Raw genomic sequence first — 51,134 nt, 5'->3', positions numbered from 1 at the left:
AGAGGCCGAGACGAGTGGATCACTTGAGGCCAGGAGCTGGAGACCAACCTGGGCAACATGGTGAAAATACAAAAAATTAGCCGGGCGTCGTGGCTCGTGCCTGTAATTCCAGCTGCTCGAGAGGCCGAGGCAGGAGAATTGCTTAAACCCGGGAGGCGGAGGTTGCACTGAGCCGAGATGGCGCCACTGCACTCCAGCCTGGGCGACAGAGCAAGACTCCGTCAAAAAAAAAAAAAAAAAAAAAAAAAGAAAAGAAAAAAAGGAAGGAAGGAAAGAAGGAAGGGAGGGAGGGAGGGAGGGAGGGAGGGAGGCTTTTCATGAATACTTTTAGAGTCTCCTGACAGCCTCTGTACATGTCCCCAGGAGGAAACAAGACACTCTGATGTTCAGGGCCACCATCCTGACATGGACCTTTCCTTCAATTATAATGTTGCCATTTTGCTATCTTAAGACCCTTATGTCCAAGCCTTCTCAGACCTCAGCACCCCCGGGATATGTGTAATAGAAGGGTAAATACAGGCTAGGCGCCGTGACTCACGCCTTGTAATCCCAGCACTTTGGGAGGCCCAGGTGGGTAGATCACCTGAGATCAGGAGTTCGAGACCAGCTTGACCAACATGGCAAAATCCTGTCTCTACTAAAAATACAAAAATTAGCCGGGCGTGGTGGTGCGTGCCTGTAATCCCAGCTACCCGGGAGGCTGAGGCAGGAGGATCGCTTGAACCCAGGAGTCAGAGAGGTTGCAGTGAGCCGAGATCATGCCACTTGTACCACTCCAGCCAGCCTGGGTGACAGAGCGAGACTCTGTCTCAAAAAAAAAAAAAAGAAAAGAAAAAAAAAAAAAGAAAAAAAAAAAGTAAATACAAAACTGGAAGAAGGAAAGAAAAATGTTGGCCGGGCACGGTGGCTCACGCCTGTAATCCCAGCACTTTGGGAGGCCGAGGCGAGAGGATCACTTCTTGAGCCCAGGAGTTGGAGACCAGCCTGGGCAACACAGCGAGAGACCTCGTCTCTAAATTAAAACAAACCAAACCAAACCAAAACAAAACAAAACAAAAGGCAGGAGGAGGCTGCAGTGAGCAGTGATGGTGCCACTGCACTCCCACCCGAGTGACAAGAGCCTGCCTCAAAAAAGAAAAAAGAAAAAACATGTGCCCCTGGTGCCATAACGAAAAGAGATGTTTCCCCTTCCTTTGAGGCGTGAGTCTCTGCTTTTGGAGACAGGGTCTGTCTCTGTCACCCAGGCTGGGGTGCAGTGGCGTTATCCTGGCTTACTCTGCAGCCTCGAACTCCTGGGTTCAGGCGGTCCTCCGGCCTCAGCCTGCCTCCTAGCTGGAACCACAGGTGTGCGTTACCACACAAGGCTAACTGGCTAATTTTAATTTTGTTTTGTTTTGTTTTGTTTTGTTTTGATAGAGACGGTGTCTTCCTATGTTGCCCAGGCTGGCCTCAAACTCCTGGGCCCAAGCGATCCTTCCGCCTCGGCCCCCCAAAATGCTGAAATTACGGGTGTCAGCCGCCACGCCTGGCCTACGTGAGTCATATTAACAGCTAAATAAGCCTCTTGCCAGTTTTACAACCTAGGAAGGTTTACCCTTGAGGGCCTTGAAGCCACCAACTCAAAAGGTAAATTTCAAGGAAGATAGTGTCCCCCATCTCCTTTCTATCTCTGGGAATGTACTTGACTGGTTGATTGATATTTGTGGACGGTTTTTTTTTTTTTTTTTTTTCTTTTTTGAGACAGAGTCTTGCTCTATCGCCCGGGCTGGAGTGCAGTGGTGCAATCTCGGCTCACTGCAACCTCCGCCTCCCGGGTTCAAGCGATGCTCCTGCCTCAGTCTCCCAAGTAGCTGGGATTACAGGCGCGTGCCACCACGTCCGGCTAATTTTGTATTTGTAGTACAGACGAGGTTTCACCATGTTTGCCAGGCTGGTCTCAAACTCTTGACCTCAGGTAATCCGCCCGCCTCGGCCTCCCAGAGTGCTGGGATTACAGGCGTGAGCCACTGCACCCGGCCTCTATCTCTGGGAATTTAGCCTAGGTGGCTGGCTCCAAGTCATCACTACCTCCTTGTCATGGAGGTATCAGAGGCTTTATTTTCCCTTTGGCTAAAGGCAGTTAATAACACAGCTGACCACTCCAATTGCCAGTTGAATTGAGGATGAACTGTGTGTAGCAAATGGTGCTAAGTTTCTTTCTCGAGGACAAATTCTTGACAACATGTATTTCAGGGCTTGCATCTGCCTACCTATGTAAAGGGGTGACATTTCCTGGGGCTATAAACGGAATTGTCGGCCAGACGCCGTGGCTCACACCTTCAATCCCATCTCTTTGGGAAGCCAAGGCGGGAGGGTCACTTGAGCCCAGGAGTTTGAGACCAGTCTGGGCAACATATGGAGACTTCCTGTCTACTTAAAAAAAGAAAAGAAAAAAAGAAACATTGCAGTTCTGTATCCAGAAGTCCCACAGTCTACCACTGATTTCCTCAGCAGTTTCTCCAGGCTGTCTCAGAATTTACTGGCATAGATCCAGGAGCAGATCAGAATTCTGCCCAGGTCTTAGCCCACCTTTGTCTCGGCTCTCTTACTGACTATCCAAACTCAAGTTAGGCAAAAAGTGGTAGGGTAGGCCCGGCGTGGTGGCTCACGCCTGTAATCCCAGCACTTTGGGAGGCCGAGGCGGGGGGCGGATCACCTGAGGTCGAGAGCAGCCTGGCCAACGTGGCAAAACCCCGTCTCTACTGAAAATACAAAATTAGTCAGGGGTGGTGGTGGGTGCCTGTAATCCCAGCTACTCGGGAGGCTGAAGTAGGAGAATCACTTGAACCCGGGAGGCGGAGGTTGCGGTGAGCCGAGATGGCACCATTGCACTCCAGCCTGGGCAACAAAGAGCGAAACTCCGTCAGAAGGATAAAAGAAGAAAAGGTATACTCAGAAAAGGGTCATTCCCTCTCTCCTTCCACTCTGTTCTACGTCAGTCGGCCTGGTAAATAGTTTCATCAATTCTGGTTTATCAGGCTTGTATTTCTTTTCGCAAGAAGAAAAACACACTTTTTTTGCAAGAAGAAATAGACACAGGGTGGCATACTACACATACCCTTTTTCACTTTACTTTCCTCACTGTACAACATTGTCAATGTGCCATACCTAGGGAAACCTAGATAGAGGTCGAGCGAACCCTGCCCAAGACCCCAAGAACAGCATCAACGGAAATGTAAACGTACTAGGCACCACTCGAGGCCTGACTAGCCCAAGGGACTGATTTTCCAACAGTAAAGACAGGTTATCAAAGGATTCAGTCCAACTTTGAACTTCAATCTACAAAGTAATATTCATTTTAACTAGAAACGTCGGAGTAGATGTCTCTCGGTCCTCATTTTTCCCGAAGGTGAGCCCAAACTCGAGCCCTACTCTGCCCCTGCGCTGGGTCCCTCCGAGGGCGGGCGGTGGGGCCGCGAGCTCTCTCTCTCTCTCTGGTCCTCTCGGGTCTCCCTTTTAGGTCCCAGACCCGCGGCCGCGCGTCCAACCGCGCCCTCCCAGCACCCGAGCGGGCCCACCGCAGGTCTCGCGTCAACCAGGAGGAAAGACAGGAGCGCTGGAGGCGTCCCGCGGTAGTAGGGGCGTGGCATATGCAGATGTACACCGCGCGCGGAGCCTGCCGGTCCCTTCCGGCCTGGGACTCCCCCTTCCACGTCCCGCGCCGCGACATCGGGAGTGGTTTCGGGGTGGTTTTCCGGAGCGACGAGGGTTAACAAGGGGGTCTAGAAGGGGAGAGGGGGCTGGGGGTCGCGGGAGGGAAGTGACCGTGTGTTTAGTGTGTGGCGAGCGGGAGGGAGTGAGTGGACGGTGGACCGGGGGGGCTTGGAGTGTTTTTTTACTTATCAAGATAGATTTCATCATTTAGGATAAGCCCTGTTTTTTCTCACGGTGAGACGAATTCTTTGTACTTCGGTTGGATTGATAGCTACGATTTCCTCCTGTGTGGGAAACTCGACTGCCTAATTTGTGGAAGTTGGGACTGCGTTCGTGCTGTCTCCTGGTCTTTGGCTGTTTGGTTTTTTTTTTTTTTTTTTTTTTTTTTGAGACAGATTTCTGCTATGTCGTTCGGAGTGGAGTGCAGTGGCCGGATTTCAGCTTACTGCAAGCTCTGCCTCCTGGGTTTACACCGTTCTCCCGCCTCATCCTCCGGAGTAGCTGGGACTACAGGCGCCGGCCTGTAGAGATGGGGATTCACCGTGTTAGCCAGGATGGTCTCGATTTCCCGACCTCGTGATCCGCCCGTCTCGGCCTCCCAAAGTGCTGGGATTACAGGCTTGAGCCACCGTGCCCGGCAGGTTGTTTTTTTTTAAAGAGAGTTTTAGCTGATTTCTTGTTGCTTTGAGTCTTGCAGAGAAGAGGGTGCATGGTCTTCGTTTTCCCGTTTACGGCTGGTGGAGAAACTGGTTTACCACAGACAGAGTTTTTCTCGGAACGTAATTTTTTTATCGGGCCGTGGAAGGACTAACTTACGGCAGAGTTCTTTTCAGACTGACACCTCATTTCTTTGTTTTTCTTTGAGACGAAGTCTTAATTCGTCGCTCCGTCACTCAGGCAGGAGTGCAGTGGTGCGATCTCGGCTCCCTGCAGCCTCCGCCTCCCGGGTTCAAGCAATTCTGTCTCAGCCTCCCGAGTAGCGGGAACGACAGGCGCGCCGCCACGCCCGGCTAATTTTTGTATGTTTAGTAGAGATGGGATTTTACCATGTTGACCAGGATGGTCTTGATTTCCTGACCTCGTGATCCGCCCGCTTCGGCCTCCCAAACTGCTGGGATGACAGGCGTGAGCCACCGCGCCCGGCCTCTTTCTTCCTCCCCATCCTGTCTCTGTAGTACTTAGTACCTTGCTGCTTAGTAGTAGTGTGGCCCTCGGCCAGCAGCTTCAGCATCACCTGGCACCTTGGAGTGACTCACTTAAGAATGCAGACTCGGCCGGACGCTGTGGCTCACGCCTGTAATCCCAGCATTTTGGGAGGCCGAGGCGGGTGGATCACCTGAGATCAGGAGTTCGAGATCAGCCTGATCAACATGGAGAAACCCCGTCTCTACTAAAAATACAAAATTATCCGGGCGTGGCGGCGCATGCCTGTAATCCCAGCTACTCGGGAGGCTGAGACAGGAGAACCGCTTGAACCCGGGAGGCGGAGGTTACGGTGAGCCGTGATCGCGCCATTGCACTCCAGCCTGGGCAACAGAGCAAGACTCCGTCTCAAAAATAAATAAATAAATAATAAATAAAGAGTGCAGACTCTTAGGCCCCACCTTTGCAACATCTACTGAGTCAGAATGTGCAGTCTGTCCGCGGTGACGTTAAAGGAGCACTGATCCGAACATGCTGTATGTTTTAGTTTTCTATCTAAGTTCACCCACTTGGAATGTAAGCTCCAGGTCAGCGATTCTTGCCTATTTTGTTGACTGCTCCATCTACAGGTGGCTAGAAAGCTGCCTGGATTTCAATATATTTGTCGGATTAATCTGTTGACAACAGGTGCCCAGGTCCTAGCTCTGAACCCACGGGAGATTAATATTGTGTCTTTCCTACAGAGAAATCACAGAGTTGCAAATCCTCCCTGTTCAGCTTCATCAGCACTTAATACCATTTGCTGGAGCTCCTGAGTGAGAGCTAGGACGAAACTAGTCCCTGAACCCAGCGGGAGGATCCACTAGTCCACACCCTCGACCTCTGTCAGCCTCTTCAGCCCCTTCTCTCCTCGCTTGAGGAGAATGTGATCGTTGGACAGCCATCAGGAAAAGGTAAGTTTGGGGTAAGCACCTTGTTTTTCTCACACCGCTGCCCCTTCTATTTATCCGGTGGTTTAACCTGGTTTGAGCCAACATCATCTTGCCTGGATTAGCAGGTCTCCTGGTTGGTCTCCCTGCTTTTCATTTCATTTATTATTATTATTATTATTATTATTATTATTATTATTATTTATCAGACCATGCCACACGTCTGCTCAAAACCTGGTTCACCCAGGTTTTTTTTTTTTTTTTTTTTTTTTTTTTTGAGACGGAGTCTCGCTCTGTCGCCCAGGCTGGAGCACAGTGGCACGATCTCGGCTCACTGCAAGCTCCGCCTCCCGGGTTCACGCCATTCTCCTGCCTCAGCCTCGCGAGTAGCTGGGACTACAGGCGCCCGCCAACACGGCCGGCTAATTTTTTTTTGTATTTTTAGTAGAGATGGGGTTTCACCGTGTTAGCCAGGATGGTCTCATCTCCTGACCTTGTGATCCGCCCGCGTCGGCCTCCCAAAGTGCTGGGATTACAGGCGTGAGCCACCGCGCCTGGCCTGTTGTTTTTTGAGGCCGGGTCTCGCTCTGTCGCTCAGACTGGAATGCAGCGCCGCCATCTCGGCTTACTGCAACCTCTGCCTCCGGCGTTCAAGCGATCCTCCCGCCTCAGCCTCCCGAGTAGCTGGAGCAACAGAGGCACGCGCCACCACGCCCGGTTAATTTTTGTATTTTTTGTAGAGAAGGAGTCTCGCCATGTTGGCCAGGCTGGTCTCGAACTCCTGGGCTCAAGCGATCCGCCTACCTTGGCCTCCCAAAGTGCTGGGATGACAGGCGTGAGCCACCGGCCCCTATCGGGTTATCTTGTTTGATCACAAAACGGGCAATTTCTTGAGTGCAAGTCAGAAATGACCAGAGGGCACTTTGTGGGGCCACCCTGTGTTCCAGAGTGGGGGTGGGGGTGGTGTGAGGGTGGCTCCAGTGCCGCGGGGCTGAACGGCCCCTGATCCCTACTCTGGGGCTTCCGGGAGGGGCGCCGCGTGGCTGCGGCTGAGGGGGTCCGGGCTTCCTTTCTTCAAACTCGAGACTCTTGAGTTTTCCTTCCAGCGTCACTGCCTTCGGTTACTAGATATTCTGAGGTGGTTCGTGTCACTTTTACTCAGGAAGACGCGACAAACGAAAGTTACCACGATTTCTTACTGAGGCGGTTTCGCACTTAAAACGTCAATGGGCAAAAACTCCCAGCCTGAGTTTTCTTTTGTTTGTTTGTTTTTAGTTTTTTTGAGACGCAGTTTTTACTCTGTCGCCCAGGCTGGAGTGCAGTGTCACGATCTCCGCTCACTGCTACCCCGGCCTCCCGGGCTCAAGCGATTCTCCTGCCTCAGCCTCCCGAGTAGCTGGTATTACAGGCGTGCTGCCACCACGCCCGGCTAATTTTTGTATTTTTAGTAGAGACGGGGTTTCGCCGTGTTGGCCAGGATGGTCTCGAACTCCTGACCTCAGGTGATCCACCCGCTTCGGCCTCCCTCTCCCAAAGTGCTGGGATTACAGGCGTGAGCCACCGAGCCCGGCCCCGAATTTTCGATTACTTGAAGGTGAGCTCGATCTGGCGAGAAGAGAAGGGGCTAAATACTTGTTTTTTGGTGAAAGGAAGGTGAGACCAAACCCGAGCCCAGTTCTGCCCACGCTCTGGGTCTCTCCGCGGTTGGGCGGTGGGGCCGCGAGCCCTCTCTCTCTCTCTCCCTTCTCACTATCCTCTCTCTCTCTCTCTGCTGCTCTCTCTCTTCTCTCTCTTCTGTCACTCTCTCTCTCCTCCCCCACTCTCTCTCCCTTCTCACTATCCTCTCTCTCTCTGCTGCTCTCTTCTCTCTCTCTCTCTCCTCACTCTCTCCCTTCTCACTATCCTCTCTCTCTCTGCTGCCCTCTTTCTTCTCTTTCTCTCTCTCCTCACTCTCTCCCTTCTCACTATCCTCTCTCTCTCTCTGCTGCTCTCTTCTCTCTCTCTCTCTCCTCACTCTCTCCCTTCTCACTATCCTCTCTCTCTCTGCTGCTCTCTTCTCTCTCTCTCTCTCCTCACTCTCTCTCCCTTCTCACTATCCTCTCTCTCTCTGCTGCCCTCTTTCTTCTCTCTCTCTCTCTCCTCACTCTCTCTCCCTTCTCACTATCCTCTCTCTCTCTGCTGCTCTCTCTCTTCTGTCACTCTCTCTCTCCTCACTCTCTCTCCCTTCTCACTATCCTCTCTCTCTCTGCTGCCCTCTTTCTTCTCTCTCTCTCTCTCCTCACTCTCTCTCCCTTCTCACTATCCTCTCTCTCTCTCTGCTGCTCTCTCTCTTCTGTCACTCTCTCTCTCTCCTCACTCTCTCTCTCTCCTCACTCTCTCCCGTCTCACTATCCTCTCTGCTGCTCTCTCTCTTCTCTCTGTCACTGTCTCTCTCTCTCTCTCTCCGCACTCTCTCTCCTCACTCTCACTCTTTCTCCTCACTATTCTCTCTCTCCTCTCTCTCTCCCTCTCTCTCTCCTCACTCTCTCTCCCTTCTCACTATCCTCTCTCTCTCTCTGCTGCTCTCTCTCTTCTGTCACTCTCTCTCTCTCCTCACTCTCTCTCCCTTCTCACTATCCTCTCTCTCTCTGCTGCCCTCTTTCTTCTCTCTCTCTCCTCACTCTCTCTCCCTTCTCACTATCCTCTCTCTCTCTCTGCTGCTCTCTCTCTTCTGTCACTCTCTCTCTCTCCTCACTCTCTCCCGTCTCACTATCCTCTCTCTCTGCTGCTCTCTCTCTTCTCTCTGTCACTGTCTCTCTCTCTCTCTCCGCACTCTCTCTCCTCACTCTCACTCTTTCTCCTCACTATTCTCTCTCTCCTCTCTCTCTCTCCCTCTCTCTCTCCTCACTCTTTCTCCCCTCTCACTATCCTCTCTCTCTCTCTGCTGTCTCTCTCTCTTCTCTCTGTCACTCTCCCTCTTCTCACTATCCTTTCTCTCTCTGCTGTCTCTCTCCTCTGTCACTGTCTCTCTCTCTCTCCCCTCACTCTCTTCTCACTATCCCCTCTCTCTCTGCTGTCTCTCTTCTCTCTGTCACCGTCACTCTCTCTCTCTCTCCCCTCACTCTCTTCTCACTATCCTCTCTCTCTCTGCTGTCTCTCTTCTGTCACTGTGTCTCTCTCTCTCCTCTCCTCTCTCTGCTGTCTCTCTCTCCTCTCTCTCTCTCGCTCTCCTCTCTCTTCGCTCCCTCTCGTCCCCTCGGGTCTCCCTTTCAGGTCCCTGGTCTTCGGCCGCGCGCCCAGCTAGTCCCGGAGACACCCGTGGGCCTGCCCAGGGCCCTCGCTAGGTCAGGCATCCGGGAGCAGGAGAGACCAGAGCGCTGGGAACGTCCCCCAGCAAGGGCGTGACGTATGCAGATGAGGACAGCGCGCGGAGGCTGCCGGTCACGCTGGGCCTGGGCCCCCACGTCCCGCGCGGCGACATCCGAGTGCTGCCGGGGTGGTTTTCCGTAGCGGCGAGGGTGGGGCGAGGGAGCTGGAGAGGGTGAGGGGGAGAGGAGGCGGGGCCGACAGCTCATACTTAACCTGGCAGGAGAGAGGTCATCATGCAGGTGGCTTTCTCAGGGCGAGGCTTATCCATTGCCCTCCGGATGTGCTGAGCCCGGCGATTATCCCCGAATGTGGGCAACTCGACTGCGTAATTTGTGGTAGTAGGGGACTGCGTTAGCGCTCTGCTCTCCCTTGATCCTTTTTAACCTGTTCTGAAAAGCACGCTTTTGCTTTCGTGCTCCTCAGGAGCAGCCGCCCGTGATCAGGGGCTCGTTGTTCTTCGCGTTGTGCTCCTGCGTCTTCGTGACTCGAACTGCTTGTTTGTCACGAGCCTGGGGTTTCAGGGGTGCACGCGTGGTCTTATTATAGTCATGATTGCCGATTCTTGGCAAGCTGCAAGATCGGGGACCTGTCTAGGTAGGAAGTAAAGGTGGGTGTTTTCCTCCTCTTTTTAGCTGTTTTTTTTTTTTTTCTCGTTTATGTCTAAACTAGGTGATATTTGGAGATCGGACACTGTGGGGTGATGCAGAATACAGGATCCTTGTTATATAAATTACTGGGGCTTCTTTTTTAAACTTGCAGGTCTGGTTTGTCAGGAACCGAGTCTGATAGAATCCCCCGAGTCTGACACGGTGGTGGTGGTGGTTTGGTTGGTGGTGGTTGTTTTTTTTCTTTTTTTCCCCTAAAGTCTGCACACAGCTTAGGTTGGTTGTTTTTTCCCTTGAGCAGACACTTTAATCCGCAAAATGGGATGACTCCTACGTTGCAACACCTTGTAACACTTTGCCGCCTTCGGCTGACAGCACATGCCCTAAACATCTTACTTCAGTTTCACAATATTACAGTTTGTCTAGTAGTGTGATGTCTTATGTCCCTGCCGAGGGAGAAATTGAGGGAGAAATTGTAACAAAGCCAAAGTATCAGTTTACATTGCCCTTGAGTTTCATAGGTTACCAGCAAATCATCTGCGTATTAAATCATTCTAGATCCCTCTGGTGGGACACATTTCTCTAAGTTTTCTTGTAAAGGACAGGAAAATAGTGGGAGAGTTCTGAAACCCTCTGCCATAAATATCGAACTTTGCCATAAATATGGGATTCCATAAGAATTTAGACTCATCCGTTAGAGGGATACAAAAGCAGGCAGAACATAGATCAACTACAGGGAAAAATTTTGCAAACAGCACTAAATTTAGAATAACTGCAGAGTTACGAACTACAGGAGTTAATGAAACAAGGAATTTATTTACTTCGCTAAGATACCGTTTTATATTACCTCTTTACAGGATGAGTGTCCTTTTTAAAATAAGCTCTTGCTTTTTTTTTTTTTTTTTTTTTGCTTTTTTTTTTTTGAGACGGAGTTTTGCTCTTGTTGCCCAGGCGTGAGTGCAGTGGCGCGATCTCGGCTCACCGCACCCCGCAACCTCCCCCGAACCTCCACCTCCTGGGTTCAAGTGATTCTCCTGCCTCAGCCTTCTGAGTAGCTGGGATTACAGGCATGTGCCACCATGCCCGGCTAATTTTGTGTTTTTAGTAGAGATGGGGTTTTTCCCTGTTGGTCAGGCTGGTCTCGAAATCCTGATCTCTGGTGATCCACCCGCCCCCGCCTTCCAAAGTGCTGGGATTACAGGCGTGAGCCGCTGTGCCCGGCGGGCTCTTGCTTTTTTCTTTTTCTTTCTTTCTTTGTTTCTATTATTTTTATTTATTTATTTTTTTGAGACAGAGTTTCACTCTTGTTGCCCAGGCTGCAGTGCAATGGCACAATCTTGGCTCACTGCAACTTCCACCTTCTGCGTTCAAAAGCAATTCTCCTACCTCAGCCTCCTGAGTAGCTGGGATTACAGGTGTGCACCACCACACCCGGCTAATTCTGTATTTTTAGTAGACACAGGGTTTCAGCATGTTGATTAGGCTGGTCTCGAACTACTGACCTCAAGTGATCCACCTGCCTCGGCCTCCCAAAGTGCTGGGATTACAGGCGTGAGCCACTGTGCCTGGCCTTTTTCTTTTCCTTTTTTTTTTTTTTTTTTAGCGGAGTTTCCTTCTTGTCGCCCTGGCTGGAATGCAGTGGTGTGATCTCAGCTCACTGCAGCCTCCGCCTCCCTGATTGAAGCGATTCTCCTGCCTCAGTCTCCTGAGTAGGTGGGATTACAGGCACGCAGCACCATGCCCAGCTAATTTTTGTGTTTTAGTAGAGATGGGGTTTCACCATGTTGGCCAGGCTGGTCTCCAACTCCTGACCTCAAGTGATCCACCTGTCTCAGCCTCCCAGAGTGCTGGGATTACAGGCATGAGCCAGCGTGCCCAGCCTTAATTTTTTGTTCTCTTCTTCTTCTATTACTATTTTTTAAAATAGAGACAGGTTTCCCTATGTTGCCCAGGCTAATCTCAAACTCCTGGTCTCAAGCGGTCCTCCTGCCTCAGCCTCCCAAAGTTTCTGGGATTACAGGCTTGAGCTACCACACCCGGCCACAAGGGCCTTTTTAAAATAGGCTCCTATTTTTTTTGTTGTTGTTTGTTTCGTTGTTTAATTGTTATATAAACGGTTTTATTCCATCAAATTGAGTTATCTACAAAGGATATCATTTTATACCTGACCATGGTTTGTCCTTTTGGTGAGTTATTGGTTCTCTCTCTCCAAATAGCATCATTATTCCCTAATGTCTAACGTCATGCATGCACCAATTTGTTTCAGCCCGGATGCTTTTCCAGTTCACTGTGAAACTCTCTCTCTCTCTCTGCCATACTCCTTTTCTTTCAGAAGGCATACAAGTACCAACTAGGTGTCTCTTTCTCCAAGGAGTTCCACAAAATATTCCATCCAGAGTGCAGATGATGGTAGGGAGTCTTTAATTTACACAGGTGTCTTCCCAGTAGGTTTATAGGAGAATCAAGAGAATGAAAGAACACACGTTCCTCAGTCAGAGGTCCTATCTGTATGAGAACTGCCAGCGAAAAGTAGCAAGTAGAAAGTTTACCTGGAAAATCAACAACCTGCATTGATCTATCACCAGATGAAAATCGGGAAATTTCAGAAGAACCTGAAGAATAAGTAGCACTGAAGGACCAGGGGCAGTGGCTCATGCCTATAATCCCAACGCTTGGGGAGGTGGAGGCGGGCGGATCACTTGAGGTCAGGAGTTTGAGACCAGCCTGGCTAACATGATGAAACCCCGTCTCTACTAAAAATACAAAAATCAGCTGGGCCTGGTGGTGGGTGCCTGTAATCCCAGCTACTCAGGAGACTGAGGCAGGAGAATCACCTGAACCTGAGAGGCGGAGGTTGCAGTGAGCCAAGATCATGGCACTGCACTCTAGCCTGGGTGACAGAGCAAGATTCTGTCTCAGGAAAAAAAAAAAAAAAAAAAAAAAAAAAGTAGCACCAGTATCTGTCAAAGAAGGTAAGGCTATTTTTTGGGCTGAAGAAATTATTGACACATAGGGTTGGTTCTCCTGTTTCCCCTGCCAAGACTCCCCCAATCTGTCAATTTTGCGATATTTCACAATTATTTTTCAGCTAAGAGTTTTGTCCTTCTGGGCTCTCCTGATTCCCTGGTCCCTGCAACTTCTGCATTCTCTGGTGTCTCTTTCCTTTTTTCTTTTTTTCTTTTTTCTTTTTTTTTTTTTTGAGACGGAGTCTCGGTCCCTTGCCCAGGCTGGAGTGCAGTGGTGCGATCTCGGCTCACTGCAGGGAGATCTCCACATCCCGGGTTCAAGCAATTCTCCTGCCTCAGCCTCTGGAGTAGCTGGGACTACAGGCGCGCACCACTGCGCAAAGCTAAGTTTTGTATTTTTAGGAGAGATGGGGTTTCACCATGTTGGCAAGGATGGTCTCGATCTCCTGACCTTATGATCCGCCCGCCTCAGCCTCCGAAAGTGCTGGGATTACAGGCGTGAGCCACTGTGCGCAGCCCTCTGGAGTCTCTTTCTACAATCCCTCTTCTGCTCTCCTGGCCCTTGCAATAACGACTTAAAAGGTGTTCCTGTTTCCTTTGCTCCCCTCATAGGAGATCCAGAGTAGGGACTGATTCCCCTTAGTTGTGAGCAGCTAGCATAGCAGTTTAGCCTTTCCTCTTTTCTTCTTTCTCTAGACTGTCCCCAAATCTTAGTAGAGTCTCGCTGTATTGCTCAGGCTGGAATGCAGTGGTGCGATCTTGGCTTACTGCAGGGAGATCCCCGCCTCCCAGGTTCAAGTGATTCTCCTACTTCAGCCTCCCGAGTAGCTGGGATTACAGGCACCCACCACCACCCCTGACTAATTTTGTATTTTCAGTAGAGACGGGGTTTTGCCACGTTGGCCAGGCTGCTCTCGACCTCAGGTGATCCGCCCCCCGCCTCGGCCTCCCAAAGTGCTGGGATTACAGGCGTGAGCCACCACGCCGGGCCTACCCTACCACTTTTTGCCTAACTTGAGTTTGGATAGTCAGTAAGAGAGCCGAGACAAAGGTGGGCTAAGACCTGGGCAGAATTCTGATCTGCTCCTGGATCTATGCCAGTAAATTCTGAGACAGCCTGGAGAAACTGCTGAGGAAATCAGTGGTAGACTGTGGGACTTCTGGATACAGAACTGCAATGTTTCTTTTTTTCTTTTCTTTTTTTAAGTAGACAGGAAGTCTCCATATGTTGCCCAGACTGGTCTCAAACTCCTGGGCTCAAGTGACCCTCCCGCCTTGGCTTCCCAAAGAGATGGGATTGAAGGTGTGAGCCACGGCGTCTGGCCGACAATTCCGTTTATAGCCCCAGGAAATGTCACCCCTTTACATAGGTAGGCAGATGCAAGCCCTGAAATACATGTTGTCAAGAATTTGTCCTCGAGAAAGAAACTTAGCACCATTTGCTACACACAGTTCATCCTCAATTCAACTGGCAATTGGAGTGGTCAGCTGTGTTATTAACTGCCTTTAGCCAAAGGGAAAATAAAGCCTCTGATACCTCCATGACAAGGAGGTAGTGATGACTTGGAGCCAGCCACCTAGGCTAAATTCCCAGAGATAGAGGCCGGGTGCAGTGGCTCACGCCTGTAATCCCAGCACTCTGGGAGGCCGAGGCGGGCGGATTACCTGAGGTCAAGAGTTTGAGACCAGCCTGGCAAACATGGTGAAACCTCGTCTGTACTACAAATACAAAATTAGCCGGACGTGGTGGCACGCGCCTGTAATCCCAGCTACTTGGGAGACTGAGGCAGGAGCATCGCTTGAACCCGGGAGGCGGAGGTTGCAGTGAGCCGAGATTGCACCACTGCACTCCAGCCCGGGCGATAGAGCAAGACTCTGTCTCAAAAAAGAAAAAAAAAAAAAAAAAAAACCGTCCACAAATATCAATCAACCAGTCAAGTACATTCCCAGAGATAGAAAGGAGATGGGGGACACTATCTTCCTTGAAATTTACCTTTTGAGTTGGTGGCTTCAAGGCCCTCAAGGGTAAACCTTCCTAGGTTGTAAAACTGGCAAGAGGCTTATTTAGCTGTTAATATGACTCACGTAGGCCAGGCGTGGCGGCTGACACCCGTAATTTCAGCATTTTGGGGGGCCGAGGCGGAAGGATCGCTTGGGCCCAGGAGTTTGAGGCCAGCCTGGGCAACATAGGAAGACACCGTCTCTATCAAAACAAAACAAAACAAAACAAAACAAAATTAAAATTAGCCAGTTAGCCTTGTGTGGTAACGCACACCTGTGGTTCCAGCTAGGAGGCAGGCTGAGGCCGGAGGACCGCCTGAACCCAGGAGTTCGAGGCTGCAGAGTAAGCCAGGATAACGCCACTGCACCCCAGCCTGGGTGACAGAGACAGACCCTGTCTCCAAAAGCAGAGACTCACGCCTCAAAGGAAGGGGAAACATCTCTTTTCGTTATGGCACCAGGGGCACATGTTTTTTCTTTTTTCTTTTTTGAGGCAGGCTCTTGTCACTCGGGTGGGAGTGCAGTGGCACCATCACTGCTCACTGCAGCCTCCTCCTGCCTTTTGTTTTGTTTTGTTTTGGTTTGGTTTGGTTTGTTTTAATTTAGAGACGAGGTCTCTCGCTGTGTTGCCCAGGCTGGTCTCCAACTCCTGGGCTCAAGAAGTGATCCTCTCGCCTCGGCCTCCCAAAGTGCTGGGATTACAGGCGTGAGCCACCGTGCCCGGCCAACATTTTTCTTTCCTTCTTCCAGTTTTGTATTTACTTTTTTTTTTTCTTTTTTTTTTTTTCTTTTCTTTTTTTTTTTTTTGAGACAGAGTCTCGCTCTGTCACCCAGGCTGGCTGGAGTGGTACAAGTGGCATGATCTCGGCTCACTGCAACCTCTCTGACTCCTGGGTTCAAGCGATCCTCCTGCCTCAGCCTCCCGGGTAGCTGGGATTACAGGCACGCACCACCACGCCCGGCTAATTTTTGTATTTTTAGTAGAGACAGGATTTTGCCATGTTGGTCAAGCTGGTCTCGAACTCCTGATCTCAGGTGATCTACCCACCTGGGCCTCCCAAAGTGCTGGGATTACAAGGCGTGAGTCACGGCGCCTAGCCTGTATTTACCCTTCTATTACACATATCCCGGGGGTGCTGAGGTCTGAGAAGGCTTGGACATAAGGGTCTTAAGATAGCAAAATGGCAACATTATAATTGAAGGAAAGGTCCATGTCAGGATGGTGGCCCTGAACATCAGAGTGTCTTGTTTCCTCCTGGGGACATGTACAGAGGCTGTCAGGAGACTCTAAAAGTATTCATGAAAAGCCTCCCTCCCTCCCTCCCTCCCTCCCTCCCTTCCTTCTTTCCTTCCTTCCTTTTTTTCTTTTCTTTTTTTTTTTTTTTTTTTTTTTTTGACGGAGTCTTGCTCTGTCGCCCAGGCTGGAGTGCAGTGGCGCCATCTCGGCTCAGTGCAACCTCCGCCTCCCGGGTTTAAGCAATTCTCCTGCCTCGGCCTCTCGAGCAGCTGGAATTACAGGCACGAGCCACGACGCCCGGCTAATTTTTTGTATTTTCACCATGTTGCCCAGGTTGGTCTCCAGCTCCTGGCCTCAAGTGATCCACTCGTCTCGGCCTCTCAAAGTGCTGGGTTTAGAGGCGAGTCACCGCACCCGGCCCATGAAAAGCCTTTCTACATGGCTTTTCTGACCAGTCTTGCGTGGTCTCCCAAGGCCATTAGCGAGGACCCAAACTGTTCTTGAGGGCCTTGTAGTCCGGCCTTCACTGTCATGCATGACACGTCTGCTTCTCTTTGGGAGTGGGATGAGTCAGTTCTAGTCCTTCCAGAAGATCCTGCTGCCTACAAGCCCAGCACCTGCGTGGGTGGGATCAGCAGCTCCCGCGGAGTCGATCTCCCCCTAGGTGGGGACGCGGGGAAGTCAACCCTGTCTGCTTCTCTTTGGGAGTGGGATGCGTCAGTTCTAGTCCTTCCGGAAGATCCTGCTGCCTACAAGCCCAGCACCTGCGTGGGTGGGATCAGCAGCTCCCGCGGAGTCGATCTCCCCCTAGGTGGGGACGCGGGGAAGTCAACCCTGACGGCTCCTTCCTAAACCTCTGAGCCGGATACTTGCCTGTACCAGGATTAATTGCCCATACATACTCTGTCGTTTCTGCTAGCGGTTAACAGATCCTGGGATATTTTCCCCAGGGGCCCAGTCCACACCAGAGAAAGCTGTTGTGGCTTTTTCCTCTACACACCCCAAACTTACAGGAAAAACGCAGCTTTGGCCTGGAAAAGCAGAAGATGGTAATGTTTTCAGCTAACCCGTGCGCAAAAAGCTCTTCCCCAAGCGAGCGAAGAAAACCAGCAGCAGTCTCTTCGGGGAAAAAAAAGAGAAACACGACCGGGTGCCACCTGTTTTTCAACCTGTTGAATGCCAGGGGAAAGCGCGAACGCAGTCCCCCACTACCACAAATTATGCAGTCGAGTTTCCCACATTTGGGGAAATCGCAGGGGTCAGCACATCCGGAGTGCAATGGATAAGCCTCGCCCTGGGAAAACCACCTTCGTGATCATGGTATCTCCCCTGCCAGGTAAGTATGGGTTGTCATTCCCGCTTCCTCTCACACTCTCGTGCCCACCACACTCTAACACACGGTCACTTCTCTCATGCGGCCCCAGCCGCCTCACCCTCTCCAGTCCCCTTGCTCCATCCTCGCCGCTAGGGAAAGTCACACCGGCAGCACTTGGAAATCCGCACGGGACGTGGGGTCCCAGACCGACCGTGACCGGCAGCCTCCGCGCGCCGTGCTCATCTGCATATGCCACGCCCTCGCTGGGGGACGTCCCTGGCGCTCCGGTCTCTCCAGCTGCCTGCCCGGGGACCTACTGAGGGACAGGCCTGGGTGTCTCGGGGCTGGGTGGGCGCAAGTGGGGGCGCGGCCGGGAGTCTGGAACCTGAAAGGGAGACCTGAGAGGACGAGAGAGAGAGAGACCGAGACACAGAGAGAGAGACAGTGACAGAGAGAGAGAGAAGAAGAAGAGGGCGAGAGGGAGAGAGCGAGAAGAAGAAGAGGGGGAAAGAGAGAGAGAGAAAGAGAAGAGAAGAGGGGGAGAGAGGGGGAGAGAGGGAGAGGGGAGGAGGGGAGAGAGAGAAAGAGCTTGCGGCCCCACCGCCCAGTCCCCGAGGGACCTAGCGTCTGGGCCCGGCGGGGCTCGGGTTTGGGCTCACCTTCCTCTCAGCAAAAAGCAAGTTTCGGCCCCTTCTCTTCTCGCCAGCCCAACAGAAGTCTTCCCCACAGGACACGACTATTATGAAGTTCCCCTCCTCCCCCCGGTTAAACATTAAGCACTAAGATTTCCCCAAGCAGCTTGACAGAACATCGTTTTCCTTGAGCATCTTCCCTGGTAGGCCTGTCAGAAATGGCTGCAACTAACAGGAGAACCTAAAGGAGAGGGGCCGGGTGGAGTCGGGAGAGAATCAAGCCTCTTACTTTGAAGGAAAACAAATCAGGACAAAGTACAAAGTTGTCCACTATGCAAACCGTGCGTGCGCTGGTCGAGTTAAGTGTATAACGCTGGACAACAGACCGTGTTTAAACACTTGGGAAAATCTGTAAATACACTGTTATTATTTTATTATTATTATTGTTGTTGTTGTTGTTGTTGTTGTTGTTGTTGTTGTTGTTTTGAGACGGAGTTTCGCTCTTGTCCAGGCTGGAGTGCAATGGCGCGATTTCATCTCACCGCAACCTCCGCCTCCCGGGTTCAAGCGATTCTCCTGCCTCAGCCTCCGGAGTAGCTGAGTAGCTGGGATTACAGGCATGCGCCACCACGCCCGGCTAATTTCGTATTTTTAGTAGAGACGGGGTTTCTCCATGTTGGTAGGCTGGTCTCGAACTCCCGACCTCAGGTGATTTGCCCACTCTCAGCCTCTCGAAGTGTTGGGATTACAGGCGTGAACCACCATGCCCGGCCACTGTTATGTTTTATAGTCAATTCACCCGATCTGAGATATTCTAGGTAATCTGTTCAACCTTCATTTTATGCTCAGATGGTGAGCCGTCCTCGATTTTTTTTTTTTTTTTTGAGACGGAATCTCGCTCAGCCGCCCAGGCTGGAGTGCAGTGGCGCGATCTCCCCGGGTTCAAGTGATTCTCCCGTCTCAGCCTCCCGAGTAGCTGGGATTACAGGCACCCGCCATCATGCCCGGCTAATTTTTTCTATTTTAGTAGACCAGGCTGGTCTTGAACTCCTGACCTCAGGTGATTCGCTCGCTTCGGCCTCCCAGAGCGACCGCGCCCGGCCGATTTTTTTGGACAGTAACCCGAGAACTTTCTTCTTTACTACTTCTCCCATCGAGAAGTAGAGTCCAATTCCCCTCTCCTTGGATCTGGTTTGGCCTTATGCACAACGGCATTTGGCAGAAGCGATGTCCAGGGGCTCCCGAGGCTGGGTGGGAGGCATCCTTACAGCTCCAAAGGCATCTGGGTCTCCGGGAATCGTCTTGGAGGTTTGCGCCGCCATGGAAGAAGGCTGACTACGCAGGCTGCCGTGTCGTGAGGAAGCCCGAGGCTTTGTGGAGAGAAATACATGGAAACAGTTTCAGTCCCCAGCCGAGACCCTAGGCATCAGGGAGCAGAACATCAAAACTGTGGACTTGGGGATAGAAATGCATGATCATTGTTGTTGCAAAGCCCTTACGTTTTGAGGGTGGTCTTTTCGGGAAGCAATAGAGAAATGGAACGGGGAGACGGACAATGAGCAGACAAGTAATATGCAGCAGAAGGGGGAAAAACGTGGACCACGGGACAGAGAAGAGGGCACGGAGAGAAAAGGCTGCGGTTGAGGGCTTAACATGTTAGACAAGGGGGTCACGGAAAGCCTCCCTGCTTCTCTCTGTTTGCTCCAAACTCTTGCTTCTCTTTGCTTGCTCAGCATCAGCGCATAGAATCCCCAAAGGTCACCCCACAATGGCAGCCTCAGCTCCAGTTTACGTGTCCTGTTACAAGTCCTAGGACCACAACCAACTCTAGACTTGTGTGCTTTTCTTCTAATGTAATACCCACACACGCACACACACATTTTTGAGACGGAGTCTCGCTCTGTCACCAGGCTGGAGTGGGGTAGCACGATCTCAGCTCACTGCAACCTCCGTCTCCCGGGTTCAAGTGATTCTCCCGCCTCAGCCTCCCGAGTAACTGGGACTAGAGGCGCCCGCCACCAAGCCCGGCTAATTTTTTGTTATTTTTAGTAGAGACCGGGTTTCACCGTGTTACCCAGGATGGTCTTGATCTCCCGACCTCGTGATCCGCCCCCCTTGGCCTCCCAAAGTGCTGGGATTATAGGCGTGAGCCACTGCTGGCAGCCAAAAAGTTGTTTTAAAATTTTTTTAGCGATAGGATCTCGCTTAGTTGCCCAGGCTGGTCTTGAACTCCTGGGCTCAAACAATCTTCCCACTTTGGACCCCCAAAGTGCTGGGATTACAGGGGTAAGCCACCGCACCCAACCTCAATCTTCTTGTGATCTGTTATGTTGACAACCAAGACAGCTATTTAGTGGTTGGTGGGTGGACAGCGTATACAGCATGGACACACTGGACAGAGGCGTGACTCAATGTTCCAGGTAGGACGGCAACAGATTTCATCACGCTGCTCAGAACAGCATAAAATTTAAAACATAAATCGTTTCTGCAGTTTTTCATTTACTGTTTTCAGATTTCAGGTAACTGCTGTAACTCGAAGAAAAGTGAAACTGCAGAAAAGGCAGGACCACTGGACTGCTGCCTTCATTCTACGCCCACTTTTTTTTTTTTTTTTTTTTTTTTTTTTGAGATGGAGTCTCGCTCTGTCACCAGGGCGGGAGTGCAGTGGCCAGATCTCGGCTCACTGCAAGCTCCGCCTCCCGGATTCACGCCATTCTCCTGCCTCAGCCTCCCGTGTAGCTGGGACTACAGGCGCCCGCCACTTCGCCCGGCTATTTTTTTGTATTTTTTTTTTAGTAGAGACGGGGTTTCACCGTGTTAGCCAGGATGGTCTTGATCTCCTGACCTCGTGATCCGCCCGTCTCGGCCTCCCGAAGTGCTGGGATTACAGGCCCACTTTTTAGAGTGCATTCCCACAATAAGCACTCTAACAATGTAAACCAGGGGCCGGGGGATGCACCTTCCGCTCTACTTCCTTCCCCAGAAAAGATCACCTTGGTACAGAATAGCAAATGGTTAAGTGAAACACTGTATAGCTTTTGGCCCTATACTTAGTATTTCTTAACATTTACACAGCGTTTTCACATTTCCAAAGCACAGTACCAACGTTTATTAATCCTCACAACACCCCTGTGAGGTAGGTCAATAGGTCCTTTAGAGTAGAAAACTGAGGCAGAGGTCAAGCAAACCTGCCCTGGGCCACAGAGCGGCAGATGAAGGGGCTAGACCTGGATCCAGAAGCTAGGGCTCTTGGTCCTGCCTTCATCCACTGGTGGACATCACATGGGCTTATTTTTACCAGTGAAGGTTATGTGAAGGACAAAACGCACTCAGCCAGCAACGGAAAATCAACAGTTCAAACAGCACTGGGGAACACGTCAGTTAAAGAGACGAAACACTGATCAGCTCATGAATGAGACAAGAGAACATGCTGCTGAGGAAGTGTGGAATCATCACCACCCGGGACTAGACCAAGAATGGGCGCTCAGGAGGGTTCAGGAAAATGTAAACAAACTAGGAACCCATCCAAGGGGTGACAGGCCCAAATCCCTATGGGTCTCCAAATGGTAGAAAAATTAGAAAAAGATAGTGGAAAAATCCAACCACGCAACCTAACTTTAAACTAGGAATGACAGTAATGTTCATTCACATTAGAAAGGCCGACTGTGTTTGTAATATAACTACTGGCGATAGTATCCTATTTGTATGCCAACTTTCATCTCAAGTATTCTACTTTTCTTTCCCCACAGACAAACAAGTGTTGTTCTTTACAGCAGACCTCTTTCCCTCTACATACCAATCTATCCACTCGCATAACTACTAAGTGGCTCACTGGTATATGTCTCATGCTTAATTGGCTGAGCTAGGCGCGGAATCCTGGAAACCACAACAGACTGTACTTTGCTCCTGTATTTCAGGAATAACTGTCGCTAACCTGCCTCTGTCCGATTCCACCTTCTATGAAGTACACACAGAGGAGCAGTTCATTCTTTTGTAAAGGGATTGTTGGACTTTGTTCGAGATGCCATTTCAAAAGAAACGAGAAAAAGAAAAACTAAGACCTGCACTGTAAAGCATTATATAGGAGTAGATTTATTACAGCTACTCCACATTTTCCAGAGTGCTACGGTGTCTCGGTAGGAGGCAGGAACCCGAGTTCCTCGTTCAGAAACAGTGTTGGAAACAGTCTCCCGATGGAGATCAAGTGGCTGTCATCTGCCTGGTCTCCTCAAGTATCGAGTGGGATCAGTTGAGGGCTGAGCAAAAGTGGGGACTGGGAAGATGACGAGAAAATATAACTTTTCGGTAGATTGTCGAGGCCAAAGTCCGACTGAGGAGTGAAGAGTGTGAAGGAGCGGTTGAGAGCCTCACGGTGTGGAAGGCATAAGGGTTAGAGGCGAGGTTGGCGAGATGCGGGTGCTGGTGTCTGAGGACCTATTGGATTTCGGGCCGTGTGTCCCTCAGCGTCTAGATTCCTGCTTCGTAGGTGATGAGACACTGCATGTAGCGTGTTCCCCTCAGAGACTACCACTTACGAGAGTGCCCATCATTATTTTTGGTGGCAAGGTAGCTGCTATTTTCCTGTAAGCAGAAGCCGCGGAAGAAAATGGTGGGATTAAGACCCGCCACCCGTCCCCGCCCCTTTTCGCTCCTGCTCCGCCCCTTCCCCGCCTTCTACGTGCCCCCTTTGCTTTGGTCGGTCTGCGCGGGCGCGCAAGGGGGACTCGGAAGTTCAGACGGAAGTGGCGTCAGGGGAGCTTTAGGGACTGGACCTGCAGTGTAAACAGAGACGCTGCAAATCGCTTGTGAATGGTGTAGGCCGCTGCAGGCCACCATGAACCGGCTTCCGGATGATTACGACCCCTACGCGGTTGAAGAGCCTAGCGACGAGGATCCGGCTTTAAGCAGGTGGGCCCCTGCCCCACCCTGGCCCCCGAGGATTTGGGTCGAGGCCTGGCTTTGATCGCCTCACTCGTTGCGCCTGCCGAGCCTATGCAGACCCTAGCGGCTCGGGAGCCTGTCGTGCCTCACTGTCACTTGTGCGAGGCTAAAGGGCTTTCCTGATGGGGTCGCGCAGCCCCGGGGGGGGCGGGGCCGATGTCTCCTGTAGGAAGAGGGATATTCCGGAATCACGGGGGATCGCGTGTAAATCTTCAAAAGCAATGAGATCTAAACCTACCTCTACAGCTTAGTAGCAGAGTGACGGAAGGCAAGTCACTTATCCTCGGTTACTCACCTGTAAATTGAACTATAATAACGTATAGTTGTATAACCTATATAGCACAGTGTAACACACTACGTTTGTTGTGAGGCTCACAGGACTTAATGTGAAGTGTCCATCTTGTAGACTAAACTGCCATAAACAGAAATAAGGGAATGTTGAATAGCCTTTTTTTTTTTTTTTTTTTTAACGGGGACTGTTTTATGCTTGCTCTGAGCAACAGTGGGAAATCATAAGGTCCTTGTCTTCCAGAGGCTTATAGTATAATAAGGGTAATAAGATAAAGTACGTATATCTTGGCAGTGCATTGTAGAAAATATTGACCTGAGATAGTCACAGAAGAAGGTTCGTGGTATTTCCAGAAGGGAGGTCTTTATTCTACCAGGGAAACTTGAAGCTATTTTGCCAAGAGATTTCCACACAAATTTAGTTATTTCTTAAGCTGTCAGCAAATCCTATTGTTAAACTTTAAAACATTCATTCTGTCCAAAGAAGCTTTCTGTAAAGCTGTGCTTTCATTAACAACGTTGGCCAGGTGTGGTGGCCCATGCCTGTAATCCCAGGACTTTGGGAGGCTAAGGCGGGAGAATCTCTTGAGCCTAGTAGTAAAGGAACAGCCTGGGCAACATAGTGAGACCTCATTTCTTAAAAAAAGAAAAAAAATATCAAAAGAACAATGTTTCCTCATATTGTCATGGGGAGACATTGGATGCATGGGAAATCAGACTGCTGTTAAGATTTCTTTTGTGGGGAGTGAGGATGGATACCAGGATTCCCTACGAAAAAGAGTTTCAGTTAATGGGTCCTGTCTGTGAAAGGAGATATATATATATATGTCTTATTTATTTATTTATTTTGAGGCAGAGTCTCACTCTGTCAGCTAGGCTGGAGCGCAGTGGCGTGATCTTGGTTCACTGTAGCCTCCACCTCCTGGGTTCCAGCAATTCTCCTGTCTCAGCCTCCTGGGTAGCTGGGATTACAGGCACGAGCTACCACGCCCGGCTTATTTTTTGTATTTTTAGTAGAGACGGAGTTTCACCATGTTGGCCGGGCTGGTCTCGAACTCCTGACCTTAGGCGATCCGCTCACCTCAGGCTCCCAAAGTGCTAGGATTACAAGGATGGGCCACTGAGCCCGGCCTGTTGTATCATTTCTTTAAGGAAGCTTTGTAATCCTGTGACAGTTGCCACTGGTAAGGTAACTGTAAAGATAAATATTATAAAAACATAACAGTGTTATCAGACAATATTGCCTGTTGAAGGCTCTGAGCCAAATGGTTATTATTTTAAAAAGGGAGATTAGTGTTAGAGAGGTGTCTGTCAGGATTTAATTTTACACTATTTATAACCTAATACATTGTAGCCTGTTACTGTTCCACGGTAGCTGACTGAAGACATGAGACTCCTGGGTCAAAGATAAGACTACATCCCAGCACTTTGGGAGGCCGAGACGGGCGGATCACGAGGTCAGGAGATCGAGACCATCCTGGCTAACACAGTGAAACCCCGTCTCTACTAAAAAATACAAAAAACTAGCCGGGCGAGGTGGCGGGCGCCTGTAGTCCCAGCTACTCGGGAGGCTGAGGCAGGAGAAATGGCGAGATCGGCCACTGCACTCCAGCCTGGGTGACAGAGCGAGACTCCTCCCTCAAAAAAAAAAAAAAAAAAAAAAAAGATACGACTACACATAGCACAGCAAGCAGCATGAGCATCATGTTTGTGTGGCTTGCTCTTGCTTGTCAACCCTACAGGTATTATGCTGATGGTCCTAGAAGAATGCTGCACATTCAGTGGGTTGGCATCGTGGCTAAAGAATACTTGAGCTTGGAGAATCCACCTCTTTCATGGCAGACAGTAAATACACCTGCTCTTTGTCTTGGAAGGAGACATTATCTCATTCCTCAAGGTTGTTTGTTGCAAACACAATCCTGAGAAATGGCTGGAGTGGACAGTGGTCAGAACCTTGCATTCTTGGCATACTTAACTTGCATATCCAGTGTCCATGATTTATTACTGCCTTTCCCAGTAGTGCTGAAAACTGAGACTTTGGTTGAAATAATCAAAAGAATTGAAGAAAATTTGTAGAAAAAATAACTCTCGCTTTGTGATTCAGTTTTTAAAAATTAAACATTTTATTTTGAAGTTTTTGTAGATTCACATTCAGTTGTAAGAAATAATACAGGTCTGGTGCAGTGGCTGACACCTGTAATCCCAGCACTTTGGGAGGCCAAGGCAGGAGAATCACTTGAACTCAAGAGTTCAAGATCAGTTTGAGCAACATGATGAAATCATGTCTCTACCAAAAATACAAAATATTAGCTGGGTATGGGGGTGCATATCTGTGGTGAGGGTGGGAGGGTGAGGCAGTTGGTTGGCTTGAGCCTAGGAGGCAGAGGTTTCAGTGAGCCAAGATGGCACCATTGCACTCCAGCCTGGGCAACACAGTGAGACCCCCATCTCAGAAAATAATAATAATAATAATAACACAGAGAGATCCTGTGTACCCTTTCTCCAGTTTCCTCCAGTGTTAACATACTACAAAACTATAGTGCAGTATCACAACCAGGATATCTATCTATTTATAGATCTATCTATGTATTTTTTGAGACGGATTCTGAATCCTGAGGCAGGAGAATTGATTGAACCCAGGAGGCGGAGGTTGCAGTGAGCAGAAATCATGCCACTCTACTACAGCATGGGTGACAAGAGCGAGACTCTATCTCAAAAAAAAAAAAAAAAAAAAAAAAAAAAAAAAAACACCAGCCTGGGCAACATGGCAAAACCCCATTTCTACAAAAATTAAAAAAAAAAAGACTGGGAATGGTGGCATGTGCCTGTAGTTCCAGCTACTGGGGAACCTGAGGTGGGAGGATTGCTTGAACCAGGGAGGTGGAGGTTGCAGTGAACTGAGATCATGCGACTGCACTCCAGCTTGGGTGACAGAGTAAGATGCCATCTCCAAAAAAAAAAAAAAAAAAAAAAAAAAAATTGGAAATATGCAGAACTGCCCTATTAAGTGAGAATAGCTATATGTAATATATAAGTATATCAAATGCAACCATGTAATACTTACAATTGTTGTTGGACAGTGAGATGCTGGGAGTTTTAAATTATTTTAATTTTTAAATATTCATATTCTTTTTGATTTAAATGTATACTAGCTCTGAGGATGAAGTGGATGTGCTTTTACATGGAACTCCTGACCAAAAACGAAAACTCATCAGAGAATGTCTTACTGGAGAAAGTGAATCATCTAGTGAAGATGAATTTGAAAAGGAAATGGAAGCGGAATTAAATTCTACCATGAAAACAATGGAGGACAAGTTATCCTCTCTGGGAACTGGTAAACTTTTGGTTCAATTTTATATATATTTTTGTAAGCTCTATAAGGGCAGGAACCTTATTTGTGCTCTTCTGTGTCCCCAGCACTTTCAATAGGTGCTCAATAAATATTTATTGAATGAAGGAGTAAATGTATTTGGCAGTCTGAGCTAGAGTCGTTTTTTTCTCATTTAAAAAAGTTATTGATTTATTTATTACTTTAGGTTCAATGTCTCATTCTGTCACCCAGGCTGGAGTGCACTGGCATGATCATAGCTCACTGTAGCCTAAAACTCCTGGGCTCAAATGATCCTCCCACCTCTGCTTCTTGAATAACTGAGATTACAGGCATGTACCACTGTGCCCAGCTAATTAAAAAAAAAAATTGGCACGGGCGCGGTGACTCACACCTGTAATCCCAGCACTTTGGGAGGCCGAGGCGGGCGGATCACGAGGTCAGGAGATTGAGACCATTCTGGCTAACACAGTGAAACCCCGTCTCTACTAAAAATACAAAAAATTAGCCGGACATGGTGGCGGGCACCTGTAGTCCCAGCTACTCGGGAGGCCGAGGCAGGAGAATGGCGTGAACCCAGGAGGCGGAGCTTGCAATGAGCTGAAATAGCGCCACTGCACTCCAGCCTGAGAGACAGGGAAACTCCACCTCAAAATAAAATAAAATAAAATAAAATAATTTGTAGCGACTGGGTGCAGTGGCTCACACCTGTAATCCCAGCACTTTGGGAGGCCCAGGCGGGTGGATCACCTGAGGTCAGGAGTTCGAGATGAGTCTGGCCAACATGGTGAAACCCCGTCTTTACTAAAAATACAAAAATTAGTTGGGTGTGGTGGCATGCACCTATAGTCCCAGCTACTCGGGAGACCAAGGCAGGAGAATGGCTTGAACCCGGAAGGCAGTGGTTGCAGTGAGCTGAGATTGTGGCACTACACTCCAGCGAGGGGGACGGAGTGAGACTCCATCTCAAAAAAAAAAAAAAAAAAGAGGCTGGGCTTGGTGGCTCACGCTTGTAATCCCGGCACATTGGGAGGCCGAGGCAGGTGAATCACGAGGTCAGGAGTTCGAGACCATCCTGGCCAACACAGTGAAACACACCTCTACTAAAAATATAAAAATTAGCTGTGCGTGGTGGTGCACACCTGTAATCCCAGCTACTCAGGAGGCTTAGGCAGGAGAATCGTTTGAACCCAGGAGGCAGAGGTTGCAGTGAGCTGAGATCGTGCCATTGCTCTCCAGCCTGGGCGACAGAGCTAGACTCCATCTAAAAAATAAAATAAAATAAAATAAATAAATTGTAGAGACAGGGTCTCACTATGTTGCCCAGGCTGGTCTTAAACTCTTGGCTCAAGTGATCTTCCTGCACTGGCCTGCCAAAGTGCTGGGATTACAGGTGTAAGCTACTGTGCCTGGCCTGGAGTTTTCTTTGATGACTGTCTTGTGTTCTTGGAAAGAGATTAGTTAATACTGTTTACTTGCATAATTTTGTTTTGCAGTTTTTACCCTAGAGTTAAAAGACACACAAACTTACAGAAGTATTTTTAGGGTTAGATGGCACTAAAATGTGTCAGATTTCATTATGTATCATCACAGATTCCTGTTTCATTTTAGTGAGTAATGAAACATACTTCATTTTGATACGTGGTCTTTATGTAAAATTTACCTGACCTGAAAACTGGTTTGTAAAAGTAGGACTCTTTGGGCGCAGTGGCTCACGCCTGTAATCCCAGCACTTTGGAAAGCCGAGTTGGGTGGATCACAAGGTAAGGAGCTCAAGACCAGCCTGGCCAATATGGTGAAACCCCGTCTCTACTATAAATACAAAAAATTAGCCAGGTGCAATGGCAGGTGCCTATAATCCCAGCTACTCAAGAGGGTGAGGCAGGGGAATCACTTGAACCCAGGTGGCAGAGGTTGCAGTGAGCCAAGATTGTGCTATTGCACTCCAGCCTGGGCAACACAGTGAGACTCAGTCTCAAAAAAAAAGGAAGTAGGACTTGTCAGCATTGATTTCCATGTTGATATGCTACATATTAGCTGGAAAGATCTGAAAGCATATAAAAATATAATAAAAACTAAAGCTGATGCTAACTAAGGAATTAGGGATATGGGCATATGATGACATAAGTATAGGTAATGTCATGGCCCTGGGCACAATTGAGGAGAAGAATGTGTCCTTGACTCATTCCTCCTGACTTCCTGTAGGGTTTTTACCCTTTTTCTCCTGTTTCTTAGAACAAAATGTTTGTTCTATGTTCTGTATAGTATATTGCATGACTGAAAGGTAGAGATATGTGTGCTGGTAGCCTGAAAATATGGCTGTTTTATTTAATGAGATTTGTAGGAAGGGAGAGAGAAGAATTTTCTGAAGATCTGGAACATTTTAAGGAGGGCCAGTTCTCTGTAACTGTATAGGGCATAGACATCGAGTAAGTCACTGATGTGAAAATATTTCACCATCAAATGAGATTGTGAATGAGTTGATATTGCTTTGAGGTGATGGAAGAATATATGGAGTTTTTCACCTTGTGAATTATGTATGATTTAGTCTGTAAACTTCTGGTTTGAATAGGATCTTCCTCAGGAAATGGAAAAGTTGCCACAGCTCCGACAAGGTACTACGATGATATATATTTTGATTCTGATTCTGAGGATGAAGACAAAGCAGGTAAGTAGCCTATTTACCAGGTTTAGCAGTTATATTTTATAAAAAAGGGTTTACCTAACAATTATTGGATGTAAGGATTTCCCTCTGAGTTTGGTCTTTTAAGAAATTACGGCTGGGCATGGTGGTTCACGCCTGTAATCGCAGCACTTTGGGAGGCTGATGCAGGCAGATCACCTGAGGTCGGGAGTTTAAGACCAGCCTGGCCAACTTGGCAAAACCCTGTCTGTACTAAAAATACAAAAATAAGCCGGGCATGGTGGTGCACGCCTGTAGTCCTAGCTACTTGGGAGGCTGAGGGAGGAGAATCACTTGAACCCGGGAGGCAGAGGTTGCAGTGAGCCGAGATTGCACCACTGCACTCCAGCTTGGGCAACAGAGTGATACTGTCTCAAAAAAAAAAAAAAAAAAAAGTAAATTGGATGCCATTTATGTGAAAACAAAAGCAGGATTGATTAATAAGAAAAACTGGGGGCCGGGCATGGTGGCTTAATGCTTGTAATCCCAGCACTTTGGGAGGCAGATGTAGGCAGATTGCCTGAGGTCAGGAGTTTGAGACCAGTCTGGTCAACATGGTGAAACCCCATCTCTACTAAAAATACAAAAATATTAGCCGGGCTTGGTGGCATGCACCTGTAATCCTGGCTACTTGGGAGGATGAGACAGGAATTGCTTGAACCAGGGAGGTAGAGGTTGCAGTGAGCTGAGGTTGCACCACTGCACTCCAGCCTGGGCCACAGAGCAAGACTCCGTCTCAAAAAAAAAAAAAAAAGCTGGGGATGCAAGCATGTGAGGACATGGCACCAACAGTGGTGCTACTTGGATGTACCTAGGAAGTAAGAGAGAGTATGTCCCAACTCAATACCTCCCCTCCTTGGGGCTCTTGCCCCCTCTTCCTTTAGGTTCCCTATAGCAGCAGTATTTGTTTTCATGCCTGCAAATAGTTTCTATGTTTTCATCCTCCTGCAGATTTTTTTTTTTTTGAAACGGAGTCTTACACTGTCACCTAGGCTGAAGTGCAGTGGCGCTATCTCAGCTCACTGCAAGCTCTGCCTCTGGGGTTCACGCCATTCTCCTGCCTCAGCCTCCCGAGTAGCTGAGACTACAGGCACCTGCCACCACTCCCGGCTAATTTTTTGTACTTTTATCAGAGATGGGGTTTCACTGTGTTAGCCAGGATGGCCTGGATCTCCTGACCTCGTGATCCACCTGCCTTGGACTCCCAACTTTTATTATTTATTTATTTATTTATTTTGTTTTTGTTTTTTTTTTTGAGACGGAGTCTCGCTCTGTCGCCCAGGCTGGAGTGTAGTGGCCGGATCTCAGCTCACTGCAAGCTCCGACTCCTGGGTTCACGCCATTCTCCTCCCTCAGCCTCCTGAGTAGCTGGGACTACAGGCGCCCGCCACCTCGCCCAGCTAATATTTTGTATTTTTTAGTAGAGACGGGGTTTCACCGTGTTAGCCAGGATGGTCTTGATCTCCTGACCTCGTGATCCGCCCATCTCGGCCTCCCAAGTGCTGGGATTACAGGCTTGAGCCACCGCGCCTGGCCTTATTTTTTTTTTTTTTTTTTGAGACGGAGTTTTGGTCTTGTTGCCCAAGCTGGAGTGCAATGGTGCCATCTTGGTTCACTGCAACCTCTGCCTCTTGGGTTCAAGCAATTTTCCTGCCTCAGCCTCCTGAGTAGCTGGGATTACAGCCTCCTGCCACCACGCCCGGCTAATTTTTTGTATTTTTAGGAGAAACAGGGTTTCACCATGTTAGCCAGGCTGGTCTCGAACTCCTGACCTCAGGTGATCCACCTGCCTCAGCCTCCCAAAGTGCTGGAATTACTGGTGTGAGCCACCATGCCTGGCCTCCTCTTGCAGAATTTTTCTTAATGCGTTATTTTTTAATCAGCCTCTGTGTTCTTCAAAATTGAATTTTTATAAAATTTAAGCAAAGTTGAACGTAACAAGAGCTAAAACTAATTATTTCAGTAATTACACTGAAATATTAGAGTAACAAATTTCTATGGTAAACAACAATATTATACTTTTATGCATTATTACTTAAATATTGACCTGCTAGAATGTACGTATTTATTTATTTATTTTGAGATTGAGTCTAGCTCTGTCACCCAGGCTGAAGTGCAGTGGTGTGATCTCAGCTCACTGCAAGCTCCTCCTCCCGGGTTCATGCCATTCTCCTGCCTCAGCCTCCCATGTAGCTGGGACTACAGGCGCCCGCCACCACGACCGGCTAATTTTTTTGTATATTTAGTAGAGACGGGGTTTTACCATGTTAGCCAGAATGGTCTCGATCTCCTGACCTTGTGATCTGCCCGCCTCGGCCTCCCGAAGTGCTGGGATTATAGGCGTGACCCAACTGCGCCCAGCCTTGTTTATTTATTTTTTAGGCAGAGTCCCACTCTGTCACCCAGGCTGGAGTATGGTGACACAGTCTTCGCTCACTATAGCCTCTGCCTCCTGGGTTCAAGCGATTCTGATGCCTCAACCTCCCTGGTAGTTGGGACTAAAGGTGCACACTACTGTACCTGGTTACTTTTTGTATTTTTATGAGAGACAGGGTTTCACCATGTTGGCCATGGTGGTTTGAAATTCCTGATCTCAGGTCGTCTGCCCACTTTGGCCTCCCGAAGTGCTGGGATTACAGGCATGAGCCACCATTCCCTGCCTGCTAGAATACATTCAAAAAGTCTAGTGTATGTAGATGGCCATAGGTTTTTTTTTTTTTTTTTTTTGTAGAGATGGGGTCTTGCTTTGTTACTTAGGCTGGTGTCGAATTCCTGGCTTCAAGCGATCCTCCCAAAATGCTGGGATTACAGATGTGAGCCACTGTGTCTGACCTCATACTTTTTTTTTTTTTCAATTCACTTTTGAAATATTTTTGTTCTAATTTTAATAGCATTTTGTATATGAGAATGCGTGGAGAATTCATACATCAAAAATAATTTCTATTCTTGGCTTGTTTTGAGTGGCTCTTTTGAGTTTCTGAATTCTCATTGTTTGAACTTAGTCCTTGAGATACCAGTTTTGGGTAAATAAACAATTTTTGCCTCCTTTGTCATTTTAATGCCTTATTAGTTGGAGAAGAACTTTATTTTTTATATTTTTGTTGAATTTTTTACTTTTTTAGAGATAGGTCTCACTCTGTCACCCAGGCTCCAGCAGTGCAGTGGTGCAATTATAGCTTACTACATCCTCAGACTCCTAGGCTCAAGCCGTCCTCCCAGTTCAGCTTCCCTAGTAGCTAGGACTACAGGTATGCTAGGACTACAGGTGTGCCTGGCTAATTTTTAATTTTTCTTTGTGTAGAGATGGGGTCTCATTATGCTGGCCAGGCTGGTTTTGAACTGGCCTCAAGTGATCCTCTTGTCTCAGCCCCTCAAAGCTCTAGAATTATAGGTGTGAACTACCGCACCCCACCTGGACAAGCACTTGTTTAGATGAAGGGTTTTTTAAACTTTTTTTTTTTGAGACGGAGTTTCGTTTTTGTTGCCCAGGCTGGAGTGCAATGGCGCAATCTCGGCTCACCGCAACCTCCACCTCCAAGGTTCAAGTGATTCTCCTGCCTCAGCCTCCTGAGTAGCTGGGATTACAGGCATGCTCCACCATGCCCGGCTAATTTTGTAGTTTTAGTAGAGACAGGGTTTCTTCATGTTGGTCAGGCTGGTCTCGAACTCCCAACCTCAGTTGATCTTCCCCCCTTGGCTTCCCATAGTGCTGGGATTACAGGCATGAGGCACTGCGCCTGGCCTCTGGCCTTTTTTAACTTGTTTTTTTTTTTTTTGGAGACGGAGTTTTCGCTCTTTTGCAGAGGTTGGAGTGAAGTGGCACGATTTCAGCTCACTGCAACCTCTGCTCCCCTACCCAGGTTCAAGCGATTCTCCTGTATCAGCCTCCCAAGTAGCTAGGATTATAGGTGCCTGCTACCACGCCTGGCTAATTTTATATTTTATTTTATTTTTTTTCTTTTTTGTTGAGACGGAGTCTCGCTCTCGTCACCCAGGCGTGCAGTGGCATGATCTCGGCTCACTGCAACCTCTGCCTCCTGGGTTCAAGCAATTTTTCTGCTTCAGGCCTCCAAGTAGCTGGGATTACAGGTGCCCGCTACCATACCCAGCTAGTTTTTGTATTTTTTGTAGAGACAGGTTTCACCATGTTGGCCAGGCTGGTCTCAGACTCCTGACCTCAGGTGATCTGCCCGCCTTGGTGTCCCAAAGTGCTGGGATTACAGGCGTGAGCCACCACCCCTGGCCCTAATTTTGTACTTTTAGTAGAGACGGGGTTTTGCCATGTTGTCCAGGCTGGTCTCGAACTCATGACGTCAGGTGATGCACCCACCTTGGCCTCCCAAAGTGCTAGGATTACAGGTGTGAGCCACTGCGCCCATCCCTTTTTAAACTTTTTAGGGAAAATATAAATAAATGTGTAGCTTGGGAAATGAGACTATTCATTTAAAGAAGTGTGAACTTAACACATGATTCTTAGCCATATCCTAACATTTTCAAAATTAGTACAGGTGACCAAGAAAAAAAAGAAGAAACAACACAAGATTCCAACAAATGACGAATTACTGTATGATCCTGAAAAAGATAACAGAGATCAGGCCTGGGTTGATGCACAGAGAAGGGGGTAAGAACTTAGTTAATGTTTAGAATCTTTAGAAAAAAATGATTGAAAGATGATTTTTACTACATTCACATTTTGAATATATGTGTATATGTTTACACAAACACATACACACACAAGCAAAAAAGTTTGAGGAAAAAACTGCTCAGTAGTTTATTTTGAAAATAACCAGCAAATTTTAGTGAGACAATTTTTTTTTAATTTTTAATTTTATATTTTATTTTATTATTATTATTTTTTGAGACCGAGTCTTGCACTGTCCCCTGGGCTGGAGTGTGGTGGTGCGATCTCGACTCACTGCAACCTCTGCCTCCCGGGTTCAAGAGATTTTCCTGCCTCAGCCTCCCGAGTAGTTGGGATTACAGGCGCCCGCCACCGCGCCCAGCTAATTTATTGTATTTTTAGTAGAGACAGGGTTTCACCATGTTGGCCAAGCTGGTCTCAAACCCCTGACCTCGTGATTCACCCACCTCAGCTTCCCAAAGTGCTGGGATTATAGGCGTGAGCTCCTGTACCTGGCCCGACAATTGTTTATTTTTTAAAAAAACTCGTTGAATTCAGGCTGTGTTAGTCAATCTTTCCTTCAAGAAAAACTGACTTTTTTTTTTCAGATGTCGTTTTAAATTACTTTGAGATTAAGAGTTTATGTGGATGAGCCGGGGTGGTGGCTCATGCCTGTAATCCCAGCCACTTTGGGAGGCTGAGGCAGGTGGATCACCTGAGGTCGGGAGTTTGAGACCAGCCTGGTGAACATGGTGAAACCCTGTCTCTACTGAAAATACAAAAATTAGTGGGGCCATGGTGGTGCACACCTGTAATTCCAGCTACTCAGGAGGCTGAGGCGGGAGAATCGCTCGATCCTAGGAGGTGGAGGTTGCAGTGAGCCGAGATCACGCCACTCCACTCCGGCCTGGACGACAGAGTGAGACCCTGTCTCAAATAATAAAAAGCTTTTGTGGATGAAGAGCGGATTTAGCAAATTGTTCTTTTTAACTACTTACAAATTTGATTTTTAAAAATTGAGATGAGGCTGGGCATGATGGCTCAAGCCTATAATCCTGGCACTTTGGGAGGGCAAGGCGGGTGGATCACTTGAAGTCAGGAGTTCAAGACCAGCTTGGCCAATATGGCAAAACCCTGTCTCTACTAAAAATACAAAAATTACCTGGACGTGGTGGCGTGTGCCTGTAATCACAGCTACTCTGGAGGCACAAGAATTGCTTGATCCCAGGAGGTGGAGGTTGCAGTGAGCCGATATTGTACCACTGTACTCCAGCCTGGTTGACTGAGTGAGACTGTCTCAAAAAAAAAAAAAAAAAATTAAGATGAGGCTACTCTAGGTACACTGCTTATGGGGTATCCTTGCTCTGCAAGGAGCAGTTAAAAATTTTTTTTGAGATGAAATTCACATAACAACATTGCCCACTTTAAAAGTGAACAATTTAGTGGCATTTAATACCATTCACAATGTTGTACAGCCACCACTTTTATGTAGTTTCAATGATTTTCATCATCCCAAAAGGAAACCCTGTACTGTTAGGTAGTTTCCCTACCCTTCCCCTCAGCCCCTTGGCAGCCACTGATATGTGCACTGTCTCTGTGGATTTGCTTATTTTAGATATTTCATATGAATGGGATATTACATAGTGTGTGACTTTTTGTATCTGGCTGCTTTCACTGGGCATAGTGCTTTTGAGGTTCATCTACATTTTATCATGTCAGTACTTCTCTATTTTTTATGGATGAATAGTATCCCATTGTATGTCTATATCACAATTTGTTTATCCTTTCATTCACTGAGGGATGGATGTTTGTGTTGTTTCCACACCCTTCGCCCCCACCTTTTTTTAAGAGATGCCTGGGCCGGAGTGCAGTGGTGCAGTTACAGCTCACTGTAGCCTCAAACTTTTGGGTTCAAGCACTCCTCCTGCTTCAGCTTCCTGAGTAGCTGTGACTATAGGCACACATTGCCTCCCAGGTTCAAGCACTCCTCCCACCTCAGCCTTCCCAGTAGCTGGGACTATAGGCACACACCGCCTGGCTAATTAAAAATTTTTTTTTTAGTGGCGAGGTCTAGCCATATTGCCCAACGTGATCTTGAATTCCTGGCCCCAGGTGATCCTCCTGTCTTCACCTCCTGTGCTGGCATTACAGGTGTGAGCCATTGTGCCAGGCCCTTTTTTTTTTTTTTTTTGGGATGGACTTTTGCTCTTGTTGCCCAGGCTGGAGTGCAAATGCGATCTCAGCTCACTGCAACCTCCTCCTCCCAGGTTCAAGCGATTCTTCTGTCTCAGCCTCCTGAGTAGCTGGGATTACAGGCATGTGCCACTGCGCCTGGCTAATTTTGTATTTTTAGTAGAGATGGGGTTTCTCCATGTTGGTCAGGCTGGTCTCGAACTCCTGACCTCAGATGATCCGCCCACCTCGGTCTCCCAAAGTTTTGGGATTATAGGCGTGAGCCACTGGACCCAGTCTTCTTTTTTTTTAATTTAAAGACAGGGTCTTGCTCTGTTGCCCAGACTGTAGTGCAGTGATGCTATCATACCTCAATGCAGCCCTGAACTCCTGGGCTCAAATGATCCCCCTGCCTCAGTGTCCTGAGTGCATGTTTGTTTTTCTTTGTTTCTAATTTAATTTTTAATAGACACGAGGTCTTGCTATGTTGCCTAGGCTGATTGATCTTAAACTCCTGGGCTCAAGCAATCCCCTCCTGCCTTGGCCTCCTTAAGTGCTGGGATTATAGGTGTGAGCCACCATGCCCAGTTTATGCTTATTTATTTTTATTTTCATTTTATTTTTTAAATTTTCTTATAGAGACAGGGTTTCACCATGTTGCTCAGGCTGGTCTCAAACTCATAGGCTCAAGTGGTCTGCCCACCTTGGCCTGGGATTACAGGTGTAATTGCAGCATGGCTCTATGCTTATTTTTGTTTTTGTTTTTTTGGGATGGAGTCTCGCTCTGTCACCCAGGCTGGAGTGCAGTGTCACAATTTCGGCTCACTGCGACCTCCAGCTCCCGGGTTCAAGCAGTTCTCTGCCTCAGCCTCCCAAGTAGCTGGGATTATAGGCACCTGCCACCACGCCCAGTTAATTTTTGTATTTTTAGTAGAGACGGGGTTTCACCGTGTTGACCAGGATGGTCTCAATCTCTTGACCTCGTGATCCACCCACTTCGGCCTCCCAAAGTGCTGGGATTACAGGCGTGAGCCACCACTCCCGGCCTTGATACATTATTATTAATCAAAGTTCATAATTTTAAAAAATTTCCTTAGTTTTTATGTACTGTTCTTTTTCTGTTTGAGGATCCCATGTAGGATAGTACATCACTTTTAGTTATCATGTCTCCCTAGGCTCTTCTTGACTATGTCAGTTTCTTAGACTTTCCTTGTTTTCAGTGCCCGTAATTACTTTGAGGAACACTAATCAGGTATGTGTAGGAGGCCCCTCTGTTGGAATTTGTCTGTTGTTTTCTCTCATAATTAGGATGGGATTATGGGTTTTTATGAGTGAGAACATAGAAGTAGAGAGCCATTTTCATCACATTGTATCAAGAGTACATACTACCAACCTGAGTTTTGTGTGTTGATGTTGACCTTATCACCTTGCTGACCAGCGTTAACTTTCTCTACTGTAAAGTTAGTCTTTACCCGCCTTACCATACTGTACTCTTTGGAAGGAAGTCACTGTGTCCAACCCAGACTTAAGGACTAGGGAGTTATACTCCACCAATGTGAGGGAAGAGCATCTTTATAGATTATTTAGAATTCTGTGTGGGGATTTGTCTGTTCTCCCCCATTTATTTATTTATTCAGTACATTTATATTAGCATGGACTCGTGGGTATTTATTTTATACTTTGGGTTGTATTCCAATACTGCTTTATTTTGTTGCTCAGTTTGTTTCAGCTTTGGCAGTTGGTGACTCGTTCAGTTGGCTCCTGTTTCCCTTTGTCATAACCACCTCACTGTTTTGTTTTTGTTTTCTTGAACTTCTTTTCTGGCACTAAAAGATGCTCCAGGTTCATCTTGTGTTCCTCATTCCTAGAATTAGCCATTTCTCTGAAGAGTACTGGTTCTTTTTATTGGAAAATGACACTAGAAACCAAGATCTGGTTTTAATATGTTTTTCTCCCCACTTTCTTCTTCTGTTCTAGTTACCATGGTTTGGGACTACAGAGGTCACGTCAACAACAGCCTGTTCCAAATAGTGATGCTGTCTTGAATTGTCCTGCCTGCATGACCACACTTTGCCTTGATTGTCAAAGGTAATGGATGAAGGACACACACACATACATTTTGTTTAAATCAGAAACAGACTTTTTTTTTTTGAAGACAGAGTCTCGCTCTGTTGCCCAGGCTGGAGTGCAGTGGCACAATCTCGCTTCACTGCAGCCTCCACCCCATGGGTTCAAGTGAGTCTCCTGCCCTCAGCCTCCCAGGTAGCTGGGATTACAGGTGGCCACCACCATGCCTGGCTAGTTTTTGTGTGTATGTATATCTAGATTTAGATCTATCTATATATGTAGATCTAGATCTAGATATATATATATATTTTTTTTGTTCTGTTTTGTTTTGTTTTGTTTTTTTGAGATGGAGTCTTACTCTGTCGCCCAGGCTGGAGTGCAGTGGTGCAATCTCGGCTCACTGCAACCTCTGCCGCCCAGGTTCAAGTGATTCTCCTGCCTCAGCCTCCCAAGTAGCTGGGATTACAGGCGCCTGCCACTATACCCGGCTAATTTTTGTAGTTTTAGTACAGACAGGGTTTCACCATCTTGGCCAGACTGATCTTGAACTCCTGACCTTGTGATCCACCCGCCTTGGCCTCCCAAAGTGCTGGGATTACTTAGGTGTGAGCTACCACAGCCGGCCTTATTTTTGTATTTTTAGTAGAGACAGGGTCACACCGTGTTGGCCAGGTTAGTCTCGAACTCCTGACTTCAAGTGATCTGCCCACCTTGGTCTCCCAAAGTGTTGGGATTACAGGCGTGAGCCACTGTGCCCAGCCCAGAAACAGATGGGTACTCAGGAATTCTGATAAGGTTCTGTACTTATATTCTTGGTGCTGTGTGATTAATCTTTATACAATTCATTTTGGTTATATATAGTTCTATTAAAAGTAGCTTTTATACTTTTAAAGCTGGGCACAGTGACTCATGCCTGTAATCCCAGTACTATGGGAGGCTGACGCGATCACTTGAGCCCAGGAGTTTGAGACCAGCCTAGGCAACATAGTGATACCTCGTCTCTACAAAAAATAAAAAAATAAAAAATTAGCTCAGTATAATGATGTATGCCTATAGACCCAGGTACTCGATAGGCTGAGGTAAGAGGATGGCTTGAGCTCAGGAATTCAAGACTGCAGTGGGCTATGACCATTGCACTCCAGCCTGGGCAACAAAACAAAGGTGAGATCCCCATCTCTCAAAAAAAAAAAAGGTTCTTTTCTAGTGCAAAATAGTAGCATAGAAGCAAACTGGCTTTCCTTCCATCTGCAGAATACCAAAACCAATATACAGCACTGAAGCTATCACCACCAGTATCCCAGATCGCAGTATAAGGAGGAGACAGTTTCTAGGGCCACAGAGAAGTGAAAAAAACTTAAAGCAGACAGTAAGAGAATTGTTCTTCCATATCTGCTTATCCTTCTCCACAATCTTCCTGGCACCAAGTGAGCAGAAAAATTGCCCTGAGCTCATGATTTTTACATTAGAAAAAGTGAGATTGAAGTGTACAACCAGCTTCTTTACCTTTTTGAGTTCTCTGGTAAGAGATTTGTCCCTGCCTCAACCCATAGGAAGCACTGAGAGTGGCTGAAGGAAAAAATATCACTGAGGATAGCCAGAGACAAAGAAGGATAGGCAGAGACAAAGCCAGGTCCCAAGTGTGAACCCTTAGCCAGCATTCCCATCCTACTAGGATATCCCTGTCCTCTTTGGGACCCACCCACGGCTTCATTTGCAACAGGCAGCACTCTCAGTGTTTACTAGAACTGTGGCTTAAAGTGCCATCTAGTGCCAAAAAGGAAGCAGTGACATAGTGGGAAGAAAGAAGAATATCAGCATGCAAATTGCAAATTACAAAGTATCTCTAGGTAAACATAACTAATAACGAAAAAAAGCCAAGCAGAGAAGACTGGAATAAATAACTAATCCTTCAATACAAAGACATACATTTACATCCACAAGACACAGTAGCAAATGGAACCATGACCTCTTCAAATGGATAAAACAAGGAATCAGTGACTGACCCCAACAATACTATGATATGTGAACTCTGACCAAGAATTCAAAATAGCAGTTTTAAGAAAATTCTCCAAGACAGCCCAGACAATTCAGAAATTTATCAGAGAAATTTAACAAAGAGATGGAAATAATTAAAAAAAAAATTATGGGCACAGTGGCTCATATCTGTAATCCCAGCCAAGGTGGGAGGATGGCTTGAGGTCAGGAGTTTGAGACCAGTCTGGGCAACATAGTAAGACTCTGTCTCTACAGAAAATGAAAAAACTTAGTTGGTGTGTTGGCATACGCTTACAGACCCAGCTACTTTGGAGGCTGAGGTGGGAAGGTCACTTGAGCCCAGGAAGTCGAGGCTGCAGTGAGTCATGATTGTGCCACTGTATTCCAGAGTGGGTGGCAGAGTCAGACTCTGTCTCTAAAAGAAGAACAAAATAAAATACAACAGAAATCTGGGAACTCGGACGGGTGCAGGGGCTCATGCCTGTAATCCCAGCACTTTGGGAGACTGAGGCGGGCCAATGACGAGGTCAGAAGATCGAGACCATTCTGGCTAACACGATCCCAGGTGATTCACCTGCCTCAGCCTCCCAAAGTGCTGGGATTACAGGCATGAGCCACCATGCCTGGCCCAGTTCTTTCTGGGCATGGTGGCAAGTGCCTATCATCCCAGCTACTCGGGAGACTGAGGCAGGAGAATTGCTTGAACCCGGGAGGCAGAGGTTGCAGTGAGCCGAGATCATGCCACTGCACTCCAGCCTGGGCAATGGAGCGAGACTCCATCTCAAGAAGAAAAAAAGAAATCTGGGAACTCTGAGAAATACATTTGCTGAACTGAAAAATTCATTAGAGGCTCTCAACAGCAGAAAGGATCAACAAAAGAAAGAATCAGTGAGCTTAAAGATACACTGTTTGAAAATGTACAATTAGAGGAGAAAGAAAAGGAATGAAGATCTCCTACAAGATACAAAATATTACCTCAAAAGATTAAATCTAAGAATTGGTACTCAAGAATTAAATCTAAGAATTGGTACTCAAGAATTGGTACTCAAGAATTGGTACAGCAAAAGCAAGGGGTAGAAAGCTTATTCAAAAAAATAATAGCAGTAGCTGGGGATGGTGGCTAACACTTGTAATCCCAGCACTCTGGGAAGTGGAGGTGGGTGGATCACCTGAGGTCAGCAGTTCAAGACCAGCCTGGCCAACATGGGAAAACCCTGTCTCTACTAAAAATGTAAACAAATTAGCTGGGCGGAGTGGTGCATGCCTGTAATCCAAGCTACTTGGGAGGCTGAGTCAGGAGAATCGCTTGAACCCAGGAGTCAGAGGTTGCAGTGAGCTGAGATCACACCATTGCACTACAGCCTGGGCAACAAGAGCAAAACTTGGTCTCAAAAATAATAATTATAATAATAATAGCAGAAAATGTTCCAAAACTTGAGAAGAAGATATTTATGGCCAGAGAACACCAAACACATTTGACCCAAATAAAACCACCCCCAGGCATATAACAATAAAACAATAAAACTGTCCAAAGGTTATAGACAAAGAGAGGATCTTGAAAGGAGCAAGAGAAATGAAGCAAATAACATAAAATAGCTACAGTTCATCTGGCAACAGACTTCTCAATGGAAACCATACAGATCAGGAAGGAGTGGAATGAAAAAAAAAAAAAAAAAAATGCCAGGCTGGGTGTGGTGGCTCATGCCTGTAATCCAAACGCTTTGGGAGGCCGAAGCAGGTGCATCACTTGAGGCCAGGAGTTTGAGACAAGCCTGGCCAACATGATGAAACCCCTCTGTACTAAAAATATTAAAAAATTAGCTGAGCATGGTGGGATTTGCCTATAATCCCAGCTATTTGGGAGGCTGTGGCAAGAGAATTGTTTGAACCTGAGAGGCACAGGTTGCGGTGAGCTGAGATTGCACCACTGCATTCCAGCCTGGCGGACAGAGTAAGACTCTGTCTCGGAAATAAAGGGCTGGGTATGGTGGCTCACGCCTGTAATCCTAGCACTTTGGGAGACAGGGATGGGTGGATCACCTGAGGTCAGGAGTTCAAGACCAGCCTGGCCAACATGGTGAAACTCCGTCTCTACTAAAAATACAAAAATTAGCTGGGTGTGGTGGCGCGTGCCTGTAATCCCAGCTACTGGGGAGGCTGAGGCAGGAGAATTGCTTGAACCAAGGAGTTGGAGGTCGCAGTGAGCCAAGATCACGCCACTTCACTCCAGCGTGAGTGACAGAGTGAAACCCTGTCTCAAAAAAAAAAGAAAAAAATAGAGAAATGAAAGAACTGGGCCAGGCATGGTGGCTCATGCCTGTAATCCCAGCACTTTGGGAGGCTGAGGCAGGTGAATCACCTGCGGTCAGAAGTTTGAGACCAGCCTGGCCAACATGGTAAAACCCCATCTCTACTAAAAATATAAAAAATTAGCCGGGCGTGGTGGCGGACACCTGTAATCCCAGCTACCCAGCAGTCTGAGGCAGGAGAATCACTTGAACCAGGGAGGTGGAGGTTGCAGTGAGCCAAGATTGTGCCACTGTACTTCAGCCTGGGCAACAAGAGTGAAACTCTGTTTCAATATTAAGAAAAGAAAAGAAAAGAAAGAAACTTGTTATATCTGTAAGATTTTTTTTTGTGAGCTTCATGATAACCATAATGCAAAAACCTATAATAGATTCACCAAAATCAAAAAGCAATGGATTAAAACATACTACCAGAGAAAATCACTTAATCACAAAGGAAGACAGGAAGGGAAGAGTTACAAAACAACCAGAAAATAAGTAGCAAAATGCCAGTAGTTGTATTAGTCTGCTCTCGCACTGCTATAAGGAAATAACCGAGACTGGATAATTTACAAAGGAAGAGGTTTAATTGGCTCACAGTTTCACAGGCTGTATAAGAAGCATGGCTGAGGAGGCCTCAGGAAATTTTTTTTTTTTTTTTGAGAGGGAGTCTTGCTTGTCACTCAGACTGGAGTGCAGTGGCACAATCTTGGCTCACTGCAACCTCCACCACCCAGGTTCATGCAATTCTCCTGTCTCAGCCTCCCAAGTAGTTGGGTCTACAGGCACATGCCACCACTCCTGGCTAATTTTTGTACTTTTCGTAGAGATGGGGTTTCACCATATTGGTCAGGCTGGTCTTGAACTCCTGACCTCAGGTGATCCACCTGCCTTGACCTCCCAAAGTGCTGGGATTACAGGTGTGAGCTAGCATGCCTGGCCAGGAAACTTTTAATGATGGCAGAAGGCAAAGGGGAAGCAGTCACATCTTACACGGCCAGAGCAGAAGGAAGAGAGACAGGGAAGGTGCCACACACTTTTAAACAATCAAATCTTGTGAGTACTCACTATCACAAGAGCAGCACGAGGGGAAATCTGCCCCCAAGATCTAGTCATCTCCCATCAGGTCCTACCTCCAATGTTGGAGATTACAATTTGACATGAGATTGGGGCAGGGACACAAACCCAAGCCAAACCCAAGCAAATCCTTACTTATCAGTAATAATACAATGTGAATGGACTCACTTCTCCAAATAAAAGGCAGACAGTGGCTGAATGGATCAAGAAACAAGACTCAACTGTATGCTGCCTAGAAGAAACTTACTTCGCTTGTAAGGACACATGGACTGAACATGAATGGGAAAAGATATTTCATGCAACTGGAAACCAGTATAGGAATAGCTGTCCTTAAAACAGACTATAAATCAAGGACTGTAAGAAGGAAACAAAGTTGTTTACTATATAAAGGGGTCAATTCAGCCAGAGGAATTTATATAACAGTATAAATATCTATGCAGCCAACATTGGAACTCCCAGGTACATAAACATTAATAGATCCAAAGGGGCCGGGCACAGTGGCTCATGCCTGTAATCCCAACACTTTGGGAGGCTGAGGTGGGAGGATTACCTGAGGTCAGGAGTTGAAGACCAGCCTGGCCAACATGGTGAAACCCCATCTCCAAAACATACCAAAATTAGCTGGGCACGATGGCGGGTGCCTGTAAGCCAGCTACCTGGGAGGCTGAGGCAGGAGAATCGCTTGAAGCTAGGAGGTGGAGGTTGCAGTGAGCCGAGATTGTGCTATTTTTGAGATGGAGTTAGACTCCATCTCAAAAAAAAAAAATCTAAAGGGAGAGACACAATACAGTATTAGTATTGCAATACAATAATAGTAGGGGACTTAAACACCCCACTCTCAGTAATGGACAGATCATCCAGATAGAAAACCATAAAGAAACTGAGTTAAACTACACAGTAGGCCAAAGAAGCCCAGCTGACATTTATGGAACGTTTCACCCAAATAATCTAATGATACACCTCAAAGAACTAGAAAAGCAGGACAGACCAAATCCATCGTTAATAGAAGGAAAGAGGCCAGGCATGGTGGCTCACACCTGTAATCCCAGCACTTTGGGAGGCTAAAGCAGGTGGATCACGAGGTCAGGAGTTTGAGACCAGCCTGACTAACCTGGTGAAACCCCGTCTCTACTAAAAATACAAAAATGAGCCAGGTGTGGTGGCGTGCACCTGTAATCCAAGCTACTCAGGAGGCTGAGGCAGGAGAATCGCTTGAACCCGGGAGGCAGAGGTTGCAGTGAGCCAAGATCGCACCATTGCACTCCAGCCTGGGCAACAGAGCGAGACTCCATCTCAAAAAATAAATAAAAGGAAAGAAATAATAAAGATCAAGGCAGGAATGAATGAAATTGAGACCCCAGGACACCCAAACAAACAAGCCAGAAAATTAATGAAATTAAAAGTTGACAAATTTAAAAGATACAATTGACAAACCTCTTAGACTAAGAAAAAAAGAGAGAAGGCCCAAATAAATTAGAAACAGAAAAGAAGGCATAACAACTGAGACCACAGAAATACAAGGAATCGGGCTAGGCGCGGTGGCTCATGCCTGTAATCCCAGCACTTTGGGAGGCCGAGGTGGACTGATTACCTGAGGTCAGGAGTTCGAGACCAAACTGACCAACACCGTGAAACCCTGTCTCTACTAAAAAACACAAAATTAGCCAGGCATGGTGGTGCATTCCTGTAATCCCAGCTACTTGGGAGGCTGAGGCAGGAGAATCACTTGAACCCGGGGGGCAGAGGTTGTGGTGAGCTGAGATCACAACATTGCACACCAGCTTGGACAAGAGTGAAACTCCATCTAAAAAAAAAAAAAAAATACAATTGGCCAGGTGTGGTAGCACACGCCTGTAATCCCAGCACTTTGGGAGGCCAGGGTGGGTGGATCACGAGGTCAGGAGATTGAGACCATCCTGGCTAACACGGTGAAACCCCGTCTCTACTAAAAATACAAAAAAATTAGCCGGGCATGGTGGTGGGCACCTATAGTCTCAGCTACTCGGGAGACTGAGGCAGGAGAATGGTGTGAACCTGGGAGGCGGAGCTTGCAGTGAGCCGAGATCGCACCACTGCACTCCAGCCTGGGCGACAGAGCAAGACTCTGTCTCAAAAAAAAAAGAAATACAAAGAATCATTAGACACCACTACAAACAATTATATGCCAACAAATTAGAAAACCTAGAAGTGAATAAATTCCTGAACACATTCAGCCTACCAAGATTGAACCATGAAGAAATAGAAAAACTCAACTAACCAATAATGAGTAATGAGATCAAAGCCATAGTAAAAAGCCCCTTATCAAAAAAAAAAAAAAAAAGAAAAAGAAAAAAGCCCAGTACCTGATGGCTTAAAGAGCTAATACCAATTTTACTCAAACTTCAACAAAAAAAAAAAAAAATTGAGCAAAATATTGGAATACACATTTCTCAAAAGAAGACATAGAAATGGCCAACAAGTATATGAAAAAATGTTCAACATCACTAATCATGGATGGAAATGGACATCATGGAAATGGAAATCAAAATCACAATGAGATATCTCACCCTGTTTAGAATGGCTTTTATAAAAAAGACAGGGAATATGGGATGCTGGTGAGGATGCAGAGAAAGGGGAACCCTTGAACACTGTTGGTGGGAATGTAAATTAGTATAGCCACTATGGAAAACTGTATGGAAGTTCCTCAAAAAGCTAAAAATAGAACTACCATATGATCCAGCAATTCTGCTACTGGGTATATATCCAAAAGAAAGGAAATCAATATATCAAAGCAATATCTGTACTCTCGTGATTATTGTAGTACTAGTTACAATAGCCAAAATATCTACCTAAGTGCCCATTGATCAGCAGGAAGAATTATAGTTTAAAATAATTTATTGTAGAAAAAATTATTGTATGTTTCACAATAGCTAGAAGAGAATAATTCAAATGTTTCTGGCATAAAGAAAAGATAAATATTGGCTGGGCATGATGGCTCATGCCTGTAATCCCAGCAGTTTGGGAGGCTGAGGCGGGCGGATCACCTGAGGTCAGGAGTTCAACACCAGCCTGGCCAACATGATGAAACCCTGTCTCTACTAAAAATACAAAAATTAACTGGGCATAGTAGCACGTGCCTGTAATCCCAGCTACTCAGGAGGCTGAGGCAGGAGAATCGCTTGAACCTGAGAGGTGGAGGTTGCAGTGAGCTGAGATCACAACATTGCACCCCAGTCTGGGTAAGAGTGAGACTCTGTCTTAAAAAATAATAAATAAATAAATAAATAAATATTTAAGGTGATAGATCTCTCAATTACACTGATTTGATCTTTACAAATTATATGAATATGTTAAATTATCACATGTACCCCCTGAAAATATGTGCATCTATGATATATCGATAAAAATTTTTATTTAAAAAGTAGCTTTTCTAATAAAGCACTTGCCACTGCTAATAAGGATTCGGTGAAACTGCGTACGTGTTGTGCAATGATGTAATACCTTAAGAAAAACTATATCTCTACTCACAGCACTTCTGACACCAAATGTGTGGAGCTTCCGCCCCCCCCCCACCATATCAAGCAATTTTCAATTTTCTGTGGACATGGAGTGTCCTACAATATAATTCTGACACTACCTGGAGTTAGTGCAGAACCCACAGGTTAAGATCAGTCTTATTAAGACTGCCCCCACCACTTCAGATGCCATTGCAAGTAGGAGGTCCCTAGGTTACCCATGCCTTTTATCCAATTGGCCTGTAAATTAGGGGTTCCTTTTTTTTTTTTTTTTGAGACAGGGTCTCCCTCTGTCACCCAGGCTGGAGTACAGTGGCACCGTCTCCGCTCACTGCAACCTCCGCCACCCAGGTTCAAGCGATTCTCATGCCTCAGCTTCTCAAGTAGCTGGGACTACAGGCGTGCGCCACCATACTCCGTTAATTTTTGTATTTTTAGTAGAGATGGGGTTTCATCATATTGGCCAGGCTGGTTTCAAACTCCTGGTCTCAAGCTATCTGTCCACCTTGGCCTCCCAAAGTGCTGGGATTATAGGCATGATTTTTTCTTCTATTAGTAGCCTTATAAGTGACTGTCTTAGTACATCTTCTGAATCAAGTTAACTGAAAATAAATAATGATACGGGGTGGTCGATTTGTTCTAGGAACTAATGAGTAACCACTTGTAGTTTATTCTTATTACCTGGCTTGAGGTTTATGATGATTTGTAACAATTTTTTACTGTACATATGAGCCTTAAGCATTTTGCATATAAGTTAGCAAAGACTTTGTTTATGAGATGAGGTCTTTGTACTTAAGTTGCCTCTCTTCCAATTAAACCATAACACAAGGTTCCTATGTTCAAAAGTTTCTTCATGATCTAATTGGCCCTGGTGAAAATTATGTTCCATATTAATGCAAGGTTCTAATACAATGGAGTAATTTTTTTTTTAATGAAAATTTTATTTAAAGTTTGGGGAAATGATTTAAGACTTCTAAGAGTGTTCTTTTTTTTTTTGAGATGGAGTCTCATTCTGTCACCCAGGCTGGAGTGCCGTGGTGCAATCTCAGCTCACTGCAACCTCCACCTCCCAGGTTCAAACGATTCTCCTGCCTCAGCCTCCTGAGTAGCTGGGATTACAGGCATGTGACATCATGCCTGGCTACTTTTTGTATTTTTAGTAGCGACGGGGTTTCACCATGTTGGTCAGGCTGGTCTTGAATTCCTGACCTCGTGATCCGCCCGCTTCGGCCTCCCAAAGTGCTGGGATTACAGGCATGAGCCACGGCACCCGGCCTTCACTGGTGAGTGTTCTTTAAGAAAACAGTTTAGGTTGGGCATGATGGCTCACACCTGTAATCCCAGCACTTTAGGAGGCCGAGGTAGGAGGATTGCTTGAGGCCAGGAGTTCGAGACCAGCTTGGGCAACATAGGGAGACCCCCCCCCGCCCAACAAAAAGAAAAAAATTAGCCACGCATGGTGGTGTATGCCTGTAGTCTTAGCTCATTGAGAAGCTGGAGTGGGAGGATCACTTGATCCTGTGAGGTAGAGGCTGCAGTAAGTCATGATTGTGCCACTGTACTGCGGCACTCTTGTTCTGGGCAAGAGAGTGAGACCTTGTCTCAAAAAAAAAAAAAGAAAAAAAGTTTAGAAAAAATGATTTGTTCTGATGCACAAGGGATACAGAGAAAGGGAAAAATATATATTAACATGTGATAAGGGATTCTTAGAGATCTGAGACAGATATAGTCATGCAAGCAGTTGCAGTTACACAGGAAACTAGAACTATTTATGTTTGAAGGTATTTTTTGAAAGGTTAGGTTATTTTTCCCTGAGAAGTGCCCACTTGCACATTCTTACTTCCTGGTGGTTATGATGGTAGTGAAGGTGAAGGTTAACATTTGGAGCTCGTGAGTGCACAGTTTGAGCTCACTGTTTTTAGCCAGATAGATATTTTTGTTGCATGAGGTCTAAGGGGAAAAAAAAAACTTACTAAGTGGGAAAATAAGTAGGAAAATATTACATATATGAGGTGAACAAAGTCGGGGGATGGTTTCTGGATGAAATTGTTCTACCTTGGATCATCAAGCATTAGTTAGATTCTCATAAGGAGCACGCAACCTAGATCCCTCGCATGTGCAGTTCACGATAGGGTTCACACTTATAAGAATGCAATCTGATCTGCTGCTGATCTGACGGGAGGCAGAGCTCAGTTGGCAATGCTTGCTTGCCTGCTGCTCACCTCCTGCTGTGCTGCCCAGTTCCTAACAGGCCACAGGCTGGTACTGGTCTGTGGCCCGGGCTTTGGGGACCCCTACGTTAGACTGATCAAATATATAATAGCTAAGAGTAGACATTATAAAGTCAGAAGCTCCTTAAGCTTTTAAACCTGTAGCTTTTACTAAAATGTTGACCACAATGGCGCCATCTAAAATGAGAAGAGGGCAGAGTCTCAGGCCACAATGTGAAAAGACAGTAGTCAAAGATTAGTGCACATTACCTGGCAAGTTTCCAACAACTTTTTTCTAAGTTTAAAGAGCAAATAATTTTTTTTTTCCCCTGAGATAAAAGTTACTTTCAAAAAGCAGAAGGAAAGAGACACATTTCTTCTTTATACTGTTATATGCTAAAATGTTTCTTCTGCCTGGTGCAGTGGCTTGTGCCTGTAATACCAGCTACTAGGGAGGCTGAGGCAGGAGGATCACTTGAGGCTAAGAGTTCAAGGCTGCAGTGAGCTGTGTTCACAAGTTTTAATTATTCTTAAAACAACTATTTAAAATTTCTTTAAACTTGCTTCTTTGTTCCTGTGTCTTTACTTTGGTTGGTATTTCAGTAAGTTTTTGGTGTTCTCAAATTTTATCTAAATGGATAAACTATTAACAGAGAACATAAACCCCAATTCTCCATTTCATTTTTCTCTTAGGCATGAATCGTACAAAACTCAATATAGAGCAATGTTTGTGATGAATTGTTCTATTAACAAAGAGGAGGTTCTAAGATATAAAGCCTCAGAGAACAGGAAGAAAAGGCGAGGCCATAAGAAGATGAGGTCTAACCAGGAAGATGCTGCCGAGAAGGCAGAGACAGATGTGGAAGAAATCTATCACCCAGTCATGTGCACTGAATGTTCCACTGAAGTGGCAGTCTATGACAAGGATGAAGTCTTTCATTTTTTCAATGTTTTAGCAAGCCATTCCTAAACAGCCCAACTGGCATTTAATTATCCAATACTGTATATGAGGCAAATATGGACAGTTACTTTCCTCCTGCCTGTTCATATGTGACACTGAGGAAGCAGTGTTTCTCTTTATAAAGAAGAATAGTTGTTAGCCTTCATTCATCTCTTACATCTCTCACTCTCCTTTTTTTTTTTCCTTTGATTTTCCCTCTTATTGATGAGACTGATTCATTCTGTTTTTGATGAACATTTGGAAACGGGGGGCTTTTTATTAAGGCTCTTTAGAATTAAAATGTTCTGGAATTATAAGCAATCTTTGTTTCTGAGTATTATTTTTACTTTGGATGTAGCTTTGATGTAATTAAACTGGAAACTCTTTCCTGAATTGTCTGTATTGTTTTTGCTAAGATGTATCTTTATTCACCCCCACCCCACAGGATGGAATGACAATATTTAGTAACTGTTACAATTGTGTGGAGTAGGCCACTAGCCTTGGCTTCTGCCTGTAATCCCAGTACTTTGGGAGGTCAAGGGGGTGGATCAGGAGTTCAGGAGTTTAGGAGTTTGAGACCAGCCTGGCCAACATGGTGAAACCCTGTCGGTCTCTACTAAAAATAGAAAAATAAACTGGGCATGGTGGTGTGCACCTGTAATTCCAGCTACTCAGGAGGCTGAGGCAGGAGAATTGCTTGAACCTGGGAGCCAGAGGTTGCAGTGAGCTGAGATCGTGCCACTGTACTCCAGCCTGGGTGACAGAGTAAGACTGTCTCAAAACAAACAACAAAGAAACAAACAACTGCATGGAGTAGGTACTGTCAGATGCTTTAAGAAATAAAGGTCCTTCTCTGAAAAAAAGAGTACACCTACCAGTATTCTAAACTTAATGAATGCATATTTTAAAATATAAATATATGGTGAGGGAAAGCTACTTCCCCTCCTAACTAGACTTAAACATTCTGGCCGGGCGTGGTGGCTCACCACTGTAATCCCAGCACTTTGGGAGACCTAGGTGGGCTGATCGCTTGAGGTCAGGAGTTCCAGGGCAGCCTGGCTAACACGATGAAACCCCATTTCTACTAAATATACAAAAATTAGCCAGGCCTAGTGGTGGGCGCCAGTAATCCCAGCTACTTAGGAGACTGAGGCAGGATGATCA

General features: G+C 46.8%; 1 protein-coding gene, 1 long non-coding RNA gene and 2 other non-coding genes across 7 annotated transcripts; 3 read left to right on the top strand and 1 right to left on the bottom strand.

The window, feature by feature from the left end:
• Window positions 1–330: 330 nt before the first annotated feature.
• Window positions 331–20,348, top strand: LOC140710082 (uncharacterized). 3 transcript variants are annotated; one of them, XR_012090936.1, is made up of 3 exons: window positions 331–1,534; window positions 5,580–5,789; window positions 18,381–20,348. It is a non-coding gene; the product is annotated as an uncharacterized lncRNA (long non-coding RNA). The 3 variants fall into 3 exon arrangements; XR_012090935.1 differs by having other exon boundaries at window positions 331–1,626; XR_012090934.1 differs by lacking the exon at window positions 331–1,534 and adding an exon at window positions 3,834–4,334.
• On the top strand, window positions 9,318–9,480 carry LOC119619139 (U1 spliceosomal RNA). The gene has a single exon (XR_005235578.1). It is a non-coding gene; the product is annotated as a U1 spliceosomal RNA (small nuclear RNA).
• On the bottom strand, window positions 17,103–17,266 carry LOC119619172 (U1 spliceosomal RNA). Its single transcript, XR_012091116.1, has one exon. It is a non-coding gene; the product is annotated as a U1 spliceosomal RNA (small nuclear RNA).
• Window positions 20,349–22,572: 2,224 nt separating the features above from the next.
• EAPP (E2F associated phosphoprotein) lies at window positions 22,573–50,363 on the top strand. Of its 2 annotated transcripts, XM_007986458.3 has the most exons (6): window positions 22,573–22,777; window positions 26,251–26,432; window positions 28,999–29,094; window positions 33,613–33,730; window positions 37,880–37,990; window positions 49,724–50,363. In XM_007986458.3, the coding sequence occupies exons 1-6, from the start codon at window positions 22,704–22,706 to the stop codon at window positions 49,998–50,000; spliced, it is 858 nt and encodes a 285-aa protein (XP_007984649.1). In that variant the 5' UTR covers window positions 22,573–22,703; the 3' UTR covers window positions 50,001–50,363. The 2 variants fall into 2 exon arrangements, with proteins under 2 accessions (XP_007984649.1, XP_037839806.1); XM_037983878.2 differs by lacking the exon at window positions 33,613–33,730.
• The last annotated feature ends 771 nt before the right edge of the window (window positions 50,364–51,134 follow it).

The sequence above is a fragment of the Chlorocebus sabaeus genome, chromosome 24 (assembly GCF_047675955.1).
Source record: "Chlorocebus sabaeus isolate Y175 chromosome 24, mChlSab1.0.hap1, whole genome shotgun sequence".
NCBI classification, from domain to species: Eukaryota; Metazoa; Chordata; class Mammalia; order Primates; family Cercopithecidae; genus Chlorocebus; species Chlorocebus sabaeus.
The sequence above is the reverse complement of the archived record's forward strand: the minus strand, read 5'-3'. Positions and strand labels throughout refer to the sequence as shown.

Bases quoted from the DNA above. Each gene is read 5' to 3' on its own strand.
- EAPP (XM_007986458.3), top strand. From the start codon at position 22,704: ATGAACCGGCTTCCGGATGATTACGACCCCTACGCGGTTGAAGAGCCT. The intron at 22,778-26,250 runs GTGGGCCCCTGC...AATGTATACTAG, and splicing joins GAGGATCCGGCTTTAAGCAG to CTCTGAGGATGAAGTGGATG. The intron at 33,731-37,879 runs GTAAGAACTTAG...CTTCTGTTCTAG, and splicing joins GTTGATGCACAGAGAAGGGG to TTACCATGGTTTGGGACTAC.